At 42.5% G+C, this 72,089-nt stretch overlaps 1 protein-coding gene across 5 annotated transcripts; it reads right to left on the bottom strand.

Annotated features, from left to right (window-relative positions):
* Positions 1–33,181: 33,181 nt before the first annotated feature.
* LOC308512224 (zinc finger X-chromosomal protein-like) lies at positions 33,182–60,448 on the bottom strand (the record flags this gene model as incomplete). Of its 5 annotated transcripts, none has more annotated exons than XM_081082025.1 (7): positions 33,182–34,362; positions 35,161–35,301; positions 36,336–36,482; positions 37,568–37,708; positions 38,157–38,306; positions 54,594–55,163; positions 60,212–60,448. In XM_081082025.1, 7 exons carry the CDS (start codon positions 60,270–60,272, stop codon positions 33,182–33,184), a joined length of 2,391 nt encoding a protein of 796 aa, XP_080938151.1. The 5 variants fall into 5 exon arrangements, with proteins under 5 accessions (XP_080938151.1, XP_080938150.1, XP_080938152.1 ...); XM_081082024.1 differs by having other exon boundaries at positions 54,582–55,163; positions 60,212–60,272; XM_081082026.1 differs by lacking the exon at positions 36,336–36,482 and having other exon boundaries at positions 60,212–60,272.
* Between the last annotated feature and the right edge of the window lie 11,641 nt (positions 60,449–72,089).

Genomic DNA, 72,089 nt, shown 5'->3' with positions numbered 1-72,089 from the left:
CATCTTAGGCCCAACCCCCTGGGCAGCGGCCCTAAGCCAGTAGGTGGTCATCCCCTGAGGGTCCCAGACTGCGAGAGGGCACAGGCCAGGCTGAGGACCCCCCTTCCCCGCCCCCAAGTGCCAAATTTTTGTGCACCAGGTCTCTAGTTAGAATATAATAGATTGTGACTTCCACCTTGGTACTCTTTACTGTCATGTGGCTTACATGTCCTGATGAAGCAATCTGCCTTAATGGGTGGTCTATATGACAAAAAGTTAAAAGTGGTCTTCAGAAAACACCAGAAAGGAAATGGTATCCAAAGCCACCATTCTCAAGGAAGTGAATTCTGCTAACAACCATTAAATAAGCTTGGAAGCAGAGCCTACTATAGTAGAATCTTCAAGTGAAAGTGCATAAGGGAAGCCAACATTTTGAGGCCTTGAAGCAGAAGACTTAGAACTAAGCTGTGCCTGGACTTTAGACTGCTGAATCACAGTTCTGTTCAGCAATTGTTAGAAATGCACTCAACAATGTCACAGAAATGAGACAAACACTCAAAACTCAATCAACAAGGCAAATTTACTTCTGTGCAGAAGGGTGTTCCTGCCAGCTGGAAATCACAGGCAAGAGCACATCAAACAGGAAGTCCATTTGGGTTTTATTTCCTGACACGGGGTTTGCCCCTTACTCTGACCTCTGACCTAATCGGTCAGGGTTCAGAGCTTGGATTACCATTATTGCATGATTGGCTAATTCAGAGGAAGGGGAAGGTAAGGCAGAACCTAAGATGGCAGCCCCCCTGAGAGCCTGAAGGTCATACCAAGATCGCAGAACCTAAGATGGTGGCACCCTGAAAGAATGTGAAAGTCATATCAAAATGGCGGGACTTAAGATAGTGGTGAGCTCCTTTCTTTGACAGAAAAGATCGCTAGTTCACTCTCACAGTTCCCCCCCCTTTTTTTATTTGACTCTTCTTCAGATACAGCTAGCAGTCTTTGACTTTCATGCTCTGCAGTATCTAGAAGGAGATTATTCTGCTGATATGCTACTGGGGTTTTTTTGGTTAATGCAGTCTCAATTAACGTTTGGATAAGGCCTCTCATACATGGAATAATGCAACATCCTATTACTGTCATAATACCTAACATAATCATTAAGGATGTGGTATAGAGGCCATCACTTTCTTCCACTTCCCAAACCATGGCTCTAGTAGATCTGAGAAAGGATCCTCAATTCCAGAATTCTCAGCTAACTCATTAGCCAAAGTTGCCAATCCCTGTAAGGCTTTAGTAATGGTCTCCTCCAGAGCTGTGTTAGGGATAAATATACAGCATTGGTCTCCTATCATTACACATACCTCCCTGCCTTTCTCCACTAGAACCATATCTAAAGCTAGCCGATTCTCCCAGGTCTGGAGAATCCATTCTGCTGGTTGCATGTAATTGCTCAGCTATTCCCTTAATAGCATCCATCGTGTAATTGACAAACCTCTGCTGATTGTAATAAATATAGTTTATCCAATCTACATTTTTGTTAATGGTTGACCACCAGAATAATACAGACTCAAATCCTGCTGCTATTTAGTTCCTAGCTTTAAACTCATCAGGGACACCCCTAGGGACACCAATGGAATCAATGTATATGTGCGGGTCAAATGAACCCCGGGGGCAGTAAGGATGTCTCTTCTGACTCTATCTATGGTCCCCTTGAAGCATCCATCTTATATAAAAACTGCTGTTTGAAATTTTAACCCTGCTATTCTGGCTTCTGTCTTAAATAATAAGGAAAATAAGACTACTGCCATTCTAGAAAGGCAGTAAACTATGCCCCAAACAGAGTTGTCAGTGCTGACAACAGGCCAGACTTTGAGATATGGTCTCATGGCCCCTTCCCAGCATGCAGGCCTTCTTTGTCAGAAATCCCAGAAGTGTCATTCCAAATTTGGGAGACAAAGAACTGGAAAAAGTATAAATAAAGTTTCCTCCATGATGGGGGCCCAGAATTTGAAAGACATCAGTTTTCTTTGGGCCTGCACAGAATTTAATAATAAATTGTAACTCCCTTTCTCTAAGTGTGTCTTGGTTTTTCTCCAGTCTTCTGCAACATTAATGGTTCCCTGACTGGGAAGAAGGCCAAATATGCTGGCCTTTTGGCCTCTGGTGAGTGGACCGGGTTTGGGACCCAGAAGAGCCAGACAGGCCTCCAGGGGGCACTGCACTGCCGATTTAGTAAAATTGAACCCGGGGACTCTGGGTACTCCCAGACCTCAGTCCAGGACTGGGCCGGCATCTGGAGAGAGTGGACCGACAGTTCTGGACCTGTTGACAGAATTGGTAAGGTAGGAGCCTCTATCAGTCAGGCCCACCCCGAGTGAGTGGAAGAGGGAGCTTGGTCACCTCCCCGGAGGTCATGCAACTTCCTCAGGCAAATTAATCAGGAGTCAGGTGGACTGTTTAAACTCTGAGTAAATATCTGGTAGAAGTCAAAAACTCGGACTGTCTGGCATATAAGTGTAAGTGTGAGCGTCTATGGGAAGCAAAAGCTATTTTGTGCCATCTTGCTGTACACATGAGAGTATTTGTTCTATTGTTTAATTTGTTTAAAGATAGGGCAAACCACCCCTTAGGGGGAAGACAGTAGAGAACTTCCAATTGCTTTTACCTGGTGTATAATTTTGCTGTGTTAGGTTAAAATTTTAGAAGTCTAAGGTTAACTTAAAGGTATAAAATTTGTTACAACCCAAAGAAGTTTAAATAAAGGCTTGTTGGGTTAAGCTAAGCACATTTTCTCATGGCCTGTGTAGGGTGAGGGAGACGGACTGCCAGATTTTTATCATGTAATCCCAAGACCTGTGACCTGCCTGCCCTTCCTGATAGGTGTACACTGGGTCTCTGTTGGAGACAGCATCCGCTCTGACTGGGGGAGGAAGAGAGCTGAAAACTGCTCCGGAGCAGGTATAAGATGGGGTAGTGGTGGTAATATTTGCTAGATAGGGTAGTAGGCTCTCAATTGTTTTTTTCTTTCCATTTGTTTATGTGATGAATCATGTTTACTGATTTGCTGATATTGTACCATCCTTGCATCCTTGGGATAAATCCTACTTGGTCATGGTGTATGATCTTACTGATGTACTGCTGGATCCGATTTGCAAAGATTTTGTTGAGGATTTTGGCATCTATGTTCATGAGGGATACAGGCCTGTAATTCTCTTTCATTGTGTTGTCTTTACCTGGTTTTGGTATTAGGGTGATGCTGGCTTCATAGAATGAACTTGGAAGTGTTCCTTCCTCTCAAATTTTTTGTCGTAGTCTGAGGAGGATAGGTTTATTTTTTTCCTTGAATGTTTGGTAAAACTCCCCTGTGAAGCTGTCTGGTCCTGAGCTTTTGTTTGCTGGAAGCTTTTTGATGACTGCTTCAATTTCTTCCATAGTTATTGACCTATTGAGATTTTTAGATTCTCCCTGATTGAGTTTTGGAATGTTGTATTTTTCTAGGAATATGTCCATTTACCTCCAGGTTGTCTAATTTGTTGGAGTAGAGTTTCCATAGTATTGTTTAACAATCATTTGTATTTCTGTGGGGTCTGTTGTTATTTCACTTCTATCATTTCTGATTTTGTTTGTTTGGGTCCTCTCTCTTTGCTTCTTGGTGAGGCTGGCTAGAGGTTCATCAATCTTGTTTATCCTTTCAAAGAACCAGCTCTTGGTTTCATTGATTTTATGTGTTATTTTTTTGGTCTCTATGTCATTTATTTCTACTCTAATCTTTATTATCTCCTTCCTTCTGCTCACTCTGTGCTTTTCTTGTTGCTCTCTTTCTAATTCTTTGAGTTGTAGTGTTATATGATTTACTTTTATAGCTTACAGTATTACAAAGAGTATCACATATGTCTCCTTTTTTCCCCAGCCCTTAACAATCCCCTTGCCTCCCCTAACCCCCAGTGTCTTATGTCCATTGGTTACACCCCCCCTTCAACCCTCTCTGGCTTTCCCGCTGTAGTTTGCCAGTCTGTTCGAGGCAGCTCTGCCTCTGTATCTATTTTTGTTCATAAGTTTATAATGGTTTTTATTATCCATGAGTGATTGAGATCATGTGGTATTTTTCCTTCATTAACTGGCTTATTTCACTTAGCATAATGCTCTCCAGTTCCATACATGCTGTTGCAAATGGTAAGAGTTCCTTCTTTTTTACAGCAGCATAGTATTCTATTGTGTAGATGTACCACCGTTTTCTAATCCATTCATCTACTGATAGCCTCTTAGGCTGTTTCCAGATCTTAGCTATGGTGAATTGTGCTGCTATGAACATATGGGTGCATGTATCCTTTCTGATTGGTGTTTCTGGTTTCTTGGGATATATTCCTAGAAGTGGGATCACGGGCTCAAATGGGAGTTCCATTTTCAGTTTTTTGAGGAAAGTCCATACTGTCTTCCATAGTGGCTGCACCAGTCTGCATTCCCACCAGCAGTGCACGAGTGTTCCTTTTTCTCCACATCCTCTCCAGCACTTGTCTTTGTTGATTTGTTGATGATAGCCATTCTGACAGGTGTGAGATGGTACCTCGTTGTTTTGATTTGCATCTCTCGGATGATTAGTGACTTTGAGCAAGTTTTCATATGTCTCTTGGCTTTCTGAATGTCCTCTTTTGAAAGGTGTCTATTTAGGTCCTTTGCCCATATTTTGATTGGATTGTTTATCTTCCTTTTGTTAAGTTGTATGAGTTCCCGATAAACTGTGGAGATTAGGCCCTTATCAGATATAACATTGGCAAATATGTTCTCCCATACAGTGGGTTTTCTCGTTGTTTTGTTGATGGTTTCTTTTGCTGTGCAGAAACTTTTATTTTGATGTAGTCCCATTTGTTTATTTTCTCTTTAGTTTCCAATGCCCTAGGAGCTGTATCTGTGAAGAAATTGCTTCAGCATATGTCTGAGATTTTGTTGCCTTTGGATTCTTCTAGTATTTTTATAGTTTCCCGTCATACATTTAAGTCCTTTATCCATTTTGAGTTTATTTTTGTGTATGGTATAGTTGGTGGTCTATTTTCATCTTTTTGCATGTATCTGTCCAATTTTCCCAACACCATTTATTGAAGAGACTGTCTTGACTCCATTATATGTTCTTGCCTCCTTTGTAAAATACTAATTGAGCATATTTGTTCGGGCTGATTTCTGGGCTCTCTATTCTATTCCATTGATCTATATGTCTGCTCTTGTGCCAGTACCAGGCAGTTTTGAGAACAGTGGCTTTGTAATACATCTTGATATCTGGTATTGAGATCCCACCTACTTTGTTCTTTCTCAGGATCACTGCAGCTATTCGGGGTCTTTTTTATTCCAGATGAATTTTTGGCGAGTTCGTTCTAGGTCTTTGAAATATGCCAATGGTATTTTAATGGGAAGTGCATTGAATTTATAGATTGCTTTGGGTAGTATGGACATTTTAATGATGTTGATTCTACCAATCCAAGAGCATGGTATGTTCTTCCATCTGTTTATGTCTTTTTCTATCTCTTTTTTCAATGTCCTGTGGTTTTCTGAGAAGAGGTCTTTTATCTCTTTAGTGAAATTTATTCCTAGGTAGCTTAATTTTTTTTGGTGCAATGGTAAATGGGATTGTTTTTTTAGTATCTCTTTGTGTAAGTTCACTATTGGTGTATAGAAATGCCATAGATTTCTCTTTTTTTTAAATATATTTTATTGATTTTTCACAGAGAGGAAGGGAGAGAGATAGAAAGTTAGAAACATCGATGAGAGAGAGACATCGATCAGCTGCCTCCTGCACACCTCCCACTGGGGACGTGCCTGCAACCCAGTACATGCCCTTGACCGGAATCGAACCTGGGACCCTTCAGTCCGTAGGCCGACGCTCCATCCACTGAGCCAAACCGGTTTCGGCAGAAATGCCATAGATTTCTTGGCGTTAACTCTGTATCCTGCTACATTGCCAAATTCATTTATTAAGTCTAATAATTAATTGATGGAGTCTATAAGTTTTTTATGTATAATATCATGTCATCTGCAAATAAGGACATTTTTACTTCTTTTCCAATTTGGATGCCTTTTATTTCTTCTTCTTGTCTAATTGCAATGGCTAATACTTCTAGTACTATATCGAACAGGAGTGGTGAGAGTGGGCATCCCTGTCTTGTTCCTGTTCTTAGGGGAAATGGTGTTAGTTTTTGTGCATTGAGTATGATGTTGGCTGTGGGTTTGTCATATATGGCTTTTATTATGTTGAGGTATGATCCTTCTATTCCCACCTTGCTGAGAGTTTTTATCAAAAATGGGTGTTGCATTTTTTCAAATGCTTTTTCTACTACCGAAATATGCTAGACCAGGTAGTCCATAAGAAAACCAAATCAAGCCAGATTTTTGTTAGCTATACTTACCAGCCTGCGGCATGTTACAACTCTACTACCAAATGCACATGAGATGGTGGGTGGGGGGGAAAGATTGTCTTGGATAGAAAAAATCATAATAGGACTTGTCACGACCTATGTGCAGCTAACTAATGTTGCTCCTATTTGTTTCAGCAGTACACTGGGCCAACATCCAACAGGTCACCTCCCAGATGAACTATGCAACTCTACCCCCAAGGCTGAAAACACCACCTACCCCTGGTGGCCCCTGCAGAAACATTCTACGCTTGTGGGACCACTGCTTACCTCTGCCTGCCTGAAACCAGAAGAACTCTCTACAAACCCCTCTGAGAGGAAGAAGCAGCATGCTAACCCCTTGGTCATCGTCCCTTTCCAGCAGGACATAGCTAAGAGGGGTCGTCACCCCTGTTCACCATAATATCCTGTGGTCATTGCTCCACACGGCTAAAAGAAGCTGTGGGACAAGGGGTGGGGTGATGGGTTGGAATGAGGAGGAAACTGGTCTTGCAAGCCGTGTAAGGCCCTAAAAACTATTAACAATGCACTGCCCTGGGCGGGGGGGAATGGGGGTTTTTATCACTGGCCCCAGGACAGATCATCGGATATGGCCTGGGGACCTCAACACCTGGGGGCCTTCCTGTAAACCCATGAAAGGGGGCGGAACCATATCTGCAAGACAAAGTCCTCAGACGGTTATAAAAATAAAGCCCTCTGTGTGTTTCTTCACTCTGATTTGAAATTATTCCCAGAGTCCACTAGTGTTAATAAACTGGGTCCCTCCTTTTCTCTAGGAATAGTGCTTGGTATTTCTTTGGTCTTCTGTAACAACATAGCTTTTAAGGAATTGATCCTTGGTTTTCATTGTTGGCAGGTCAGAATTTCGACCTGAATAAGGTAATCTATAAAGCATCTCATAAGGGGATATCCCATGTCTTTATGGGGGGCTGTTCTAATTCTGAGAAGAGCAATTGGGAGACATTTTGTCCAGGGAAGCTTAGTTTCTAGGATTAATTGGGTAATATGTCTTTTGAGAGGTTGGTTAATTCTTTCTACTTTGCCTGAGGAGGGTGGGTGCCAGAGTGTATGATATTACCATTTTATTCCCACAATTTTCACTAGTTCCTTGATAATGGTGGCTGTAAAATTACTCCCATTATCTGAGTCTATGTTCTCAACCAATCCAAAGTGAGAAATTATATTTTCTAAGAGTGCCATAGTTACATTACTGGCTGTAGCACTTGGTAGTGGAATGGCTTCAACCCAATTAGTCAAATGATCTACTATTACTAGGAGGTATTTGAAGCGACCTATTTTGGGCATCTCAGTATAATCCACCTGGATGCTCTGAAATGGTCTTAAGCCTGGGTTCCTCCCTCCGGATAGTTGTTTCCTCAGTGCCTGCTTGTTCACTTTTTTACAGGTAATACAGCTCTCATTAACTTTCTTTGCAACAGTATATATACCTACACACCCATAGGTTCTTAGAACAGTGTCACACATGGCCTGTGGGCTCCAATGACTTCCTTTATGCAATTGGATAAGTAATTCCCTCATAATGGGCTTAGAAAGCATTTCTCTCCCATCCAGTAAGAGGCACTTCAGGTGTTTTGGAGGCTCCTATATTGACTAGTTGCTCTTCTTCTTGTGGGGTGAACACTGAGATAGCAACTGTGGGAAGGACAGGAGTGAGGTGAAAAATCGGGGCTATAGCCTGGAAGGCTGCTTCCTTAGCAGTCTCATGTACTAATCTGTTTCCTTGGGCTTCTAAGGAATAGCCTCATTGATGCCCAAGCACATGTACTACTGCTATTTCTTCAGGTAATATTAGCCTGGGAGATTAATTCCTTGTTTACTAGATTTCGTCCCTTGCTATTAATAAGGCCCCTCTCAGTCCAGATTTTTCCAAAAGTGTGCACTACTCCAAAGGCATATTTTGAGTCTGTGTAGATGGTTCCCTCCTTTCCCTTTAAAAATTTTAAAGCCTGATTGAGGGCAAAAAAATCACATGTCTGGGCAGATCACCCATTTGGGCAATCTCCCTGACTCCACAACCATGGATTGCTCCACCTCTACAACAGAATATCCATTGTGTCTTGTTTCCTCAAGCACTTGGGAGGAACCATCTACAAAGAGTTTAAGTCCTGCAGAGAAAGGGGTTTCCTTGAGGTGGGGTCTGACTTTGGTTTGGTAGTCTATGAGACCCATGCAATGGTGTTCAACAGGACCCAGTGTTCCTCCTCCAGTTAGAAATTCAGTGGATTTAGACAGTTGTCAGTACTAAGTACAGATCATCTTTTTCTAATAAAATGGCCTCATATTTTAATATCCAGGAGTCAGTTAGCCACCTGACTACCTTTTGATTGAGAATGGTTCTAACTTGATTTGGAGTGCCTACAATTAATGCTCTCCCAAAGGTCAGCATTCTGCTTTCTTCATTTAATAGGATGGTTGCCGCTACAGACTGAATGCACTCAGGCCATCCTCTAGTAACTGGATCCACTAGTTTAGACAAGTATGAAACTGGTTGCTTTTCCCACCCAGGCTCTTGAGTTAGAACTCCTAGGGCAGTTCCCTTATCCACATCTTTCTAATAATCTTGTCCTATCTAATAAAAGAAACATGCAAATTGACCATAACTCAGACACCCTTCCCATTGACTAATCAGCAGGATAGGCAAATTAACTGCCAACAAAGATGGCGGCCGGCAGCCATGCAGCTGAAGCAAACAGGAGGCTTGCTTGCTCCAGTGACAGAGGAAGCCAAGGTTCCCCGCCTGCCGCAGCCCAGCTATGAGCTGCACTCTAAGCAACTATGTTGCAATTATAGAAGCTAAACAAGCTCCAGAGACCTGCTTTCAGCCAGCTTCGGCCTCAGAGCTTTGAGCTGCTGTGATGGCAACAGAGTTTCAATTATAGAGGCCAAACAGACCCAGAAACCTGCTTTCAGTCCTCAGAGCTGGAGCCGGCTCTCAGCTCCAGTGACAGCTATAGAAGGTAAATAAATCCCAGAATAAAAAGAAAAAGAAAAAAAATTCCAGAAGCTGGTCCATCCTTGCTGCTTGACACAGTTGCTGCAGGAAAGAAACATCTGCACAGCATATGTTTCAAGGGACCTGAAGTATATAGCATACTGTTCTTAATATGTTTGCTCCCCTTAGCGCTATGTGTTTTAACCAAGGTCACCTCTCCGAGAAAGGTTGTTTCCCCAGGTAGGGATTTTTCCCTGAAGTTAGGGAGGGGATAAAACCCCTTAACTAAGTGCCAGGCGGGTAGTTAATCACTTTAACTACAAACAATCACGCTTAACCTATATAATCTTTACTCCCTGGAATGGAGATAAGAAACGCCCTAACCTTTGCAATTGACAGGATTAAAATCAACTGGTATAAATACAGATGTAACAAGACAATAAACACCAGAACTTGGCTGGAGATCCTGGACAGAACTTGGCTAGAGATCCTGGCTAAGCTGCTGATCAACTGAATGCTGTCTCTGTGTCATCCTTTCTTTGCCGACTCTGTCCACACCTTTAGGGACCCCTGGACCTGCTGGGGTTGGACCCCAGCAAAAAAGGAGAGGCTGGGATCTTAAGTTGCCCTCCAGCCTGAAAATGGCTCTCAGGCCCTCACCCAGACTGGCCAGGCACTCCAGTGGGGACCCCGACCCTGAAGGGGGTGTGACCAGCTGCAATCAACCTTCAGCCCGTCATCCAGGCTGGCCAGGCACCCAAGCAGGACCCCACCCTGATCGAGGACATTTTCAGGGCAAACCAGCCGGCCCCCACCTGTGCACCAGGCCTCTATCCTATACTACAGGCAGGGCGGGACAGCGCGAGCTGCCATCCGGGCCCCATGTGCAGCCCTGGGCAGGGAGGCATAAGCCCCGCCCCCAGCTGGGACCCCTGTGTGCCACCTGAGCTCCAGCTGGGACCCCCATGCCGCCTAAGCCCCCCACTGCTAAGCCCTGCCCCCAGCCAGGACCCTATGACTATTGGAGAGCAGGAAAGTGCCACTGAGCCCTGGGTCGCTGTGGTGATCCGGCCATCGGTAAGTAGAAAAGTGCAGCCTGTATGCAGCCCCCAGCTGCGCCTGATCCGGGAGCAGGAAATCAAGCCTGGCCTGAGGGCAGCCCCAAGCTGGGCTTGATACGGGAGCAGGAACACCCAGCCTGCAGGCAGCCCCCAGCTGGGCCTGCTCCCTGGTCGCCATAGGGATCCGGGAGCAGGAGAGCAAGCCTGGCCTGGGGGCAGCTCCAAGCTGGGCCTACTCCCCGGTTGCCATGGAGACCTGGGAGCGGGAAAGCCCGGCCTGTGGGCAGCCCCCAGCTGGGCCAGCTCCCCAGTCACCATGGCGATCCAGGAGCAGGAAAGCCCGGCTTGCAAGCAGCACCCCCATCCTGGTCATAGCTAAAGGGAGAGTACAACATGAAGTGGAGGCCAGGAGCCTGAGAGATCAACACAGACGGGCTCCTGCTCCAGCCTCCATGGTGTGGCTGGGGGCAGGCCCCCAGCAAACACACACACACACACACACACACACACACACACACACAGTGCCTGCTTGCCGGGGTCCAACCCCAGCGGGTCCAGGGGTCCCCAAAGGTGTGGACGGAGTCGGCGAAGAAGGAATGACAAGGAGGCAGCGTTCAGTTGATCAGCAGCCTAGCCAGGATCTCCAGCCAAGTTCTGGTCTCGATCTCCAGAGAGGTTCCGGTTCGGATCTCCAGCCAGGTTCAGTCACCAGATTCTAGTCAGTTTCTCTTGCCAATTTCTGTAGTCAGGTTCAGTCCAGGATCTTTTGCCATGTTCTCTCGCTAGGTTCTGTCTCTAGGTTCTGAGGCCAGTTTCTGTCCAGGATCTTTTGCCATGTTCTCTCCAGCGAAGTTCTTCTGTCTCTAGAGAACGTTCTGTGTAGGTTCTGTGCCAATTTCTGTCTCTCTCTCTGTCTCTTGCTGTCTTGTTACATCTGTATTTATACCAGTTGATTCAATCCTATCAATCTCTATTACAAAGGTTAGGGCGTTTCTTATCTCCATTCCAGGGAGTAAAGATTATGTAGCTTAAGCATGATTGTTCGTAGTTAAAGTGATTAATTACCCGCCTGGCACTTAGTTGAGGGGTTTTATTCCCTCCCTAACTTCAGGGGAAAATCCCTACCTGGGGAAATAAACTTTCTCAGAGAGGAGACCTTGGTTAAAACACAGTGCCAAGAAGGTGAGCAAACATATTAAGAACAGTATGCCATATATGCCAGGTCCTTTGAAACAGCAAGGATGGACCGGCTCCCAGCACCTGCTCTGAGCATCCAATGTGGCTGGGGGCAGACCCCCAGTGGGGACACACACACACACACACACACACACAGGGCAACTGCTTCGAGCCTACGTGGCATGGCTGGGGGCAGGCCCTAGCAGACAGACACACACACACACACACACACGGGATGCCTGCTCCAAGCCTCTGCTGCAGACTGTGGCCATCTGTAGGACATCCACTGAAGGCTCCCGGACTGTGAGAGGGGCAGGCTGGGCTGAGGGAACCCCACCCCCCCAGTGCACAAATTTCGTGCACTGGGCCTCTAGTAAATTATAATGGGGAATATGCAAATTGACCATCATGCCGTAACAGCCCAGATGGCTGTGCCCACAGCGGAGGCAGGGATTCCATAACACAAGATGGCTGCGTCCACAGCAGAGCCCAAGTTCCTGTAACAAGCCTTAATGAGCAATCAGCAGGGGCCTGAGGCTGTGTGGTGCTGGGCCGGGGCAGGGAAACTCAGGCCACGACCCCCGCGTAGCAGGGCTTGACAGGGTACCTCAGGCTGCACCCCCTGCCCTGATGCCAGGCTGGGGGACCTCAGACCATGCCCCCCACCTGGCAGGGCTTCATGGGTGACCTCAGGCTGTGTCCCCTGCCTGGCAGGTATTGACAGAGGACCTCAGGCTTCACCTCCTGCCCTGGCACTGGGCCAGGGAACCTGAGGTTGTGCCCTTCCGCCTGGCAGGGCTTGACAGGGGACCTCAGGCTATGCCCCCCTCCTCAGTGCCAGGCCAGGGGACCTGAGCCCATGCTCCCCACCATTCGGGGCTTGACAGGGGACCTCAGGCTACACTCCCCACCTGGCAGGGCTTGACGGGGGACCTCAGGCTGTGCCCCCCACCCCAATGCCAGGCTGAGACACCTCAGGCCATCACCCCCACCATGCAGGGCTTTACAGGGGACCTCAGGCCATGCTCTCCACCTGCAGGGCTTGATGGAGAACCTCAAGGCACGGCCTCCACTCCAGCCCAGGGGACCTGAGGTCATGACCCCTGCACGGCAGGGCTTGATGGGGCCCTCAAGGCTTGTCCCCTGCCGTGGCCTGGGCCGGGGGAACTCAGGCCACGTACCCTGCCCCAGGCTGGGGGACCTGTGGCTGCACCACCTGGCCCAGGCCAGGGGACCTCAAGGCGCACCCCCAGTCCGGGCCAGGGGACCTCGGGCTGCACCCCCTGTCCCAGCGTTGGGCCTGGTGACCTGAGGCCATGCCCCTCACCTGACAGGGCTTGATAGTGGTGGGGCCGGCCAGGTCTGGATCTTGTGTGATTTCAAGGCGCACATGTGCGGGCATGTACCTGACTATGTTTCCCGTGGTGCGCCCCAGACTGACAGAAGGAAGATTGTCATATACATTTAACTAATTTTCTTTCATCTTTGACACTTCTATTACAGAGAAAGGGAAAATAGCAATATTAAAATATTTCCTCTAATTAATTCCCTTTTAATGTGCACGAATTTCATGCACCGGGTCACTAGTTAACAAATAAAGGGAATGATTTCTCTAATGAGGGTAACACCAGCACTGGGACAGTAACTAAGGCCTTTTTGAAGGCTTCTATTAACTGCATCTCCTCAGGTTTCCAAAGAAGGGGATTCGATTCCTCATCCAAAAGTCCCTTAGTTATAGATACATAAGAATCAATCCATAACCTATAGTATCCCACTAGTTCTAAGAATTTTCTAAATTCTTTTTTAGTATTTGGAAGTTAGTAATTCCTGAGATCCTTTCTAGACTTAATCATCTCTTTCCTTCACTTATTAAATATCCCAAATATTTTACTTCTTCTTGCACAAATTGTAGCTTTGTTTTTGAGACTCTTAAACCATGTTGACCTAGGAAGTTATGTAAACCTATAGTAGTATCAGTAACTTCTCCTAAATTAATTCCTGAGAGCAATAGATCATCTACATATTGGATTAGTCTAACCGAGAGCAGAGTGTTGAATTTCTCCAGGACTTGCTCAAGAATCTGCCCAAACAAATTGGGTGAATCTGTAAACCCTTGAGGCAAAACCATCCAGTGATACTGTTGTTTTCTCCCAGTAATAGGATTTTGCCATTCAAAAGCAAAAATATCTCTACTCTTTGCCAGAGGACAAGCCCAGAAAGTGTCTTTTAAATCAGTTACACTGAACCAAGCATGATCATGAGGTATTTTGCTGAGAAGAATATATGGGTTTGGAAGTACAGGATGTCTACTCTGAACAATTTGATTGCCCTTAAATCTTGGACTAGTCTGTGTTATGCCCAGATTGCAAGATTCCCAAGAGCCCACCAGGTAGCCAGTTAGTCTGATGCAAAAGTAGAGTCTTTTATTCAAACCCGGGTCTGGCTCCCCTACACTCCTTACTGACACAGCAGCAGGTGGCAGAGAGAGACCTAGCCCGATTGGAAGAGGAGTTTTATAGGGGGGTGGAGCGGTGACTGTGGGTCCTGCTGATTGGCCAGGTGCAAGTCGGTGTCTCGTTACACAGGATGTGGTCATATCGATGGTGTTCACTTCCCTTGATTGTCATTGGTTAGTTTAGAGAAATCCTGGTGTGGCTAGCAGAGGCTTGGGCTTCTGGGAAAAAGCCTTGCCGAGAACATGGCTCTGCCCAAAAATGGAGGACCCAGGGTAAGATGGAGGGCGTAGTCCTCGCCCTTTCATTCCCCGCTTTGTCTTGGAACTTCCAGCTCAATAATGAGATGCCGGGAGCCGGTCCATGCTTGCTGTTTCAAGGGACCTGGCATATATGGCATACTGTTCTTAATATGTTTGCTCACCTTCTTGGCATTATGTGTTTTAACCAAGGTCTCTGAGTAAGGTTGTTTCCCGAGGTAGGGATTTTCCTCTGAAATTAGGGAGGGAATAAAACCTCTTAACTAAGTGCCAGGAGGGTAATTAATCACTTTAACTATGAACAATCATGCTTAAGCTACATAATCTTTACTCCCTGGAATAGAGATAAGAAACGCCCTAACCTTTGTAATAGAGATTGATAGGATTGAATCAACTGGTATAAATACAGATGTAACAAGACAGCAAGAGACAGAGAGAGAGACAGAAATTGGCACAGAACCTACACAGAACGTTCTCTATAGACAGAAGAACTTCGCTGGAGAGAACATGGCAAAAGATCCTGGACTGAACCTGACTACAGAAATTGGCAAGAGAACCTGACTAGAACCTGGTGACTGAACCTGGCTGGAGAACCTGGACACAACCTGGCTGGAGAACCTAGCAAGAGACCATGGACACAGAACCTGGCTGGAGATCCTAAGCAGAACCTCTCTGGAGATCCAGACCAGAACTTGGCTGGAGTTCCTGGCTGGAGATCCTGGCTAGGCTGCTGATCAACTGAACACTGTCTCCGTGTTCTTCCTTCTTCGCCAACTCCGTCCACACCTTTGGGGACCCCCTGGACCCGCTGGGGTTGGACCCCGGCAATGAGACAGACTGAATTTCTATTCCACCGTTGCTAGAGGCCCCTACTGGGCACACAGAACTATCAACTGAACTATCCCTATATGCTTAACAAATGGTCCACTGGAAGGGAAAGAAACCATTTTAGTTTTAACTTCTATTGGAATAGGATGTTTCTTCTTAAAAATCCCTCAATGGCTATCAAAAAGCCAAATCAAGATTAATTTATCTACTGTCCTGATGTTTGCATAAACACAACAAGAATGGAACTGACTACCTTTGCTGGAATTTCATGGTTGAATCTTAATGTGCCCCGTAGGGCCAGGAAGCCAAGCCATCCAGCTGCCATCAGGCCTGCCTGCAGTATCCGCTGAGTTAGGTAAATCCCTCACCTGTAGCAACTCCACCTGAGCCCACGCTCCAGGCTTTAAGGCCCATCTCAGTAGCCCTCCTACTCGTTGCGGCCCAGAGTGTGTGGGGGTTCCGCAGGGATGCAGAGGCATCTTTACTGCTCCCCTTCTACTCTTACCAACTGCCAGTGATGGTAGGGCATCGGCCTGACACTCCAGTGCCAGCCATCTTCAGGGCTCCCAAGCAGGATACCAGGCTTTCTTCGTGGCATTCTTACTGGCTTCAAGTCTTTAGAGCTCAAACAGGGCTCTTTAAAAGATGATACTCCAGTCAAAGTTTTCTGTTAATAAAACCACTATTAGGAATCAGTCTTATTGAATCTGTGCAAAGAAATGTATTGCCATGACTTATTTAGCATTGCCAGATTTTGGAGGAATTACATAAGGAGAAAAACATACTGATCTACTCTAAGATTTTCTGACTTTCCTTGCCAATTCCTTTTCATGGACTTAAAACAAAACAGTAACTGTTGGCATAAAACCTTCTTTCTATGCATAACCATGCCTCAGACCTTATATTCTAAACAGGCTTTTTCCAGCTTTACTACCCCTGACATGGGCGTGGTGACTCAGGCCTGCAAGACAGTATTACAGGCTGCCAACTGTTAGCTGTTTCTCAACAATGACCAAAACCTGATGGGCACCCTTCCCTGCCCAGTTGGGCACCTGCCCTCTTGGCAGCTAGACACCCTTTACCTTTGGGGGTCACCCCACACAGTCCCCTTCCAGGACAGCCAACATACATTCAAACCTGTAAAAGAATCAAAGGTTAATATAACATATCAATACAATGAAACATAATATTGGCATTATGGCCGCTTCAGGCAGCCAAATCTTCTGCTACTAAACATGTGATCCTATAAATTGTCCTTGTCTCTTTGGAGCCATGTCCATGAAGATGAAGGCATTATCTAAGTGTCGAGCAATGTTACCAGAATCAGGCAGATCGAGCAAGTTGTAGCTTGAGCTTGAGCAGGTTGCTTTGATTGCACGTATGGGACCGCTGACTGGACGTGAGTGTAATGGACCCAAGTCGCGATGCCGTCTACCTTGAGAGCAGTGGGGGTCGTCAGCACCACAGTGTAGGGACCCTTCCAACGTGGCTCTAGGGTCTCCCAGCGGTGCCTTCTGACGTAGACCCAATCTCCTGGTCTGTGTTGATGAGGAGTTGGGGTTGGGCCGGTCTCGTCTCGTAGATGGTGTGGAGGTGCGGCCAAATGTCCTCGTGTGCCCTCTGGAGCCCTCTCAAAGAAAGAGATAGTTAAAAGGGTTTTATAGGGGGTGGCCTGCCAAACATGATAGGAGAGCCACCCAGTCCCCGCCAGTCTCCAAGTCAGATTCCTCCTCTCTTGGAGAACTTCAAAGTCCTGATGGCTTCTAGATAACGCTGTTTATTTACAGCGCTCTGCTTTCTTGCCTTTATACCAGTTCCCTTTGTGACAGAGCAGCAACCAGGCCTCTTTCAAGGAAGTGCGCTAGAAGGGGGTACCAGCCCCTCCTTTGAACAAACCCTTTCAGTACATTTGACCAGATTCATTCCTGCCCATCTTTACAGATTCTAAGGCCCATTGTCTTCCTTTAACCAGCAAGCCAAATGACACTGGCCTGTATTATTTAATTCAGCACAGGCAGGGGGAAGGGCCCATGATATCTCTGCCCTGAGGAACTATGAGCCCCACCCTTAAATGTCCCAATTAGACTAGAAAAGCCACAAATACCTTTTAAATATATCCCAGAATTCCAAAATCCCAACCTAGCGCAGAATATCACACAGCAAATCAAAGTTCCCAGCAAACAAACAGACAGAGATGTTTACTAGTTAGGCGGGCCTATTCCACCTCTGACAGAGAGCAAACACTCTTGGGGCACTCAGGGCGCTTTGCTATCGGTCAGAGCACTCAGCCTTAAAGAAATCAAGCGTGTGATTTTGTTTCTGAAGACTTCCACACTTACATGAACAAATAATTATACCCAAGTAGACATACAAACATCAAATAAATATTTACACTTACACCCTTTCAGTGAACAAGTACCTTTACAGTCTTGGGATCTTGAGCAGATAACAGGAACACTGCCCAAGTCTCCTGACGGGGGCCTGACAGGAACAGATGTGGAGGCCTCCCTTTCCCACATCCCAGGACAGGATTCTTGACCTATGTTTCATCCAGATAGAAACAGTCCAGAAGTACCCTCTGACGTTTCAGGGGTACCAAGGAAGGAGAAGTTAGGCCGCGTCCAGCCCTTCTCACAATCCACCACCAGTGACCAGTCCCAGCTCAGTGGTCTACCATTCATTTAACATTTTTCTTTCCTCCCATCATATTAAAGCCATGATTTCCTGGTAGCTAGAACTTTTAGCCTTAATTTTTAGGTGATTAGCAATACATAAGAGACACAGAAATTTCACTAGTTAAACAATTTTAAACAACACAGATACATATTTAAGCAATAAAGACAGATCAATTTGCAGAAGCAGAGACAGCATGCAATCTAAACCACAGCTTTGGGTAAACACAGTATCTAGAACCTAGGTTAAACTTAAGCATGTCCTGGGTCTCCCGAACACTGAGTTGGCAAGTTAACTGGAGCTCTTCAACCCTAGGACAGCTGTGCTGTCCCTCCCAGGCAAAGGAAAAATGTGCCCTTTAAGATCAGTATGAAACCACAGTTTCTACCTGAAATAATTGTACTTTAGAAATTGGATTACTGATATCAGTTCCTTTTAAAGACTTTTATATAACCTTTAATTGTCCTTAGTTTAAGGAAAGCAGGGTTTTCTAGATTTAAGAGATTGGCTTAAAAATAAATCCCTGAGGCAAGCACACTTCCTGCCCCATCCACATTACTGCAGCAAAACTCCACCTTAAAGCTCCACTCCTGACTAAATCAGAGGGAGGGGCCTTCACTGTTTCAAGATGGCAGCCCCCAGGGGAGCGGCAAGTCATGTAGCTGTATTGTAGACAAACAGAAATCTTATTAGCTGTTTATACCTTTTATAATCATTTAAAAGAATATCAATTAAATTTAAACTGGTCCTTGCATCAAAAATCTTCAGTTGAGGTCACAAAATCAATCCTCTCTTCTCAATCAGATTAATAAGCAAAGGCATTTAGTTATCATAATTACATAATTTTTCCCAATTCAATCCGAACCTTAAACTTTTAGCTGGCAAGTCAAGTATTCAGCATTTCTTAATCAGTAACATTTTTAAGAATAAACTTCAAAAATACAAGACATTTTAGCATTTGTTCAATTTAGCAAACTCCCAAAGCCTTGGGCTGCCTTTGACTGGAAACAGGTAACCATTAAAATGCAAATTAGTTACATTCTTTCTCCCAAGGATGAGAAACTGGGAAGCAAACCGGTCTCCAGAAGTTGCCACTGGTGGGAAATTTCCGCCCACCTGCTTGTTCTGTTGGGGGAAGGGAGGCTAGCCCTTCCTCCATTAAGAAAGCTTTCTTAAGTAACAAAGGACCAGGTTGTTTTATTTTCCCCCTTTGGAAAAACTGTTCTTTATTATGGAAATGCCGATCCTGCTGCTAGAATTTAGCTAGCATCTTTTTTTCCTGGGTGAATGATCAGTCTTGGGATCCATCCTGCACATTTGAAAGGAGATTCCAGCTTAAAACTCTATCCAAAATCGGATGTGCGCACATTAGTTTCAAGCCAGCTTTTCTCCCTACACGTGCACAGAAATCCCAGACGCATTTACTTGGGGAGGGGGTGACCTGTTTTCACAGATCCTTAGTCAGATGCCCACCTGACCGCCACACAAAGGAGGGGAGAGGGCAGTCCTCCTCCCTCCACACTCGCACACTTTCACCAGACATTCATTCAGAGTTTAAACAATCCATTCAATTCCTAACAACTTCCCAACTCCTGAGGGAGCTCTAAAGCCTCCCCCAATCTCCTTGAAATGATCAATCACAATACGCAAAGGTGCAGTCTGAGTCCATCCCATAATGTCCGTCCAGTACAAACACAGAAAACTAAACAGGGCCCAAAGATACAGCCTTCCAACTCCATGGAAGCAACTAGATGATGGCCTTACGCCAAACCGGCGGGAGGGACCCGCCTCGTCTCAAATCCACGAGGGGAAACTACATCCCTCGTGAGGGGCATACTCATCCCTCCTGGGGAGCAGAACGTCTTCCAACTCTCCCCCGCGCGTGGTCCTTCAGTGGTGTGTCCACCTGGACCCCTTGGACACTTACAGATACCAGAAATGAGCTCGCACAGAACAGAACACACAATGACACAGACACCTACCGCAGTCAGTCAGACTCTTCGGATCGGGGGCCCCTCGATGGTCTTGGGAACCCCGTGCAAGCCCCCAAATCTTATGCCCAGATTTCAAGATTCCCAAGAGCCCACCAGGCAGCCAGTGAGTCTGATGCAAAAGCAAAGAGTCTTTTATTCAAACCCCGGTCTGGCTCCCTTACCCTCCTTACTGACACAGCAGCAGGTGGCAGAGAAAGACCTAGCCCGATTGGAAGAGGAGTTTTATAGGGGGGTGGAGCGGTGACTGTGGGTCCTGCTGATTGGCCAGGTGCAAGTCGGTGTCTCGTGACACAGGATGTGGTCATATCGATGGTGTTCACTTCCCTTGATTGTCATTGGTTAGTTTAGAGAAATCCTGGGTGTGGCTAGCAGAGGCTTGGGCTTCTGGGAAGAAGCCTTGCTGAGCACATGGCTCTGCCCAAAAATGGAGGACCCAGGGTAAGATGGAGGGCGTAGTCCTCGCCCTTTCAGTCTGTAAGATCCATCTGGTTTCTTTACTGACAGAAGAGGGGTGTTGAAAGGGGACATGCAGGGTTTCAAGGAGGCCATCTGTAACAAGCCTTTGATAATTGGTTGTAACCCCATTCTCCCTTCTAATGGGATTTGGTATTGTCTCCTCCTGACTGACTCCCCTTTGTTCTTTATCTCAACCTGAATTGGGGGAATATCTAACCCTCCCCGGTTTCCTTCCCTGTTCCAAACTTTAGGGAGGATCTTCTCCTCCTCTTTGGTAGACAAAAGATTAAGGGAGACCTGAATTTTCTTGTGCCCGTTTGTTAGTCCAACTCCTTATTTTGTCAGTAAATCCCAACCTAAAAGATTGGTCCCGGTCTCAGGTACAAAAAGGAATTCTGTCTGGACCTTCCAAGTTTTGTATATGACTTGTGTTTCCTTGAAGATGGGCACATTAAAGCCTTCACCCTTCACTCCTGAAACTAATAAACATTCATTGGATAGGCTCAGGGATGTGGGCTGATATAATAGAGAGGAACGGGTCACCCGAGTTGACCAGAAATATTACTTCCTCCCAACGGGTCCTACTTCTAAATTTATCAAGGGCTCTTGGTAGGATCCTTCAACATAAAAGAGCCCCTGACTTTCCTAGTCTTCATCAAAAATAATGAGAGGTACTACCCTCTCCTTTCTAATTCCAGGCATTATCTCTTAAAGTGTCCCTCCTTCCCACATCTATAGTATTTATTCTTTCCTTTTCCCTTCTGTGGCCCTGGTGCTCCTCTTCTCTTAGGAAGACTCCATTGTGGTGGTCTCTGTTTTTGACTCTTTCGGCCAGTCCTCCCCGGGTTACTTGCTCCATAGTGGTGAGCATTATTTTAGCCTTTTGTTTCTGTTTCTTCTCATCTCTACATACATATACCTTTTGGGCTTCTCTTAATAGTTCCTCTAAGCCTTAGTCTTTCCAATTTTCCAAATTCTGTAATTTTCTCAAAATGTCGGGCCAACTGTTCGTGACAAAATATAATTTTAATAATCCTTGACCCAAAGGTCCTCGGGTCTAACCCAGAGTATTTTCTCATTTGATCTTTTAGTCTTGATAAAAATTTGGAAGGTCCTTCTTCTCTGCCTTGTTGAGTATTAAAGTCTTTATTTAGGTTCTGCTTCCCGAATTTCTGTAATGATTAGCTCCCTAAGGTTTCTCTTGTGCCCTCTATGGTCCATGTTGTTATGGGGCTCCTAGTTTGGAAATTTTACCTCTGCTGGAAGTGCTCCAGGGCCAGTAGGGTTCTCTGGTTCCCAGACCACCATAGCTGACCTTCGAATCATTGCTCTCTCTTCTCCTGAGGGGATTCCTAAAATGGATATTAATTCGGTCCACGTATATAGTTCTGGGCCTAGAAATTAATATAATTGGTTAGCTATACCATGTGGGTCTTCTAGCAGAGGCTTTAAATCTTTCTTAAATTCCCTCACCTATGAACTGGTGAGTGAACATTTACAAAGCCTACCCTCCCCCCGAGGGTATCTCTCTCAAGGGGTATAGTCCATTGGGAGGGGATTTGAGATGATGGGAAGAGTAGGCTGTGAATATTCTTTTTGCATTGCTCCCATTCTAGCCTCCTGGCCACAGGTTGGAGCCTTATCAAGACAGCCCTCTGCCTGAGGGGAAGGTTGGGATTGTAAACTGGCCACCTTGGATGTTTCCTCAGATTGTCTCTGGTGGCATAGGGAGGGGGAAAGCAATTCAAGAGATCCCATTTGTCTGTCCCCCTTGTTCTCTTTCAGGCTTCTCTGCCTTTAGGGGGAAAAGGACTACTGGTTCCTTTCTCCAACAAAGAGCATAGTCAATCTCCTCTTGAGTGACTGGACGTTTATCATTAGCATATTCTATGACAAGTTGACAAACCCAATCCTAATCAGACCCGAATTTGGGCCAAAATACAGATGGTTTTAGAATGGGTTCCTGTGTCAGATAAAATGGCAATATTTTATCATTTGTTGCTTACTTTTCCCTTTAGTTCTAGAGTTATCTTCCCAGTATTGGAGCATACGCCCCAACAGATTATCTGGAGCAGTGGTTCTCAACCTGTGGGTCGCGACCCCTTTGGGGGTTGAACGACCTTTTCACAGGGGTCACCTAAGACCATCGGAAAACACATATATAATTACATATTGTTTTTGTGATTAATCACTATGCTTTAATTATGTTCAATTTGTAACCATGAACTTGGGGGTCACTGCACATGAGGAACTGTATTAAAGGATTGCAGCATTAGGAAGGTTGAGAACACTGATCTGGAGGAATCTGAACTTTCTTCCCATCTTCTGATCTTACTTCTGGAGAAATTTTTGTTGCCCATCCCTATAGTTTAACTGTGTGTCTACCAGAGGCTCAACCCCCCTATTAAGTTGAGGATTTCTCACACTCTGCTGTGTGTCTACTAGAGGCTCAACCCCCCTATTTAGAGATTTCTTGCACTCCTCTCCTGAGTTGCTTCATGTGGCTCTGGCCGTGAGCCTTGGATAGGAACTCTGCACTCACTTTGTGTCTCATTCACACACACACAACCTCTGGTATGTCCCAACCACCAAGGCACTATTTACTTCTCTCTAAAGACTTTTGTATTTTGGTCTGTGCACAGATTGATTTGGTCACTGTGGTTTCCTGGGCCCCTCCCCTGCATTGCCAATCTACCTTCCATCCAGAGTCTGTTGCTGGCTCAGAGTATGGGAGGCCTCCCTCTCTCAGAGGCCACCATAATGAGACAGTGGGGTGTGCCTCCTCTAGAGACGGGGGTCCAAATGACCCTCTAAAGCAGCTAAATCCTAGATGAGCCCCTGAATTGTTAGAAATGCTCTCAACAATGTCACAGGAATGAGACGACAAACACTTGAAACTGGATCTGCAAAGCAAATTTACTTCTGCGTAGAAGGGTGCTCCTGCCAGCTAGAAATCAAGGCAAAAGCATACAATTTCCTGAGATGGGGTCTGCCCTGCCCCTCACTCTGACCTCTGACCTAATTGGTCAGGGTTCAGAGCTCCAATTCCCATTATTGCACGATTGGCTAATTCAGAGGAAGGGGAAGGTAAGGCAGAACCTAAGATGGCAGCCCCCCTGAGAGCCTGAAGGTAATACCAAGATCGCAGAAACTAAGACAGTGGCACCCTGAAAGAATGTGAAGGTCATATCAAAACAGCGGGACCTAAGATGGTGGCGAGCTCCTTTCCTTGACAGAAAAGATCGCTGGTTCACTCTCACAACTGACCACCAGGGGGAGAAGCTCAATGCAGGAGCTGCGCCCCGGTGATCAGTGTGCTTCCATAGGGGGAGTGCCACTCAGCCAGAAGCAGAGATCACGCCTGGTGTGCACAGCAGCCTCCCCCACCTCCACAGCAGTGCAAAGAATGTCCTGAGGGCTTCCGGACTGCAAAAGGACACAGGCGGGCTGAGGGTCACTCTACGCCCTCCCGCACCTCCCCGCCCCCGTGCACAAATTTTGTGCACCGGGCCTCTAGTTCAGTATATTATTAAAAGCTTTATACACCATGATTAACACATTGTTTGCAGGTAGTTTTTATCACGCGCTAACAGGTGGTGCGGGCCATTTTTGCTAATTTTTTGCGCAAATGGCAACATTCAGTAAAATTACGATAACTTTAGTTTACGTATTTATACATTATCCGCATTCTACCGCTAGTCTATAAAAAACATATTAATACGTGTCCCTTGCTCTACTACACTGGTAGAACATATAAATGCATAAAATGTATAAATATGTTTCCCACATACAATGTGTTAAGACTTATTTCAAAAATTAAAGATTATAAAACACATTGACAAGAATGGTAAAATCACCTCAACTATACAGAAAAATCATGTCACAATCTTCAAACAAACTAGAAATGGAAGGAAAGTACCTCAACACAGAAAAGGCCTTATGTAAAAACCCCATATTAAATATTATACTCAGTGGTGAATAACTGAAAGCTTTTCCTCTAAATTATCAAATTCATAGAAAAATACAATGCTGGTTACCAGGACTGGGAAAAGGGCAATGGGAAGTTGTTTAATGGGTAGTTACTTCAGATTTGTAAGACTTAAAAAGTTATGGAGGTGTTTTATAGCAGTATGAATATCCTTAACAGTACTGAAGTAGTCACTTAAAAACAGTCAAGATGTGTTATTTCTTACCACAATACAATGACTGCTGGGTCTTATGCAGTTTTCATGTAATAAGTATAGATTGTACCCAAAATTTTGCATTTCTCCCATGTTTCCAGGCAAAGCTGATGCTGACAGGTGCCTAGTCATATGCTCTTCCTTACAAATCCTAGAATTTGTTGGAAATTTTTAAAAAATTATAAAATTGATATACCAGAGAACAAGTCAGAGAACTGAGTAGTTGGTATTACAGAACTGCTTAATAAGTGTTACTTATTACTTGTGTAAGTGTTCTATTATAACTAAGTTATTCAATAGTTTCGGTTTTATCTGACTTCACTGGCCAGTGATGTTCACCTTATTCCTTTTTTTTAATTTAATTTTTCAATTACATTTAACATTCAATATTATTTTGTATTAGTTTCAGGTGTATAGTAATCAGACATTTATAAAATTTACAAAGTATTTTCCCAATATTCCCAGTACGAATCTGGCACCATAGTTATTATATTACTAGAGGCCCAGTGCACAAAAATTTGTGCACTGGCGGGGGGGGGGGGGTCCCTCAGCTCCACTTGGGCCCTCTGTCTGGGACCCCTCGGGAGATAACGACCTGCTGGCTTAGGCCCGCTCCCGGGTGGCAGAAGGCAGGCCCAATCCCTAGGTGCACCCCTGGTCGGGCTCAGAGCAGGGCCAATTGGGGAGTTGGGGCACCGCCTCCTGTCATGCACAGAGGAGGGCGGATCAGGAGGTTGCAATACCACCCCCAGTCATGCTCAGGGTAGGGCCGATTGGGGGGTTGGGGCACCACCCAGTCACACTCAAGGCAGGGACAATGGGGAGGTTGTGGTGCCACCCCCTGTCACGCACAGAGCAGGGCCAATCAGGGGGTTGGGGCACTCCTCCCCCCCCCCCCCCGTCACACTCAGGGCAGGGCCAATGGGGAGGTTGCGGCTCCACCCCATCACACACAGAGCAGGGCCAATGGGGTTGAGGCGCCACACACTGTCAGGCACAGAGCAGGGCCGATCAGGGGGTTGGGGCGCCTTTCACTGTCAGGCACAGAGCAGGGCCGATCAGGGGGTTGGGGCGCCTTTTCCTGTCACGAACAGAGCAGGGTGGGTAGGGAGGTTGTGGCCCCGCGCCCTGTCACACACAGAGCCGCAGGGCGATCAGGGTGTTTGGGTGCAGCCCCTGTCACGCTGATCCCGGTGCCGGGAGGCCTCTCGACTCCGCTGATCCCAGTGCTGGGAGGCCTCAGGGCTCCACTTGACACCAGGGTAGTGAGCCCTCACTGCTCCACTGATCCTGGTGCCAGGAGACCTCGCGGCTCCGCTGATCCCAGTGCCAGGCGGCCTTGCGGCTCCGCTGATCCCGGTGCCAGGAGGCATATTACCCTTTTACTATATAAGATACAGGCCTGGTGCACGGGTGGGGGGCGGCTGGTTTGCCCTGAAGGGTGTCCTGGATCAGGGTAGGGTCCCCCTTGGGTGCCTGGCCAGCCTGGATGAGGGGATGATGGCTGTTTGCAGCTGGTCACACCCCCTTCAGGGTGGGGGTCCACACTGGAGTGCCTGGCCAGTCTGGGTGAGCAGCTGAGGGCCGTTTTCAGGCTGGCGGGTGACTGAAGCTCCCAACCTCTCCTTTTTTCCTTTTTTTACTCTGGGATTTACTTACCGTCTATGGCTGTCACTGGAACTGAGAGCCAGCTTTAGCTCTGAGGCTCTGCTCCAGCTCTGAAACCTCAGCTGCTGAAAGCAGGAATCTGGGTTTGTTTAGGTTCTATAACTGAAACACTATTGCAACTCCAGCTTGGCTGGCTGGCTGAAAGCATGGGGATTAACTTCTACAATTGCAACATTGTTTCTTAGAGTGCAAGCTCAGAGGCTGGCAGCGGCAGGCGGGGAACCTTGGCTGCCTCCATCACTGGAGCAAGCAAGCCTCCTGTTCGCTTCAGCTGCCTGGCTGCCGGCCGCCATCTTGGTTGGCAGTTAGTTTGCATATCGCCCTGATTAGCCAATGGGAAGCGTGTCGGAGGTATGGTTAATTACCATGTTTGTCTATTATTAGATAGGATGAGGGACTCAGTGCATGAATTCATGCACCTTGAAAGAAACTGTGGGCCGTGAAGCTGTAGTGAGCATGGGGCAGGTCTCAACCCATCTTCCACACCCCCGCCCAGCCTCTCCCACCGTGGCCCCCAGTCCCATCTGCCAGCAGCCGCAGTCCTGCTGCCACTCGCACGCGCTGATGGCACTGGCCTTGCTTGCACCCGCTGACTACGCGGAGCGATTGAGACTAGCGCCAGGAGCAGGTGCGAGCGGCACGGCACCGTCAGCAGATGCGAGCGGTGGCTGCTGCTCCAATCGTCCCTCTGGAGCAGGGGGAGGTAAAGAAGCCCTGAGGGACTATTGGGGCCAGCAGCCAAGCACCAGCAGTGGGTGCCAGAGGGGTCACGTGCTGGCTGCAGGTGCAAGCACCCAGCAGGACTGCAGCACACAAGAGCAAAGAATTTTCAGTAACCACCAGAGGCTCACCCCGATGACAGCAACTGACGCCTCACCTTGGTCTGGCACCACCACTCACCTGCTCCACCATCACACCATGGCCAATGTCCATCATGTTCTGCACTCTGCGGCCTGCTGCCAACATCCACCATGTTCCATGCACGCCCCCTGATGGTCAGTGCATAGCACTGCAACCAGTTTTTCAGTTGTTCCACCATCCAGTCTATTTGCATATTAGGGCTTTACATATATACTAGAGGCCCAGTGCACAAAAATTTGTGCACAGGGGGGGAGGGGGGGATGTCCCTCAGCCCCACTTGTGCCCTCTCACAGTCTGGGACCCCTCAGGAGATAACGACCTGCTGGCTTAGGCCCACTCTTGGGTGGCAAAGGGCAAGCCCAATCCCTAGGTGCCTGCCCCGCAGCCCCTGGTCGGGCTCAGAGCAGGGCTGATTGGGGAGTTGGGGCACCACGCCCTGTCATGCACAGAGCAGGGCGGATCAGGAGGTTGCGATGCCACCCTCAGTCACGCTAACGGTAGGGCCGATTGGGTGGTTGGAGCGTCGCCCCCTGTCACACTCAAGGCAGGGTCGATGGGGAGGTTGCAGCGCCACCCCCTATCATGCACAGAGCAGGGCGGATCAGGGGGTTGTGGTGCCACCCCTGTCACATACAGAGCCAGCTGATCAGGGGGTTGGGGCGCTGCCCCCTGTCACACACAGAGCAGGGCCCATCAGGGGGGTTGTGGCTCCGCACCTTGTCACACACAGAGCAGGGCCAATCAGGGGGGTTGGGGCTCCATACTCTGTCACACACAGAGCAGGGCCGATCAGGGGTTTGGGGAGCTCCCCCTTGTCACGCACAAAGCAGGTCTGATAGGGGGTTGGGGAGCTCCCCCCTGTCACGCACACAGCAGGGCCAATCGGGGTTGGGGAGCTCCCCCCTGTCATGCACAGAGCAGGGCAGATCAGGAGGTTGTGATGCCACCCTCAGTCACACTCAGGGTAGGGCCAATTGGGGGATTGGGGTGCTGCCCCGTCACACTCAAGGCATGGTCGATGGGGAGGTTGGGGCACCGCCCCGTCACCCACAGAGCAGGGCCGATCAGGGGGTTGGGGCACTCCCCCGTCACACTCAGGGCAGGGCCGATCAGGAGGTTGCGGCTCCACCCTGTCACACACAGAGCAGGGCCCATGGGGGGGGGGGTGGGGTTGGGGGGTCTACACCCTGTCACACACAGAGCAGGGCCGATCAGGGGGTTGGGGAGCTCCACCCTGTCAGGCACAGAGCAGGGCCAATCAGGGGGTTGGGGCGCCTTCCCCTGTCACAAACAGAGCAGGGTGGATAGGGATGTTGTGGCCCCACCCCCGTCACACAGAGCTGCAGGGCGATCAGGGAGTTTGGGCGCTGCCCCCTGTCTTGCTGATCCCGGTGCCAGGAGCCCTCTCAGCTCTGCTGATCCCGGTGCTCGGAGGCATATTACCCTTTTACTATATACGATAGAGGCCTGGTGCACTGGTGGGGGCCGGCTGGTTTGCCCTGAAGGGTGTCCTGGATCAGGGTGGAGGTCCCGCATGGGTGCCTGGCCAGCCTGGATGAGGGGATGATGGCTGTTTGCAGTTGGACACATCCCCTTCAGGGTGGGGGTCCCCACTGGGGTGCCTGGCCAGTCTGGGTGAGGGTTTGAGGGCCGTTTTCAGGCTGGCGGGTGACTGAACCTCCCAACCTCTCCTTTTTTCTTTTTTTTTTTTATTCTTGGATTTATGGCTGTCACTGGAGCTGAGAGCCGGGTTTAGCTGTGAGACCTCACTGCTGAAAGCAGGTTTCTGGTTTTGTTTACTTTCTGTATTTGAAAAGTGATATATCTACAATCAAAAACACCATGGAAAGTTTCAACAGCAGACTAAAAATCAAATCCTCACCAGAGGATAGTATTTCCATTGCTTTTTTAGAGAATGGAAGGAAAGGAAGGGGTAGGGGAGGAAGCGGAAGAGGAAAAAAAGACAAGGAGGAAGAGAGGGAGGGAGAAAGAGAGAAAGAGAAAACGAGAAAGAGAAGTGAGAGACACATCAATTGTTTGCCTCCCAAACAAGACCCGCACAAGCCCCAACTGGGGCCAGGGATAGAACCTGACACCCAGGGAGGTGCCCCTTGACCAGGAATCAAACCAGAGACACTGCATTGCACAGGCCCATGCTCTAACCACTTAGTGCACAAGCCAGGAATGTTTCCTAAATTTTAACTCACTAAACATCAAAATGTCTCAATCCTTTTTAAAAATCTTAATATAGGTTAAATGTTTGTGTTCTCCTAAAATTCTTATATAGAAACCTAATCCCAATATAGATTTAGGAGGTGGGCCTAAAATCCATATTGAAATGTAATTAGATCTGCTGGATGAATGAATGAAACTAGTGACCTCATAAGAGACCCCAGAAACATCCCCACCCTCCTTGTACCGTGTGAAGACACAAAAAGAAGACTGTCCATGAACTAGGAAGTGGGCCCTTACCAGACAATGAATCTGCTAAGTTTGATTTTGGACTTCCCAGCCTCCAGAATTGAGAGTTTGCCAGTACATGGTACAGTTACAGCAGCCCAAATGAACTAAGATAACTCCTAATAACTTTTACTTAGCTTCTGATTTTTTTACTCTGGCAATAATCCATTTTACAGTATGTTTGTGTCCACTACAGTCCTTTGGTGAAACAGAGTTAGCTCTAGGAGAGGTCATTTTGCTATGGAGATAGTAATGATCATCACTGACTGTTGAATTAACTTAGTGCTGTGTATGAAATGAACATAAGTGCTAAAAAAATAATTTATCTACCATTTGGTCCAGCAATCCCTCTTCTGGGTATGAACCCAAAAAATATGAAACCACTATTCATAAAGACACATGCATTGCCATGTTCACTGCAGCATTATTCATGGTAGCCATGAAATGAAAACAACCTAAGTGTCCTTTGATGAATAATTAAAGATATGATACAGACATACAATGGAATACTACTCAGTTATGAGAAAGGGTAAAATACTGCCATCTGCAACAACATGATGGATCTTGAGAATATCATGCTAAGTGTAATAAGTAAGACTGAAAAAGACAAGAGTCATATGATTTCACTCACATGTGGGACATAAAACTGAAAGCAACAAAGGAACAAACAAGAAAAACAAACAAAAAATCATATCCAGACCACCTTATGGTGGTTACCAGACGGAAGGGGGCTGGGGAAAGGATGAAGAGAGTAAAGAGGGTCAAATATATGTTGGTGGAAGGAGACTAGAGTGGTTGACACACAACACAATATACATATGATGTATCATAGAAATGTACACTGAAACATATATATTATTACCCAATATCACCCCAATAAATTAAAAAATGTAAATGTAAAAACATGTTATCATGGGAAATTTATCTCAGAACTAGAGATACTAAATAACATTTTGAAGATAAAAAATAAAAATGAATTTCAAAGACACAGATTAAAGAACTAACTAGCTTTTAACTATTTAAAATGTTATTTGAATAATGGGATTAACGTCTACATTCAAGTCACAAAATTAAAAATTAAGCATTTCCATTCCATTGTTATGTAAAATGAATTTTTAAAATGGGAAAACAAAAATAGTCCACTACTTTATGTTTATTAGGTTTAACAAAACTGCATGGTTTTGGTGTGTTTTTTTTTTTCTTAAGGAAAAGTGTTAATATTGGTATCAAATACACTAAACACTGATTAACAGAAAAATATTCTAATTTTATTTTGCATGTTATTCTCAAGTACACATTTACAATAGTGTCACACTTCTGTATGAATTTCATATTTTACTTTAAGTAAAATGTGTACAGAGGAAGACAATATTTAATAGGCTATTTCAAAGAAGCAATAACTTTTGGTCTTGTAAAAATCTGCACCTCTTTAAACATTAAACAGAAACATCACCTTTTTAGCTTTGCTAATCAAATTGTTTTAAAAATTAAAGTATCCTGCAACTAGTATCAGTACAAAACAGTACGTACAATTTCAATTTTTTAGCTTTGCTAATCGAATTGTTTTAAAAATTAAAATAGCCTGCAACTAATATCAGTACATAACAGTACATACAATTTCACTTTTTCTTTATAAAAACAAATAGTTTACCAAATTAATTACCTTTAAAGGTTTCAATACTGTGCAAAAAACAAAACAATTGTATAACTTCAGTCTATTTGAGAAAATAAAGTATGTAAAGTGTGTTCTTTATGTTTATTTTAAAAGTATAAATAGCTATCTTATTTTAAAATTTTTTAATGTAAACTTTAATTTAAACGCTTCACTTTATATTACAGGAGGTGGAGAAACAAATTAAAGGGAGATTTTTTTTAAATGCTCACACAAAGTAATAAGACATTACAAGAACAGGACCATGGATGAACACTAAAAAAGAGGTGAGGAGATATATGAGGATCAAGAAGGCATAAGAAGTACCAAAATCCTTCTTGTGGCTTTGGTTGGCATTAAGCTTAAATTAATTATCAAATGTCTAAAGCATTTGGTTTAGAACTAAATTAATCTTGTTTTCACATTCTCTTAAAACCCTCACATATTTAGATTTCTAACCCTACAAATATAACCTTTGAATACGAATATTAGTGGCACTGAAAGAGGCAAAAGATAAAATCTTTACAGCAAGAGTAGAAAGAAGCACTGTAACATGGTATCTATCAGTGAGAATAAAAATTTCTAATCTCTCACAATGTGCCATAACCAATTTAAGTAATCTAAAAAGGTTTTTGTTTTTGAAAACATGTATTCATAAAACCAAATTCTAATGAACTATTAGAATTAATTTCATATTTGAATTAATTTTATATCTATTATTATTAATTGAACGTGTAATGTCAATTCTTAGTGGAAAAAAAAAAAACTGTGAAAGACTTGGTGATTCCAAATAAAGCCTCACATTTCATTATGTACATTACAATTGTATCCTCTTAAATATTTTCTTTGAATGTTAAATCTTTGCAACTCTGCTAACTATCAAAAAAGGCAGGTTGAGCTAGCCACATGTTATTAGTACCCATTCTCTGGTACATGAAGCCACTGCTTCCTAAGTTCTCCATACTTTGTGAAAAAAAATTTCTATTATAGGCTTCTGAGTGAGAATGAAGAGATTTATGTCTGGATAGTCATTAGCTTTTCAAAACTCAACTTATGAGCTGAAATTGTAAGAATACATTCTATTTAGAAATATCTTAACTTCTGTTTTCCAATTACCAAAGAAATTTAAAAGAAAAATGCCTTCCGTGTTTAAAAACACTAGTGTCTCTTATTTCCCTAGTTATGCTTCAGCTGAATTTTAATCTCTCTAAATAGTAATGATGTATCATACTACATTTTGCAAGTTTGCAAAATGCTCTTTTGTACATCCCTGGACCTTTCCACTTATTGTACACTTAATACTATAGATTTAAATTTAGTATTGAATGTTTACATAGGTAAACAACATAGAAGCACATATAAAATTTAGTGTACGCTTACACACCAAATTGCAAAATATCCTATGAGCCACAATTTAACTTTAAACTCAGTTCACAGTAAGTCTCATTCATAGAATACAACCACTCCAAAACAGGAATACTCAAAACCTTTCAATAAGACTTTCTAAAAGTGTGTTGTACTGACAATATGTAAACATTTCAAAGGGAGTCAAAGAAAGCATATTTTGTCTTCTCAACCAAATGAAAATTAAGTACAAACCTACTAAAGTTATCATAAAAAAGTTTCATTGCCATGTGGTCTGAAAAATACTAAGACAAGGAAATTACTTTCATATGACAATTAGACCTAACAGTAGCATCTCCCATTCATATTGGCAGATGTTTCTATGTAATATAAAAAAAACAACTCATGGGGAAAATAAGTCAAAATTACCATTTTTAGAGTTACCAATTTTATGCATTCTCGTATTTAAGCGGTCTTACGAGACTACCATCAAAGTGAATAAAGTAAATAGTTAAATAAATAATAAGAATTCTAAGACTTAAAAATAGAACCAAGGATTATTTAAACAAAAGCAACTTGATTGTTGCTACTTTTCTCTCATTAAACAAATAGGATATAGAACACCCTATGGTATTAAATGTAAAAAGAAGTCAATTAGAAGCAATATTCTATTTGTACATACCATAAACCATTGTACAGTTCTGTATGTGAATGACACTGATGGGCTTTAAAATCAATTTTCTGCTTCAAGGCCAGCGTCTTCACAAACATCTGTACAAGTATTGTTAGGGCAGACCCAGTTCTTTATGATGCCGCATTATGTGCTGGTTCTTTTCCGAGGGTCTCCGGAACCCTTTCTGGCAGTACTCACAACGGTGAGGGTAGTCTTTCGTATGAATGGAAATAACATGTCGTTTAAAGCCTGAGGCATCTTTAGTGTTATATTCACAGTGCTCACACTGATACACCTTCCTGGTACTGTGTGTCTTCATATGCTTTTTAAGCTCACTCTGTTGCCTAAATCCCTTTCTACATCTCTTACACCTAAACGGAAGATCTTTTATATGAACGGAGAGAATATGGCGACTTAGAACAAATGGATCTGCAATCTTAAAGTCACAATGTCTACACTGGTGCATTTTTTCAGCCTTGTGAGTAGCCACATGTTTCTTTAGTTCTGAAGGCCTATGGAAGCCTTTATCACACATATCACACTTATGGGGGTAGTTCTTCGTGTGAATTGAAATTGTATGTCGTTTCAAATCACTTGAGTTCGAACTCTTGTGTTCGCAATACAAACACTGGTGTTTTTTGTTTTCTTGATGAATAAGAGCATGTTGCTGCACCTCTTTGATATCTGAGAAATTCAGAAGACAAATGTCACACTTGAATGGTGTCTTTTTACTATGCTTAGTTTTCATATGAGTTTTCAAGTTAGAAGAGTCTGCAGACCTATATTCGCAGTATTGGCATTGATACGGCTTCTCCCCAGTATGGATTCGCATGTGCTTTTTGAGCTCTGAAGGGTGACGAAAACCTTTACCGCACTCCACACAAATACAAGGAAAATTTTTGCTGTGAACTGCCAAAAGATGGCGGTTCAATAACCCTTGTTCAGTGGTTTCATATTCACAGAATTTACACTTGTACACTTTGTTGGTTCCTTTTTCCTTATGCACCATTTTGTGAGTAAACAAATCCCCAGAATGAGAGAAATGCTTCCCACATTCATCGCATTCAATGGCCTCTGTCTTACTGGTCAGCTTGTGGCTTTCCAGGTGGTTGTGTAAATTTACCTTCTTATTGGTAGCGTAATCACAGTCAGTACAGTGGTACTTCTTTTTGGCAAGGTATTCAGGATGGCTTTTCATGTGTCTTTTCAAAAAACCTCTAGACTTAAATTTTTTCTCACAAATCATGCAAGGATAGACAGTTATGGGATGTCCATCAGGGCCAATTATAATTGCTAAAAAAAAAAAAAAAAGGAAAGAAAGGCACATAAGACATCAAAGCAAGTTCTGTTATGATTTCCACAAAACTATAAAGTGTGTATTACAAACAGAATTGGATGGATAAGCACTCCTAAATTAGATTAGCATTTCTTTATTGTGTCAACAACAAAAAAAAATAGCAGCCTACTAATAAACAGAATTTGTTCCAAAAACTTCATTCAGTCTGACTGTACCAATCTCACTCCCAGGTCAAAACAAATAAAGTACCAATTTAAAGCTACATAAATTTAGATATCTATTGAAAATCATTCATAGAAATACAGTTCAACATTGCAACCTTGTTTACTCCAAGACAAATTTATGTTAACTTAAATTGTAACAACTATAAAGAAAATTTTAATATGCAAATAATTATACAAGACAATATAGAAAAGAAATAGGCCCAATAAATAACCAAATTATTTGTCTTCCTCCTCTGTAAGTGATGCCTCTTATGCTGTCAGTAACAGATTCTTTAAAATTATCCACTGAAAGGTAATTAACATATTTTAGGAATTTAATTTTATTTCCACTAAAGTAATCTAAGGTTTTGCTTTTTTCCTGAATGTCTGTTCCAAAGACGATTTCTTTTTATCCAAGGAAATCACTCAAGAATATCACCAAATTCTTAAAATTATATCTGTCAAGTCAATACACAAAAGCTATATGTGGTTTAGCAGCTAAGATGCCATTACAACATCTTTGTATATACATACTAATTTTACATGAGAGCTCATAAAACACATTGTGTTGTGGAACTTATGTGCCCTCACCTGTTCGGTACTGCTTGGAACCAGGTCTTCTCTTTTTCTTTGATTTGTGTTTAGCCAGTCTGCCGAGTCCAGCAGACTCATCTATTTGCAATTGGGCACTTGCAGTGACATTCTGGTTTTCAATTCCGTCAGAATTACCACCTAACAATGAGCATTAAAAAATAAAATTATACAGTATTCTTTAATTATAACAAATTAGGGAATCTTTATTAACTACAAGAATGAAAAGTAAACCATGATATCCATGAATGACAGAATTTCCTAGCTAGTTAATGAGTTTTATGGATATACATCCTACATAATAAAAAGTAATATGCAAACTGACCAAACAGCAGAACAACAAGTTGCTATGATGCACACTGACCACCAGGGGGCAGGCAATCAACACAAGACCTGTCTGCTGGTGGTCAGTGTGCTCCCACATGGGGAGTGCTGCTCAGCCAGAAGCTGGCTGGTGAGCACAGCGGCCGTGGTGGGAGCCTCCTCCTGCCTCCACAGCAGCACTAAGGATGTCCAACTGATGGCTTAGGCCCACGGGGAGCAGGCCTAAGCTGTCAGTCAGCCATCCCCCAAGGGCTCCTGGACTGCGAAAGGGCACAGGCCAGACTGAGCGTCACCCCCTCACCCCCGCCAGGTGCATGAATTTCGTGCACCAAGCCTCTAGGTTATACAAGACTGTAGGAAATACCTAACTGCTAAATCTATCATCATTTTCCATGAGCATACCTCATTGTGACTCAAAATAGTAAAGTTGTGGCCCATCTATAATAAAGATAAAAAACTTCAGGCTGAAAGTCTATGTACCTCTTACATATAATAGGCATGAAGAAAATTCCTACTAAAATTAAAAAAAAAAACCTTCCTACATAATAAAAGCATAGTATGCAAATTGTCCCCTCGACCAGGAGTTCATCCAGGAGTCTGACCAGGGGGTGGGGCCAGCCTGGCCGGGGGAAGGGAGGGAATACTTGCCCAGCAGCTGGCAGCCGCTAGGGACTCTACCAGTGCATGAATTTCGTGCACTGGGCCTCTAGTTAACATATAATCTTCCTCTACTTTTCCTTAAATCACTGTCCTGGTACTTCATATTTCTGAAGCCTAATGCTATACAAACAATTTTCCAACAATAATTTACGTTTAAGAACATGAATTGTTCTAATTAGTGTGTCACTTACCATAAGCTGCTGCCCATGCTACAGGCATGGAAGTTTTTATTTCATTGTCATCAATTTGCTGTTCATGCACAGCAGCAGCAGCAACAGAAGCATCCTCCTCTCCTACAATCACTTCCATACAAACTTCATCAGTATTTTCTGCAACATCTAAATAGAAAATTAACAGAACACTTTTAGGACAAGGTTTGTAAGAGGTCTGCCACAATCTCTTATTTGAATACAGTTAATAGACAAACAGAAAAAGGTTCAAATGTTACATATCTAGAACATTATTTTCATATCCTATCTAATAAAAGAGTAATATGCAAATTAACCATCACTCCACGACAAAGATAGTGGTGCCCATAGCAGCTGGACAGGACACTGGCAGTGTCACCCCAGCAATGTGGGCCCAGCAGGCAAGTGGGGCCACAGGCAGCACCTAGCAGGGCCTGCTAGGTGGTGGCAGCGGCAATCCACAGACAGGCAAGTGGGGCCCGCAGGCAGCACCAAGCAAGGTCCACTGGGCAATGGCAGCAGCGACGTGGGAACAGGCAATCGGGGCAGCAGGGAGCACCCAGCAGGGCCTGCTGGGAAGTCGCCATGGTGACCGGGGAGCAAGCAATCGGGGATGCAGGCAGCACCCAGCAGGGCCACCTGGGTGGTGGTGGTGGAGGCGACCAGGGAGCAGGCAGCACCCAACATGGCCTGCTGGGCGGTCGCAGGCAATCGGGGCCGCAGGCAGCACCCAGCAGGGTCCGCTGGGCAATGGCAGCAGCGATGTGGGAACAGGCAATCAGGGCAGCAGGGAGCACCCAGCAGGGCCTGCTTGCCCATCCCCATGGTGTGGAGCAGGCAGGCCCCACAGAGAGCAGAGCACCATGGGGAGTGGGCCCAAGCCGTCAGTAGCACATCCCCTGAGGGCTCCCGAACTGGAGAGGGTGCAGGTCAGGCTGAGGGAACTCCCCGCCCATACTCCCCCCCTGCCTTGCATGAATTTCATGCACTGGGCCTCTAGTAGTAAATAATTATAAATCTGAATGAATCATTCCTTGTTTTGCCTTCACTATAATTTCTGTTTTAAGTAAAATCCTAACGATACATTAAGTGTAGCTGATGTTCTTCTTTGGAATACGGCATAAGGAACATAAAATATGCCTGCATAGTGCTGCTCATTTTTTTTATGGTTGAATTTTACATTAAAAGCATAGAGAAATATAAAACAGTCTCCCATAAAAAGGCCGCCTACTTACTTAAATCTTCATCTTCTTGCTTAGAGTCACTGACAGTCATATAAACCATTTTTTCCCTTGGCACACTAATACTGCTATTGTGGTCAAGTAGTTCCCCAGGATCATTCTCCAGTTCACTTTCCACGATGTCCACGGTGCCACCTAGCAGGAAAGATGACAGGTACAAGAACTTAGCCGAAAAGTTAATTTTACTTGGTTTCACTTTAACAAATAATGACCTCTTCCAATGCTTTTATATCAGTACTAGGGCCCCAATGCACAAAATTCATGCAAGAGTAGGACTTCCTTCCCCCAACTGCCAGCACCAGCTTCCCTCTGGCACCTAGGAACTGGATTTCCCTCCGGTACCCAGGAACTGGGCTTCCCTCCAGCCTCCAGCAGGCACCTGGGACCTGGGCTTTCCTCGCAGCCCAGCCTTCGTCCAGAAGGTCATCTGGAAAGACGTCCAGTCTAATTAGCATATTATGCTTTTATTATAATGAAAAGTTGTTTTATAAATTATCCTAAAAAAATTTAACTGTTCTTATGTAAGTGATCAGGTTGATGTGTTTGATTGGGATATATGAACATACTAAGGGTTTCCTCTTACCTAAGTCTTCCTCTCCAGGGTCAGTTTTAAAAATGTACACTTTGATGACTTCAGGACTCGTGCCATCCACTTTCAAAGAACTGATTTCTGACTCTGTGTCCATGGCCATTCCAGAGGAAACATTCTGTTCTATTTTGCCAGTATCATCTACTGAAAAATGAAGAAACACACAATAATAGTAGGTTCTTAAATAAAATATTACCATTTTCAAAAGTCCTTTTTAAAAACATAATCTTTAACTTGACTCATATAATTTAATTATTTAGAAAGTAGAAAAATCAATGATTACATTTTTAAATTCTTATCAAAGTGGGAGGAGATATTAAAGTAAAAAACACTTAAAGCAAATATGTGGTAGCCTTGAAAACTAACAAAAGTCATGAAATGACATACTATATACCCTGGTTATAATTATATCCATTAAGTGTATGCATCATTATATTCTCAAAAATCTTGGGCAGAATATCTACTAGAAAAATCAGCAAACACTGATCTTACTTAAGTACTTTATCAGTACTACCTAATGTTCATGTTTTCTTTTTTTTATTATTATTAAATTTGACTATCACCAGTGGAACTTGATCTAATTTAGCTACAATCATGTTTTTTGTTTGTTCACTGCTTTTTTTTTTTTTTTTTTTTTTTTTTCACTGTATTCCCCCATTCAATCTTGGCTGCCACAATCAGACAGACAGAAAGCGCGAGGACCCTTTTTTCTTGCATCTGCACTGGAACCTTGGCAGCAACAGTAACTGCTCCAGGTCTGTCAAACAGATGCACTGTTCACTGCTTCTTTTAATTGTTTATTGTTTAAAGTATTACATATGTCTCCTTTTTCTCCCATTGACTTCTTCCCAGTTCCCTGTGTCCATTGGTTATGCTTATATGCATGCATACAAGTCCTTTTGTTGATCCCCTCCCCTGCCTTCCCTCTGAAGTTAGATGGTCTGATCGATGCTTCTCTGCCTCTGGATGTATTTATGTTCATAAGTTTATGTTGGTTATTACATTCCACAAATGAGTGAGATCATATGATATTTATCTTTCTCCAACTGGCTTATTTCACTTCTTAATAGTATTTTTTCTTATCTCTTTCTATTAGAATTGTACTTTTTAAAAAAATATCAAAACATGATTTTCAAAAAGGTACACTGCAATGGTGAATATAAATTCTCCTATGAAACTGTTTAAACATAAAAGTGCCTTATACACATAACACATACAACTTTATAAAAAATAGTGAATCTGGGTCATTGCTGACAAACACAGCCAATGTATTTTTAAAGACATTCTCACTACCTTAATGAAGGTTGACTATGTCATGTTTTGGAGGGGAAAAACTACTCTGAATTACCAATAGAGACACACATAAACCCCAACAATAGAGATTTAGAGAATATAGAGCATTTCATATTTTAAACTTTATCAATGTAGCAAAGGATTTGAAAAATTACCAAACGTAAAAAATAATGTCCAAAACAAAAATATTCTTGTAATAAACACCAAAAATAAAATTTCCACATAATGTAACCTTTTTCATTCACTGCTATCCACTTAGGATCTAACTCACAACAAAAGTGACACTTACTGATGTTGAGTGCATTAGACAAAAATCGAAGGAATGTTTTTTCTGATCTAGACACAAGTAACCTGACAGCAAAAGATCAGAAACACAGTGGAGAACAGAACAAAAGATGAGAAAATATGATTGATTTAACTTGTCTTTAATACACTCATCAAGCCTTTCATTTTCCTTTTAGTTCCCTTTCTCATGTTCCCCTGAGTAGATATATTTTGTTATCTTTTTGTTTATACATTCATTCAACGTAACAGAGTCACAGCTATAAATTAGACTTTGGGCTAGGAAGTGGGATAAAATATATGAGAAGTCATCGACTTAAGTTAATAATCCAATAGAAAAGCAGATAATTCAGCTGGGCCTCGGTGGCTCAGTGGTTGAGCATTGACTTATGAACCAAGAGGTCACAGTTCGATTCCCAGGCAGGGCCCATGCCCGGGCTTGATCCCCACTGAAGAATATGTAGGAGGCAGCCAGTCAATGATTCTCTCTCATCATTGATATTCTCTCTCTCTCTCCCTCTCCCTGTCTCTCTAAAATCAATTAAAAAAATATATAATTTTACAAAAGAAAAGCAGATAATTCAGGTGATTATTTTTAAGTGTGATAGTACTAATAAAGCTAACATTCTATATGTACTGCTAACACTTATACTAAGACTATGAGAAAAGTGTTAAAATATTGTCAACATTGTATACAATAGACCAAACAAGTTTAGAAAAGCTGAATGACTGACTTAACTGAGGTCACAAAACTAGTAGCTGGCACAGCCAGAATTCAAAAGTTAATCCATGTGACTCAAACTGGTACTTTAAGAATGTATAAACTCTTATGATATTTGTTATTGTAGGCATTAAATTGTATAACTACTGATGGTTTCCATTAATAGAGGTCAGATGAGTATGTTCATGATTCAAGCACAATTCAGCTAATAAGCCTGTGGTAATAGTTTTTACCACTATTTAATTTTGTCTTAAATTCTTGCTTATAAACATAGGACTTAGATTTTTACATCTTTAAAATACTTCTGCAAATTTCTCATCATGTTTAACAAGAGATCCAACAATTGCATTTGTCTAGAATCTAGATCAACATTTTTATGTAGAATTACATAGAGCATTCTTACACAAAGCATTAAAATGAATTTAGGATTTCAAAAACTGACATTAAGCCCTAGCTGGTTTGGCTCACTGGACAGAGCATGGATCTACAGACTGAAGGGTCCTGGGTTCAATTCTGGCCAAGGGCATATGGTGGGTTTGCAGGCTCAATTCCCAGTGTGGGGCCTGCAGGAGGCAGTCAATTAATGATGCTCTCTTTTCACTGACATTTCCATCTCTCTCTCCATCTCCCTTCCTCTCTGAAATTAATAAAAAAATATATATATATTTTAAAAAATACCTGACATTCAAAAGTAAAAATACAGCCCTAGCTGGTTTGTCTTGGTGGATAGAGCCTGTGGACCAAAGGGTCGCAGATTCGATTTCAGTCAAGGAATCATACCTCGGTTGCAGGCTGCTCCCAGCCCAGGCTCTTGGTTGGGGCACATGCAGGAGGCAATCAATTGATGTGTTTTTCTCACATCAATATTTCTCTCTGTCTTTCCCTCCCTCTTCCACTCTCTCTGAAAATCAACGGAAAAAATATCCTTGTGTGAGGATAAGATCAAAAAGAAAAAATGAAAATACAGTGGCATTTTAACTAATTTAGCTTCTAATTTATCAGAAATAAAGACAAACCCCATGCCAAATAAATTACTTGCAAAAAATATTTTTAAACAGCATCCTGAAATCTTTCTTCCAGACATGAACAACAAGAACACCAATGTACAAAGTCAAGGAGAAATACCTGCAGTGATATGCAGTAACACTGATGTTCTTGGTGAAAACAATTTTAGTCAATGCTACATGATGTCAGATTAAAGTGGGTTGAAAAATCTATGGAGGTTTACATTTCTTTAAGAAGTTTACTTTTTAAAAGGAGAGGAGCAGCAATCAGAATGGATTGCAGGAGCAGGAACGTTATTGTTCAATTGTAATAATATGCATGTTCATGATTTATATGATCTATATAAAGTGAGTTAGATGACATGGTGAATAATTGGGTCAGGATCTCGAACAGAAAGGGAAAAAGGTGAAACTAGGAACAAAGATGAAATTTTCCTAAAAGGAAAAGAATTAATTCTTTTGAAACCTGAGAACAGAAATTATCTATATACTAGTATACTAGAGGCCCAATTTATGAAATTCATGCAAGGGGCTCGGCCCTTACAGCCATGACTTTATCCGGAAGGTCATCCAGAAGGACCTCTGGAAGGTCACTCGGATGTCCAGTCTAATTCGCATATTATGCTTTTATTATTAGAGATAAAAAGTCAGCGACCAGAACACTGCAACGAACAGAATGACCAGTTGCTATGATGCCCACTGCAGCCAGCAAACCAGCCAGATCAGGGAGTGGGGCCAGCCAGACAACCAGCCAGCCCTGCCCCTGATCACCCTCCCTACCCCAATAGGGGATGGGGCCAGCCAGCCAACTGCCTGTGGCCCCTTCCCTCAGCCCGACCCACCCCCAATGGGTCCCCACCACCCTGATCATCCCATGGCCCCTCCCCCCAGTCAGCTCCGTCCCCAATTACCCCCTCAACCCCCCCTCCCCCGGGCTCTGAGCAAGGGCAGGACCAGCTGGCCAACTTTCCACAGCTCCTCCCCCAGCTGCTGACCCCCAATCTGCCACCCCACCCCAATTGGGGGTGGGGCCCACCAGCCAATCACCCAAGGCTCCTCCCCACAGCTGGTCCAGCCCTGATCAGGCCCCGAAGCGGGCTGGGCCAACAGGATGGACCCCACCTGTGCACAAATTCGTGCACTGGGCTATAGTATATTAATAGGAATGTAGCTATGTTGTTCTGAGGGAAAGGATTGGACAGGGCCTTCAAAAGCAAAAAATAAGAAATCCTGAATGGTGGCTTCAACATATAAACAAGAGAAGGTAAGGGTTTTGGTAAACATTAAGAGAATAGCAGATTGAGTTAATAACTTGCAGTGAGGATAATAAACTGAAACAAAAAAGCTTAATGATACCTAGACTCTAAGAACTTGGACAGTTAAATTCTTTATAATGATAAATACATGCATACTTTCATAAGAACATACATCTTTCCTTAATGATGTGCACAGCTATCTAAAATAAAGTATCTTAGCTATGTTTTGTAAATATAGTTTGTGGGCAGAAATAGGCATCATATTCTTAATTCTGGTCTGATGTGTATTTAGCCTATTTTTTCAAAGCTAAATATTTTAAAGCTGCATCCAGCCGACTGAGGTATTTTCCTAAAGCTAGCAATGGAATTCAAACTGAGTTTGCATTACCAGATGAAGATTTTAGCAAACCAGTCACAGAGAATCAAGAATAAACCTATACCTCTTTAGAGAACTAATCTCTGAGGAGTTTCACTCTATAACAATAAAGCTGGCCTCCTTTGGCAAGTTTGTAAACAGTGATTATAAACAAGTGCTGAAAAATCTGAATTGATATGTCTACAAACTAGATGTTCTTAGAAATATCTGTGGTAAACATAAAATAAAATTCTCAAGGACTGAAAAATCGAGGAATTTTAGAGTCTGCAAAATGTCACATATTTATCTATAGCCTGTAAAAGATATTCCTGTTACTTCTGTTTTTAAAATATGTAATAAAAGCACATTACATAACATATACCCAGTGAGCTCCTAATTAAGAGTTTAGGGAAAGAAATGAAAAAGATATCTCTCTTTAGTATTCAAAGTCATTTTCATTTAATCTCATTAAATCTCACTTCTCTAAACTTCTAGAGAAAATTCATAATTTTTCAAGAAAAAATAATGATATATTGGATTTACACAGGAGCTACATTTTGTCTAATTTAATTTCACATAACACAAAAATCTTATCATTCTCATTATTCGTACTCTAATATATGTCTTTCTTCTCCATCTACTTAAATGTCCAATCTCTGAAGATAACATTGTTGTTAGTTTATCAATCACTACACATCCCAGGAACATAACAAATGTCTATTTGATTTCCTTCTCTACAGGTTTCCCACCAATTACCTCTACTCACTGCTATAATCAAATTTCCTGAAACAAAGATCCTGTCAATCACCTTACCCATTCTTCTTGTAAAATACCTTGTAAAATAGAAATCACTCTAGCAACTGCCCAAACTGTCTTCTGCTTTTAGATTCTTTTCCAACATGCCTGACCCCACTAAAATAACCCATGTGCCTTAAGTTTAATCAAGTTTTCATTCCTTTACGCTCCAACTCCACTTTAAAAGACTAGTCCCGGTGGGTATTGCTCAGTGATTAGAACACTGGCTCTCATACTACAGGATCACAGGTTCTGGGTTACAGGTTTGATATCCAACCCTGGTTGGGATAGGAAGTGGGGGGCAACCAATCTCTCTCCCACATCAACATCTCTCTCATTCACTCTCTCTCTTTCCTTCACTGTCCCTAAAAAACAATAGGAAAATATATCCTTGGGTGGGGATTTAAAAACAAAAGAAAGAAAGAAAAAGCAAATATAACTACGAAACCAGTTTAATTGCAAGTTTGATCATTCTAACCATTCCCTTGCATATTCTTCCAATTCCTATGTACATCTCTAATTTCATCACACTTGATTTGGAGAACCACAAACCTACCTAAGGCAAGTTTTTACATTTGTTTCTATGCAACTAAATCAACCTAAAAAAAAATCCCCCAATGCAAATGGTCCATTTTTAAAGACCTGAAAACACTCTACTTCACATTTGTTTCTTAAAATTTCAACCAGATAATCAATTGACCTTACTTTCTATTTCCCTGAGAACTGAAACATCATAAAAGATAATCTACTGAATTTCACTCTACCTGCCTGGCAACAACTAAATCCAGAAATCCTGTCTTCACTGCATGGTTGTACAAACTAATTGTGCTACTTGTAATTTAAAACTGGATGGTGTGGCTCAGTAGTTGAGCTCACGGTTCAATTTCTGGTCAGGGCACATGCTGCTGAGTTGTGGGCTCCTCCATCCCCAGTAGGGGTGTGCAGGAGGCAGCTGATCAATGATTCTCATCATTGATGTTTCTTTCTGTCCCTTTCCTTTCCTCTCTGAAATGTGTGTGTGTGTGTATGTAGATATATATAATAAATAATAAACCTAATCCCTCTGCTTAAGCACTAAATACCTTCTCTACCTTTCACATTTATCAGCATTTTCTGTTCTCTGAAAACATCACCTTCTCTTAAACCGTGTATGCATGCGCACGTGTGCGCATATCCTCCCTTCTCTCCCTTACCCCCCATCTTCCTGCAAGATATTGTTTCATGTCTCCAATTCTTCTCATTCCACTTTCTCTAAACTGTCTTCATTAGGCTATTGCCCATGACTTCACCAAAAGTATTCACCAACATCACTCATGACCAATTCTCAGGACACATTAATTTGCCATTAGTAACAGCGTTTGACAGATGTTCATTATCCTCTATGCGTCATTTTCTACACTAGGATTCTGTGATTCAACCTCTTTCCTACTTCACTGGCCATGTGTCTTCATTTCTTTACCAGTGCTTCTTTTCCCTTACCACTTTATGTAGCAAACCCAAGTTTAATCCTTGGCTTCTGTACTTTATCTGTAATCAATTATACCCCTATTTGAAGGCAGTCAACATGAAAGGAACTATCATGTTTTGTTTAGGGATTCCAAGAGCCTACATTGCCAAACATATAGAAAATATTCAACATTCATCTGTTTAATGTTCAAGTCAATGTCTATGAATTCAAGAAAAAACAGATTTTAAAATTCATGCTCATCTAAGCAAAATATGTAAAACTAGTAAGAATTTGTAATCATATTTTAAAGACAGTGTCTACTGTCTTTGTTATAAAAGAAAACAACAAACATACATCACGTTATCAGAAATATTTTGTAGTTAATATTTTGTAAACAGTTGTCTTTTGTTGCATAATCTTAATGTACTTCTGGTCTAATTACTTCAAAAAATTACTATCAGTCATTTTACCAATTTTTTAATTCTTTCATCGTTTCAATTGAGTCTTTGTTTGCTCTCACAGGTCTCTAAATTTCTGGAAAACCTGTGAATGACTTATCTATAATTTAGACTTGAAGAGTAAATTAGATGAATATAAAATTATTTGGCTATAATTTAATCAGAATTTTCACTCATTGTTGCACTATTTCATGACACTGTGTATTTTTTCTTAATCCTCATCTGAGTATATTTTTTCCCATTGCTTTTGTAGACAGTGGAAAGGAGGGAGGGCGGGAGGGAGGGAAGGAGGGAGGGAGGGAGGTGGATGTGAAAGACACATCCATTGGTTGCCAGGGATAGAACCTGTAACCCAGGTAAATCTTACCCACAACCCTTCAGTACGCCCAGACTGAAGCCACACTGGCCAGGTGGTTTTTGAAGTGAGTGGCCATGTAATTGTTTACCTACCCTTAAAGTTCACTTACATAACTGTGATTATGACTTGGTTGTTTTATTATTCTGTTAATTTCTTATAACAATTAATTGCCTCAGGTAATTCATCATTCTTTTTTAATCTTAGATAAAATTCACACACTATTATTTACCCTTTTACAGTGTGTAAACTGTAATTCAGTAGTTTTTGGGAAACTGACAGTTATTCAACAATCATCTCCCTCTACTTCTAGAGTATTTCCATCACCCCAGAAAGATACCTCTGCATTCTTTAGCTAAACTCTTTCCCCAATCAATCCCACAATTAGATTAGGCAAGCACTAGTCTACCTTTTGTTTATAGATACAACTATTCTAGATATTTTACATATTAATAACATTTTCAAAATTCATCCATTTTGAAGCATTAACATTTCAATGAAAATAACAGACCATTGTATGATATGACATTTTTAAAAACTAATCAACTGATGAGCATCAGGGTTGTTTCAACATTTTGTCTATTACAATTAATATGACCATTTGTGTAAAAACTGTTGTGTAAATGTATGTTTTCAATTCTTCTGGAAATATATATATATGTAGGTATATGTAGGCATTTATATAGATATTGATATATATAGTTGGGTAGCATGGTAAGTCTATGTTTAATTTTTGAAGGAATTGCCCAATTTTTCTGAAGTACAACATTTTTTACTCCCACCAATAATTTACTTTCCATTTTTAAGAATCCCATTTCAGTGTGAAAGTCATATAACCCTCATTAGTTTTTATTTACAACCCACTATTAACTAATGATGTTGTATATCTTTTATGTGCTTACTTATATTACTTATATTATTTCCCATACCTTCAAATATATGCTTTAATATTTTTCTATCCTAAGTAAACTTTTCACTTTCTTGATTGTCTTTGAAACAAAAACACTTTCAAATTTGGCAATACTTCAAATCAGATTCTCCTATTCCAATGATTTGGTGCTTCATGTGTAGTAGCATTTTTTAAAAAAATGTTTTTATTGATTTCAGAGAGCGGAAGGGAGAGAGAGAAAAACATCAATGATGAGATAGAATCATTCATCGGCTGCCTCGTGCACATCCCCTACTAAGGATTTTGACATCCTGAGTTATGAGTCAATGCTCAACAACTGAGCAACACCGGCCAGGCTTTGTGTAGTAACTTCTGTGAGCTAAATCCATAGTTAGCATTGTATGTTTGTATGGCCACTAAAGTTGATTAAGTGATCAACTATTGACTGGACCATACAACCAGTAATTCTTCCAATTTTTCCCAGGAGCTCTGTGTGTGTGTTGAAACACAATTATTTAATATTTAGCTAGGTAATTTATACTCCACATTGGCTTTTAATTCCTGCTTGGATAAGAACTTCAAGGTTAATCAAAGGTTCGGGCCTTTCCAGATTTCTCCCTACCACAGGCACCTCCTTTTCATTCTTATATTCAAATTCTGCAGAATATGTCCCAGTTTTTCAAAGCTCCCATGGACATCTCATTCCAAAAAATTTCTGTAAGTTTTACAGTTATAACAGCTATTAGAGGCCTGATGCATGAAAATTCATGCACTCAAGGAAGGTCCCTCAGCCCGGCCTGCACCCTCTCAGAGTCCGGGAGCCCTCAGGAGATGTCCTACTGACTGTTTAGGCCCGCTCCCCACAAGGAGGGGGCTTAAGCTGCAGTCTGGCCTCCTTCTGCAGGAAGCAACGAGGTGGGTGATCAGGGGACAGAGCTACCCCCATCACCCTGCTAGTGCTGCCACTGCTGGCCTCCCTCTGTGGGAGGTGACTGGGTGGGCGATCAGGAGACGGCACTGCCCCCATTACCCTGCCGCTGCTGCCGCTGCCGGCCTCCCTCTGTAGGAGGCAACGGGTGGCTGGCTAAGGGACAGAGCCAGCCAGTTGGCATGGCCTCAACCCCGCCATAGCCTCTCCACTGCCGCTGGTCACTGTCGCCTCCCTCCCCCATTGCCATCCCTTCCCTCTGCCTGCTGGCACACCTTGGCTGGACTGGCACCGCCTGCTCACCAGCCCCGCCCCTACCAACTGCCATTTGGTCAATTGGCATATTATGCTTTTATTATATAGGACTAGGGGCCCAGTGCACAAATTTGTTCACCTTGAAAGGAACTATGGGCTGTGAGGCTGCGGTGGGCACAAGGGTGGGTCTCAGCCCATCCTCCACACCTCCACCCGGCCCCTCCCATCACAGCCCCCCAGTCCCATCTGCTGGCATCACCACTGCCACCACTCCTGCACACTGATGGCACTGGCCCCGCTCACACCTCTGACAGCACAGAGCAATTGAGGCCAGTGTCAGCAGCGGGTGCAAGTGGGGCCGGCACCATCAGCAGGTGCGAGCGGCAGCTGCTTCCCCGATCACCCCTTAGGAGCAGGAAGAGGTGGAGAAGCCCTCAGAGGTGATCAGGGCCTGCAGCTGCTGCTCACACCCATTGACAGTGCCAAGCAATCAGGACTAGCGCCAGTGCCAGCAGCAGGTGCAAGTGGCAGCTCCAGTACCAGCAGCGGGTGCGAGAAGCAGCTGCCAGCCCCTATCACCCCTCAGAAACAGGGGTAGGTGGACAAGCCCTGAGGGGCAACTAGGGCCGGCAGCTGCAGCTTGCACCCAATGACATCACTGAGTGATTGGGGCCGGCAACGAGTGCCAGCAGTGGCTGCAAGCAGTGGCTCCGGCACTGGCAGCGGGTGAAAGTGGGGCCAGCACCAGCAGCAGGTGCGAGTGCCAGCAGGTGCAAGAGCAAAGAACTTTCAGTAACCACTAGAGGCTAGTCCCAATGATAACAACCAGCGCCCCACCTTAGTCTGGTGTTCCCGCTCAACTGCTCCACCATCCCACTGCAGCTGACGCCCACCATGTTCAACACTTTGCTGCCTGCTGCGATGCCTGCCATGTTTTGTGCACACCCCCCGGTGGTCAGCACACGTCACATCAACCGGTTGTTCGGTTGTTCAGCAGTTGGGTCTATTTGCATATTAGCCTTTTATTATATAGGATCGTTTGCCCTTATTGCCATAGTTAGCAGTGACATTCAATAGTTCTCTTTTTGGAAAACTCCAGAGGAAAGCAACTAGCAACTCAGAATATACATAAAATGGAGACAGTTGTCAATGGAGTCTTTCAAAGGAACCATTACACAAGTCAAATAATGATAATCCTCTTGAAATGGAGATTGAAGGAGCTCTAACAACTTTCCGCCCTCTCTAGTAAGCTGCCAGGTTATACATGTTTATCATGGAAAAAAAGAATGTTGGCCCTGGCCAATGTAGTTCAGTGATTAGAGCAGTCACAGGGGTCACGGGTTCAATTCCCAGTCAAGGACAAGTACCTGATTTGCAGCTTCAATCCCAGCCCCAGTCTGGCGCCTTTGGGAGGCAACCAATTGATGTGTTTCTTTCACATCAATGTTTCTCTCTCTCTCTTTTCCTCTTCTTCCCTCCTTTCCACTCTCTCTAAAAGTCAATTGAAGAAATATCCTTAGGTGAGGATTTTAAAAAAAAGGGTGTTGGTTTTTAAAGTTAACTTACACAACTTTAGGCATAGATGTGAACAGTTCAAATTAAAAGGCCACAAAAATGTTGTTACCACATTTAGCCTTTTTTCTTGAATAAATAACTCCCTGTTATGTTGCAAGTTATTAGTTTCCACAGTTCTGAAGTTTATTTTGGCCATTTCTACTAGTGTTCTGATTTTACCTATATAAGAGAGGATTTTAAATAATGGTTAGATTAAAACTTTCTCTCATAACTTTGTCATGTTTGTTTTTTCTTTTCTGTATGTGGGTTTTATTTCCTGTTTCTGTCTGCTGTATCTATAAATTTTCTCCATAATTATTTTTACATGTTTCTTTCAACCATTCTGTAATTTTTAAAGCCTAATCAGAAGAACCTTGATTACTGTCAGTTACATTATTGCTGCTACAGTGGTGTTTACTTCAATATTATTTTTTCTCTTCAGTTTCTAGCTTGTACTCTAGCAGTTTAGCTTCCATCTCCTTTTATTGTCGTATTATTATTTCTTGTGAAAATATATATCTGCTGCAATATTATCTAAATACTTTTTAGTCATAAAGAAAACTTTTAGCCTGGTGAAGAATATCCTTCTAAATTTTATCAGAACAAAATTTAAAAACTGATCAAAATATCTTTGCTAAAATATTTTTATTTACTCTTCTTGTTTGTAAAAATTCCAAAATTTTATTGTGTTTTATCAGTTAACCCTACCACCCCAAAAAACTTGGAGGAACATTAAGTGGTAAGTTACATACATACCAGATTATTAGCTATAGAGAAATCAATTAATAGATATATTTAAAATATAAAATACATATTTTACTATCTCCTCTATTTTAATAACTACCAGAAGCAACAAACTATAAATTGTATTTACCCTCAGAATTTATGTGTCAGATAGAACAGTTTGGGCTTCATTCATTTATTCATTTACTGAAACTCTTTTTATTAAGTATTCATTATAAGCAAAGTCATAAATAGCTAGAAACTGAAAGTAAGTCAACTGATTAAAACATCTAAACTAGATGGTCCTGCCATGACTGGTTTGGCTCAGTAGACAGAGCATCAGCCTGCAGACTGAAGGGTCCCAGGTTCGATTCCAGTCAAGGGAATGTACCTTGGTTGCAGGCACATCCCCAGTGTGGGGTGTGCAGGAGGCAGCTGATCAATGTTTCTCTCTATCCCCCTCCCTTTCTCTCTGTAAAAATCAATAAAATATATTTAATAAATAAATAAATAAATTAGATGGCCCTGTGGGTGGCATAATATTCATAGAATTTCAGTTATCAAGTTAATTATATGTGTCTATTCAACAAATATTTCGTACCAGTAAATAAAGTTTGATGAAAAAGATACCTAAGTGGACAAGATGCATCAGATTCTGTCTTCAGGAAAGACAATCAATTTAAAGCATATATAAAACCATACTATGTAAATAGACTGAACGGTGGAGCAACTGAACAACTGGCTACTATGACATGGGCTGAACATGTCACGCACGGAACATGGCAGGCATCGGCCACAGTGGGATGGTGGAGCAGGTGAGCAGGGGTGCCAGACCAGCCTGGGTGCCGGTCACTGTCATCAGGGCAAGCCTCTGGTGGTTACTGAAAATTCTTTGCTCCTGCGCTCAGCAGTCCGGGCCACCACTTGCACCTGTGGGAACGAGGTTGCCAGCCGACAGGGGATCTGGGGCCACAGTTGGAGGGACAGGATGGGGGCGCGGAGGATGGGCCAAGACCTGCCCCTGTACCCATCACAACCTCACAGCCCACAGTTCCTTTCAAGGAGCATGAATTCGTGCACTGAGCCCCTGGTTTAGACTATAAGATTGAATATAGCAATTATGTTATAACAATGAACATCTGTGTCCAGATATACAACAACAACAGCATAAAAATAAACTGCTGTCATCATTTTAAGTAAGATCTTTAAAAGGAAGAAATTTACCAATATAGACTTTATAAAAACTATTAGAGATCCAATAAACTACTAAAATTTCTAAGGAAAAGAGAAACATTATTCTTGGATCTATATATGTTGAATAAAGATATAAAAACAGATGCTTCCATTTCTCATGCTATGAAAAGCATTGAAATTGACTTAATAATAGTTTCTCCATTTTCTCTATCATATATAAATCAGATCAGGCCATAATTTCTCTACCTGAAAACCCCAAATATGGCCCCTTCCTTCCAAAATAGGGTATTAAATTATAGAAAGTACTTTTTTCTAGAACAAGATGATACCAAGAAAACTGATATCGCTCGATAAAGTCATCTTATAAAAAAATTATAATATACTAGCGGCCTGGTGCACCAAAATTTGTGCACTCGGGGGGAGGGAGGGTTCCTCAGCCCGGCCTATGCCCTCTTGTAGTCTGGGACCTGCTGGCTTAGGCCTGCTCCCGGGTGGCAGAGGGCAGGCCCAATCCCTAGGTGCAGCCCCTGGTTGGGCTCAGAGCAGGGCCGATTGGGGAGTTGGGGCGCCGCCCCCTGTCACACTCAAGGCAGGGTCGATGGGGAGGTTGTGGCGCCACCCCCTGTCACGCACAGAGCAGGGACAATCAGGGGATTGGGGCGCTGCCCCCTGTCATGCACAGAGCAGGGCCGATCAGGGGGTTGGGGCGCCGCCCTCTATCACCCACAGAGCAGGGCGGAGCAGGGGGTTGGGGCGCCGCCACTGTCACACTCAGGGCAGGGCCAATGGGGAGGTTATGGCTCTACCCCGTCACACACAGAGCAGGGCCCAGGCCGGGGGGGCAGGAGGGGGGATTGGGGCGCCGCACCCTGTCACACACAGAACAGGGCCAATCAGAGGGTTGGGGAGCTCCCCCATATCAGGCACAGAGCAGGGCTGATCAGGGGGTTGGGGCACCTTCCCCTGTCACGAACAGAGCAGGGCGGATAGGGAGGTTGTGGTCCCACCCCCTGTCACACACAGAGCTGCAGGGCAATCAGGGGGTTTGGGCGCTGCCCCCTGTCACACTGATCCCGGTGCCGGGAGACCTCTCAGCTCCGCTGATCCCGGTGCTGGGAGGCATATTACCCTTTTACTATTTAGGATAGAGGCCTGGTGCATGGGTGGGAGCTGGCTGGTTTGCCCTGAAGGATGTCCTGGATCAGGGTGGGGGTCCCCACTGGGGTGCCTGGCCAGCCTGGATGAGGGGATGATGGCTATTTGCAGCTGGTCACACACCCTTCAGGGTGGGGGTTCCCACTGGGGTGCCTGGCCAGCCTGGGTGAGGGGATGATGGCTGTTTGGAGCTGATCACACACCCTTCAGGGTGAGGGTCCCCACTGGGGTGCCTGGCTAGTCTGGGTGAGGAGCTGAGGGCTGTTTTCAGGCTGGCGGGTGACTGAAGCTTCCAACTGCTGCTTTTTTTTTTATTCTGGGCCAGCTTTAGCTCTGACTCCAGCTCTGAGGCCTCTGCTGCTGAAAGCAGGTTTCTGGGGTTTTGTTTAGCTTCTATATTTGTAACTATGTTTCAAACTGCAAGCTCAGAGGCCGGCAAGGCAGGCGGGGAACGTTGGTTTCCTCGTCACTGAAGCAAGCAAGCCTCATGTTAGTTTCAAGCTGCCTGGCTACCGGCCACCATCTTGGCTGGCAGTTAATTTGCATATCTCCCTGATTAGCTAATAGGAAGGGTAGCGGATGTACGCTAATTACCATGTTTCTCTTTTATTAGATAGGATACTACTTCTACCTCCTCTTTCTTTCAAATTAAATTATAAGCTGTAGGTCAAAAACTGTATGTTATTATGTTTAGTAATACTCAACACTTTATCTAGAACAGGTTATACAGAAGAAATTCAAAGAATGTTTATAAAATCAGTACATAAGGCTCTTAACAGTTAACAAGCAAGTTCACTTAGATGTAGAAAATTTCATTACCACAATGTTGAGCCATAATGACATATTTGATCACATTAAGAAGTAAAGAAATTTTGCTCTCTGCCCCAAAATTTATGTGATAGCCTTGCTGCTCTATACACAAAGATACAGGAGTAAAGACTTGTATGTAGTGTTGATAGGAATACTCTGAACTGTATCGGTATAAAACTTGTAGTCCCATGAGTTGATAATTTGGGACAACCTATTTATTTAAACCAGGAGGTAGGGGATAGGACCAACTAACAAACTGAAACCTTATTATTGTAGAGAACACACCTAAAAATGTTAGATCAGAGATACCTATTGAGATTTATTAACAGAACTATTATGACATTTGCTACTTAAGCAAAAGTAGAATTGTCCTATTTGGTAAGGAATTAAACACAGTCCAGGAAGCCAGCATGCCATAAGGAGCAATGAACACAGTATAGAACCTCTGGCATTAAATTTTAAATAAATCTGAAATCTATATAGTTGCTTATGGTCTTAAATTGACTTTATTTAAAGGCATCAAAATAATATAATTCTAAACCCAACAGTGAATTAATGTTTTAAAAATGGTAATTATTTTGAAAGAGAAATTGTTATGGAAAAAAGACAGTACCTGCATAACTGACTGTATAATAAAGCTAAAGTTATTTTTCTAAGCTGAAATCCTTTCAAGTTTCAGTGGTAATTCTGATTAGGTAGGTTTCAGCCTACTCACATCTTTCATGATTTCTATTCTTTTCAGCCTTTATCTTCCTAATCAATTACTCCATCCTTGTATAGTAATAACACTTTACTTTGTACCATTTCACTTTTTTTCTTAATTATAGCTCATCTTACAGGATCCAAACTAAAACAATAATGCTCATAAGCTTATAAAATTTATCTTAATAAGTCATGAAAATATCACCCCATGTGATAAGAAGAGACCTTAAACAATTACTATACCCCAAGACTTACAGGAAATCATAAGGAAGTCCTCACGGTTGCTTTTATCACCATGGTGCTGGTCCACAGGGATCCCGTTGGCATCTATGACTTCTTCAGAAGCACAATCTGCTACCAATACTTCTTCTGAAACTACATCAGTTGTCAGAAGATCAGTCACGATTTCTGTTTCTACTACACTATTATGAACAACGTGTTCAATATATCCAAAGTCAGACATCTGTATAGATTCACTTGCCAAGAAGTGTTCTGGCATAGACATTGAGGCTGAAGTAATGTCATAAGCTAAAAAATCGTCTGGGACTGTGTAATGTGCTAAAGAAATTTCTTCGGTTACATCTGAATAAAGCACTTCCTCAGGAATGATGATATTTTCAGATATATCTGCTTCTTCTAAGATATCTGAGCACAGAACATCCTCAATAACAACATCCTCCATAACATCTTGAATTACAATTGAGTCTGGGTCATCAGGAATGAAGTTATGTACAGTTATATCTGAATCCACAACATCTGAAGCAAAAACAGTTTCTTGAACTTCCAAAGCAATTTGATCATCATCCATGTCTGTAGCATCAATTCCTTAAAAAAACCAAAAGTTAAAATGACAAATTTCAGGTAGGCATGCCTTACTATCTAAAATGATGTAAATGTTTAATTTGCATCAAGAAGACAGCCCACATCCTGTTTTCTCAAATATTGAAATAGATTAAAGAAAAAGAGAATCTATTTTTGATTCATTAAAGAAATACTAGAAAGACAAAAAATGAACAGTTACAGAAGATTATTCATGAAAAAAATTTTTAGAACATCAACATACGAAGTTCTCAGGCAACTAGAATAAAATCTTAAGAAATAATAACATACATTTGTAATACCTTAACTAATAATAATAAAAAAATGAAATATATATAGTAAAAAAAAAAAAGAAAAAAAATAATAACATAAATTAACCAGGTAACAAAAAAAATAGATTTATCCCAACTCCTTCAACACATCAGTTTTCTTCTTTTCATCACTTAGAATTATTTTCTTTCCTTCTTTTTTCTTTCAGCCTTTATAATCTTACCATTCTATTCTAGTACAATATTATGATGAGAAATTTAGAAATTACCCTTTGAATTTAGGACATAAAAGGATTGAGATATAAATTAAAAGAAATAGAAGACCATATATAAGCAGTAAAGGGAAAGGCAAATGATTATGATTATGGATAGATAAAACAGAAGTGCAGCTACTAAAAAAGTGATGGAAGATAAAGTTAACTGGAGCAGGGTACCTGCTAACTTCACCAGGATAAAATACTATTCCTCCATCCAGCCTCCTCCTATCCTCCCAGGCAGTTCCTCAGAATATAAGAAACCCTATTCTAGTCCACTCTTCAGTTAGGAATGAAGGTAAAGAGGTAAATCAATAGGAGCCTGGTGAGATTAAATGACTTCAAGACCACACAGTTGTTTGCATAGCATATGGTCTCAATAGGGAGAAACCTAGCAAGGTCTGAACCTTTAATTAACCTTGTCCTAATCGCTGGGACTCTAAATATGTCACATTATGGCTTATGCCATGAGCACTTGCAGGTGTAAGTAAGGTTATAAACCTTATGATAAGGCTATATTATATTGAACTAGAGGCCCAGTACACAAATTTGTGCACAGGTGGGGGTGGGGTCTGGCTGGCCCACCGCAATCAGGTCCAAAGGGCCAAGCCAGTCAGGGGGAGGGATTGTAGGTGGGGGGCGGCCCTGCACCCCCTAGTCGAACTCCCAGTCAAGGAGACAATTTGCATATTAGCCTTTTATTATATAGGATAATTTGGGTGGATCTAATCTGATCAAATGAATCCATAAAGCATAGAACTTTCCCCATCTAGCATCAGAGTTGAAGCAGAATTTTAAGTCTGAGAGAGACTGACTATTGTTGGAAGGGGTCTCATGGAAAACATAAGGAACACAAGCAACTACAAGGACCAATGACCAGAACTGAACTAATAACCAGAAGAAAACTGGGACTTGGTCAAATAGGAAGTGATTTCAGCAACTATCTGAATTAGCATGGAATCAGATTAATCCCTAGAGTCCCAGAAAGGAACACCCTGCTGACACCTTGATTTCAGCCATATAAAATTCACAGGAGATAGTCCAATTATGCCATGATAGTTGTCTGACCTACAGAAACTGAGTGATAATAAATTGTGTTGTTTTAAACTAAGTTTGTTTCATTTTGGGTGCAGTATTTTGGTATCACAGAATTCAGTGCTGATGGATGTATCACCTAAAAAGGTGAAAGGTCTTTGGAATCTGATAATTTATTGATTATCTCACAAATAGAACATTAGCAGAAATATGACATTAACAACTCAGTGAGAACTCAGAAGAAATGACCAAGATAGAGAAATCCTATGTGGACTTAATAGAATAACTAAACTGTCATATACGGACTGTCAATAGCAATCTAGTCTTTAAAAACACTGTTAGTCAGGGCTTAACAGCAAGTTAGAAACATGTTATTGGAAACCAACGGAAAAAATATCCTTGTTATGCTGTGACAGATGTCTTAGTAAAACTGTATCCTGCAGTTGTGTGTAAGTCATAAAATATAACAATGAACTAGGAGATTTTGGTAAAGAACTGAAGATGTGGCCTGGTTCTTCTTGCAGCTTAAGTAAAATACAAGAAAAAAAGTTAAATTGTAGGAAGAACTGACTTTATAAAAATGTAGCAGGACTTAACAACTGGGAAGTTCTCTGCCTATACACATGAAAAAAAGGGAAAAAAGTTAAAAACTAGGAAGATTTGTTGCAGAAAAGAATGTTCTAGAAAAAAATCAGCATGTGATTTCACAACTCTTCCTATATTTCTAAAGTATCAAAACATAAAGTTCTTTGAAGCCATTAAGGGTGTGCCTCAATCAAACTTAGGGTGCTTCAAAGGAGCTTTAAAGGCATTGTCCTCCGCCATCTCAGTAGAAATCAGAAAGAGCCGTATATTATCTCTGAAAGATATGTAAATGAGTCTTAATATATAAAATAAATTCCTATGTCATACATAGGAGATGCACAAAAATTTTCTAAAAATTTTAACTTTCAAAAACAATGTGAACTTGGATTGAAAGGGGCCGAGAGCCGAAACCAGTTTGGCTCAGTGGATAGAGCGTCGGCCTGCGAACTGAAAGGTCTCAGGTTCAATTCTGGTCAAGGGCATGTGCCTGGGTTGCGGGCATATCCCCAGTGGGAGATGTGCAGGAGGCAGCTGATCGATGTTTCTCTCTCACTGATGTTTCTAACTCTCTATCTCTCTCCCTTCCTCTCTGTAAAAAATCAATAAAATATATTAAAAAAAAAAAAAAGAAAGAAAGAAAGAAAGAAAGGGGCCGAGAGAGAGAGTACAATATAAAGAAGACTGTTGGACTCCTAAATTCTAGGGGCAGGTAGCAGGCTGATAAAAACTACACAGCCTTAAACACTTGTTCCCTTAGATCAGCGGTGCTCAACATGTGGGTCTCAACCCCTTTGGCGGTCGAACGACCCTTTCACAGGGGTCACCTAAGACCACCCTGCATATCAGATATTTACATTATGATTCATAACAGTAGCAACTTACAGATATGAAGTAGCAACGAAAATAATTTTATGGTTGGGTCACAACATGAGGAACTGTATTTAAAGGGCCAGAAGGTTGAGAACCACTGCCTAAGATGAAAAAAAGCAAGGATGACTCATAGAGGGGATCCATGAACCAATAAAGGATTATTCCCACGGCTGAAACATGATGGATAATTCCTGGTTGGCTTTCAGAATTTCTTTGAACTAGTAACTCCATTTAACTTTTCTTTTCACCCTGTTTGAACCAGAATATTCAAAACTGCCCTAACATTTCTGTTGGGAGCAGATGTTTCTTTAGGTTTATAACAGGTCCACATATGAAGATGAATTGTGCCTGAATTATCTATACTAATAAAAGGGTAATATGCTAATTAGACCAGACGTCTTCTAGATATCCTTCTGGACAAAGCTGCAGCAGCTCGACAGCTGCGAGGCCCTAGACTCAGGCAGCCATGAACCCCGGCAGCTACGAGACCCAGGGCTCAGGCAGCAGTGGGCTCAGACAGCTGTGAGGCGCTGCAGCTGCTAAACCCAGGCTCAGGCTTCAGCCACAGCCACCATCAGTGGCAGCAGAAGCAGGGGTGATGGGGACAGCACCTTCCCCTGATCTGCCTGGTTGCTTCCTGCAGAGGGAGGCCAGACTGCAGCTTAAGCCCACTCCCCATGGGACATCTCCTGAAGGTTCCGGAACTGTTAGAGGGGGCAGACCAGGCTGAGGGACCTCTCTCCCTAGTGCACAAATTTTCGTACACCGGGCGTCTAGTATTTAATAAACTAGAAACCAGAGATTTAAGAGCAAAAATTTAGAATATATTTGGGATTTCTGAGCTGCTTAATTTCAGATAAAAATCCTGGATGTTAAATCTGAGAACCTCAGGGAAAGACATAAATGCTTAAACACCAAGCAGAGATAATGGTAGACAGAATGGTCCATCAAAGATATCCAAACCCTAATTCCTAGACCTTATAAATATGTTACCCGACATAAACACACACACACAATCCAAAACAACAACCCTGCAGTTCTGTCCAGGTGCTCATTTGGAGCATTGTCCCATATAACAAAAGGTAGCAAGTTTGATTCCCAGTCAGGGCACATACCTGGATTGTGGGTTCAATCCCCGGTCAGGGCACATATGGGAGGCAACAGAATGAGATTTCTCTCTCACATCAATGTTTCTCTTTCCCGAACCCCCATTCTCTCTCTGTAAAAAAATCAATGGAAAGGTATCCTTGGATAAGGATTTTAAAAAGATAAGGAAGAAAGAAAGAAAACCTACAGATGTAATTAAATTAAGGTTATGGATGTAAGATAGGTAGATTATCTTGGGTGGGCTTCTAGTTGGAGTAAAGGAGATGTGGTGGAAGAGAATGTCCAAAAAAACTCAAAAGATGAGAGGGACTCAATACTCACTTTTGTCACAGAGGACCACATGCTAACCAAAAAAGGAAATAAGGGCAGCCTCTAGAAGCAAAAAATGGCATGTGTAATAGTAAGGAAATAAGAATCTTCACCTTAAAATCACAAAGAACTAAATTCGGTCAAAAGTTTGAATATCTCCCTCAGAGGCTCCAGAAAGAAACGCAGCCATCAACATCTTGATTCTACCTTTGTAAAACTGTACACATTGTGAGAATTCAGTGGAATTACACTATATCTGGACTTCAGACCTACAAAACTATAAGGTAACAAACTGGTGTTGTGTAGTAATAGCTAACTAAATCTATGGCTATGTGTTTTGGTAACAATGAAAAACATATATAAACAGATTTAAACAAGAAACATTTTCAACGTATCTACCAATATTCTCTGGACTTAGTGCTGTAACTGCAGAAGATGAGAAATACTAAAGATAATTTAAGATTTTAATGTTAATGGTGTTACTGATTATTTTGGCTATAAAATTTTAAACAAGATAACAAGATACTTAAGTATGAGTCAATATAAGATCTCATAATTCATGCACTTGACAAGCAACTGCTTATTTGGCAGATGGAAAGTAGAACAATCCAAGAAATAGATATACCTATTTCATCAAAAAATGAATTTAGTTCTTGTGACTGCAATTCAATTTCATCTTCATCCATGGTCTTTGATTCTCATTAGTCACAGCTCCTAAACTAGAATAAAGTATACCAAACATTAACTTTTTTATGTCACATGTCAAAAATGTCATCATGATATTTATATTTCTGGAATGCTCAAATTTCTTGATTCATCAAAACCTATCAAGGGAACATACTAATTTCCACCAACATATGGACAGCTATATTATAAGACAGGGCAGTTAAATCAACTAGGTTGACAACAGGATTTTTTATTTTAAATCACTGTGTCACAGTATTACTTACGTAAAGTCCACAAATCTGAAGTATTGAGCTTAATTTCTTTATGTAAATTTGTATTACCATCATTCAGATTAATATAAAGAACATTTCTTTCACCCCAAAAAACTCCCACTGCCTCTTGCCTCCTTCCTGTCAACAGCTTAATGACTTTCAGGTTCAACTTTAACACCGTTAATAAATTATGGGGAAATCTTCAGCAAGATTTTATTACACTTTTAAATTTAATGTATCTTGCAATCTTCCTACCAATAAATTACTAAGTGGTAAAAATTCAAAATTCATAACTCTTTAGATTGCTGCATAGCTTACAATTATCTCTCTTAACTGACCTTCAAATTGTAGATATAATTCTCAAAGTATACTTATATGCTCCACACCTCAGCTGAATTGGTACCAGCTATAAAAAGGTAAAGAATAAATTCATCTATGAATACAACAAAGTCAAAGTCCCATTAATAAGATATCTGAAACCATAAGCATTTTTCACTCTCCCTCTTAATAAAAATATTAAGTTAATAAAAATATAATAAACATGACTTCTGAAGGTTGAAACAGTTTTAAAAAAAAGTTAAAATCTGAAGAGTACAAAAACCGAAGTATATGATTAAAAAGCAAGTGAGTAGACAGAGCAGCAGAAAGGAGATAACAGAACCCACGATTTATTCATGTTATAAGTACCACACAAGCTTCTTAACTGACTTTTTTATATCCACTTTCTCACTTTTAATTCACCCTCAACAGTGCTGTTAGATGCAGCATTTTAAGTGCTTATCATTTTTTTGACAATATTCAAAATTTACTTTTCTTCTTCGATTTTTGAGTATATAGTATACTGAGCGTATTTTCTTACTTTCTGCACTATATACACTCTTGATTTGGGCCTTGATCCTGAAAACAGAGCTCCTCCCAGAGGGGCTATTAAATTCCATAGATAGTATGTCTTCTTTTGTGAGTACATCTTTAATAAACAAGCAAACCGAACATAGTCCCCACCCCCAACAAACTATGTACCAAGCCAACATTCCCTCCACCCACCCTAAAATAACCCAGGCACCAGGTATCAAATAATTAGGTACATTTCCTATAGCTATAGCTATAACTATATCTGTCCTAGCTTGCCCATTCTTTCCTTCTGGGCTCTAGACTATGCTGTCTCCCCTCTCCTCCTCCGCCTTTTTACAAACCCTGGTCTTTCCCCTAAGTGACCCTTCAGGAAATGGCTTGTCTCTCTCTTTCACCTCTTATCCTTTATCTTCATTCACTGATTATCATTTTTGTAATGATGTTTTACCTTGCCTAATTAAAACAAACCTTGTTAACATTTTAACACATGCAAAAATGAGTGACTTTTCTAAAACATGATTAAATGTCAGACTTCTGCTCAAAAATGTTTTAGTGACTCCTGTTGATGCTAAATAAAATTCAAGCTCTTAGCCTACAATCCTGTAAGATCTGGCCCTAACTACTTTTACATCATTCTCATAATTTCCCTTTGGGCATCTTCCCCTCCTCTTCATCACTCACCCCACGCTAATCTCTGTTTCTGTCTCTAACGGTAAACAAAAATATGCACTGTCTCTCTCCATAAGATTAAAACTCTGTATTGGTTTCTTCTTCTATATCCTTTCTGTCTGATTTATCCCCTACATCTCCTTCTCCTATGCACACAGAAAAATGAAATGCTAGACACAATCTGAATTTTCATAGTACTATTTCTTTCCTTGCTGCATTTTTTAGTTTAAGTCATGGTTATTAAAGCCCTACTGTTCCAATAGTAAACTTTATAATACTTATATAAATACAAAAATAAGAAATTTAATTGTAATTTATATTATAAAGAAATGAATTTACTACAGGTCACCTGAAACATATCCAATACATTTTCACAACACAGTATATTTTACATTTATTCAAAATACTTCAAATAAAGAGCATTTATTTGATGTCCACTGTTATGATTATTAATATTTTTTTCAACCACAAGAAAATGGAAAAGGTACTTGCTATAAATAAGTTGTTACCACTTCACCCCTCCACTCCCCCCCCCGCCCAAAAAAAAACAAAAAACAAAACTCTGGCTTTGTACTTCTTTTAACTCTTTAAAACATGATTTTGAAAGGATAAGTGAAAAAATATCTTGTAATCATAAATGAATAAAACTCATAAAATTAACCCAATTAATAAAATAAAGGTGATTTGTTACTTAAGGATTAAGGTTTTTATAAAAGTTATTAAAAAATCAGGGAGGAATGTTTTCTATTCTTGCCTCTAAGAACACTCATTGAGACGATCACCCACAGATTCCAGTGTTTGTGGAAGTTCAAGAGTCCAGTACAGAAGTTCCAGCACTTGTTAAGTAGAAGAAAAAAGAAACTGAGATTGGACACATTGGAGAAGTTAAAGAAGAATAATTTTACTTTACTCACATTATCCCTCCCTACCCAAGAGAGCACAGCTGTGCCAAGAGAGCTATTCTTGGCCCATGATTTCCTCCATGGGGAAAGTGAGAGATTGTTAGTGAGCCTCCAGCTTCCCCATCTGTGCAGGAAACTGTCTTCTTCCTCACCCTAACCAGAATATTGAATGTGTGGCCCAACTGGGGACAGGTATGAAAAGCCTGGTTTCTTGGAGGTCATCAATTGGATGGAATTCTATTAATTGGTGTATGATTCAATCAGCCCATGGGCTGTTGGGGATGCCTACACCAAAGGCCAATGGCCACTCCCAGGGCTCCACGTGGCTTACACACACATACACACACACACACACACACACACACACGTCAACTGTGGCACAGTTGATTCCATGTGTGCAATGCTGACAGCAAGCCTGACTTAGATTGGGTGAAACTACACAACTGAGCATTCAGCACTGCCCTGGGAAAGCCCACAAGGCTCTCAATACGCAGCCTGGCTTTGCAAGATTGAAAAAGGCATACCATACAATCCCTTCCCACCAAAGAGGGAGTAAGATGTGTGGAACAGGCATATCTATACAAAAGGAAAGCCTCGGGGCTAACAGGAAGCATTTCTTTCCAGAAGCCAAAAAGTAAAGACTAGAAGATGACTGATTTTTCAAATGTGAAGACAACCACATAAGACTTCAAAGTACATGAAAACTCAAGGCCAAATGACATCATCAAAAGAATATAATTTCCTAGTAAAGGACCCCAAAGAAATGAAGATTATGTAATTTGTCATTAAAGAATTTGAAGTAGTTGTTTAAAGAAGCTAGTGAGCAACCAACAATACAAGGACAATTCTATGAAATCAGGAAAACAATAAATGAACAAAGTTCAAAAGAAGGATATCCCTAGCTGGTTTTGCTCAACAGTTAGAACATTGGCCCACAGACTGAAGGGTCGAGGGTTCAATTCCAGTCAACAGCATGTACCTCAGTTGCAGCTCAATATACCGTCCCAAGTTGGGGCATGTGTGAGAGGCAACCAATCATTGTGTTCCTCTCATATTGATGTTTCTCTCTGTGTGTCTCTCCCCCTCCAATCCACTCTAAAATCAATGGAATAATACCCAAGTGAGGATTAACAAAATAGATGATAGATAGATAGATAGATAGATAGATAGATAGATAGATAGATGATAGATAGAGAAAGAAAGAAAGGAAAGAAAGAAAGGAAAAGAAGGAAGGGAGGGAGGGAAGGAGGGAGGGAGGGAGGGAGGAAGGGAAAGGAAATAAAGAAAGAAAGAGAGAGAGAGAGGGGGAGGGAGGGAGGGAGGGAGGGAGGGAGAGAGGGAGGGGAGGAGGGAGGGAGGAAGAAAAAAAGAAAGAAAGAAAGAAAGAAAGAAAGAAAGAAAGAAAGAAAGAAAGAAAGAAAGAAAGAGAGAAAGAAAGAAAGAAGTAAATTCTGGAGCTGAAGAATACAAAAAATAATTTTTTTAAAGACAACAGAAAGTTTCAGAGCAAGCAAACTCAGCTGTGAGGTAGAAACAGATCTTTTGATATAATTTAGAGATGAACCGAATGAAAAAAAGTGAAGGTAGCCTACATGTACCATATCATTAAAGGGAAACAGCCTAGCCCTGGCCAGTGGCTCAGTTGGTACAACAAAAGGTGGTGAATTTGATTCCTGGTCAGGGTACATATCTAGGTGCAGGTCCATCCCCAGTCGGGGAACATTGGAGGCAATTAATATTTCTTTCCCACATTGATGGTTCTCTCTATCTCTTCTCCCTCCCTCGTACTCCCTTATTTTCTCTCTAAAAGATCATTGCAAATATATCCTCAGGTGAGGATTTTTTAAAATGTTAAAAAGATGGCAAAAGCCGGTTTGGCTAAGTGGATAGAGCGTGGGCCTGCGGACTGAAAGGTCCCAGGTTCGATTCCGGTCAAAGGGCATGTACCTGGGTTGCAGGCACACCCCCAGTGGGGGATGTGCAGGAGGCAGCTGATCGATGTTTCTCTCTCATCGATGTTTCTAACTCTCTATCTCTCTCCTTTCCTCTCTGTAAAAAATCAATAAAATATATTTTAAAAAAATGTTAAAAAGATGGGAAAACAATTTTAACATCACTGGAGTCACAAAAAGAAAGAATATGGCCCAACCAGCGTGGCTCAGTGGTTGCACCCCAACCTATATGAACCAGGAAGTCACAGTTCCATTCGAGTATGAGGCCTGTCCGCACGCCTGCAGACCCCATGGCCGCGGCTCCTGGCAGCCACTTTGCCAAAGGTTCCTCTACCTTCAGGCTCTCTCCTCAGACCCCCGGGAGCTTGGCTCCTGCGGCCCAGCCCTTCCGTGGCTCCCTGCAGCCCCGCTCTACTCAGCTCTCCAGCTGCCCACCTGTCAGGAAGCTGCCAGGAGCCTTGCTGCGGGCAGTGTGGTTCTGGGGCAGGGTCTGGGGTGTAGGAAGCAGCTCCAGTAAAGTTTAGTAAACCCCAGGCCCCCAGCCCCTCCTTGAGCGGAGCCCAGGGCAGGCTGGGGGCCTGGGTCCAAACACTGCAGCTGCGGAGGCCCCGCCCGCCCTGGGCCTCACACAGGGGTCCCGGCTGGGGGCATGGTTTAGGCGGCTTGTTCCTGCAGCCAAGCCCCCCACCGCCCAGAGCTCCCCACACGAGTCCCGGCTGGGGGCGTGGTTTAGGCGGCTCTTCAGGCCTCCAAGACCCCTGCCGCCCAGGGATGCACACAGGGATGCTGGGGGCGTGGTTTAGGGGGCTGTTCGCGCCTCCAAGCCCATTGCCACCCAGGGCCACACACAGGGGTCCAGGCTGGGGGCATGGTTTAGGCGGCTGTTCGAGCCGCCAAGCCCCCCGCCACTCAGGGCCGCACACTGGGGTCCCCGCTGGCGTTGGGGCTTAGGCGCTACAGGGGCCGAACAGCAGCTCAAGCTGGCCCGCCCTGCCTGCAGTAGGCTGGCAGTTAATTTGCATATCGCCCTGATTAGCCTATGGGAAGGGTAGTGGATGTATGGCTAATTACCATGTTTCTCTTTTATTAGATAGGACTAGAGGCCCGGTGCAAAAAAATTTGTGCACGCGAGGGGGGGGGGGGTGGGGGGGTCCCTCAGCCCGGCCTGTGCCCTCTCACAGTCTGGGACCCCTCGGGAGATAACGACCTGCTGGGTTAGGCCTGCTCCGGGTGACAGAGGACAGGCCCAATCCCTAGGTGCAGCCCCTGGTCGGGCTCAGAGCAGGGCTGATTGGGGAGTTGGGGCACCACCCCCTTTCATGCACAGAGCAGGGCAGATCAGGAGGTTGTGATGCCACCCTCAGTCACGCTCAGGGTAAGGCCGATTGGGGGGTTGGGGCACCGCCCCCTGTCACACTCAAGGCAGGGTCGATAGGGAGGTTGCGGCGCCACCTCCTGTCACACATGGAGCAGGGCCGATCAGGGGGTTGGGGCGCTGCCACCTGTCACGCACAGAGCAGGGCCCATCAGGGGTTGGGGCACTGCCCCCTGTCACGCACGGAGCAGGGCCTATCAGGGGGGTTGGGGCTCTGTACCTTGTCACGCAAGAGCAGGGCCCATCAGGGGGTTGGGGCGCTGCCCTCTATCACCCACAGAGCAGGGCTGATCAGGGGGTTGGGGCGCCGCCACTCTCACACTCAGGGCATGGCTGATGGGGAGGTTATGGCTCTATCCCCCCACCCCCCGTCACGCACAGAGCAGGGCCCATCAGGGGGTTGGGGAGCTCCCCCGTCACACACAGAGCATGGTGGATCTGGGAGTTGGGGCGCCGCTCTCTATCACCCACAGAGCAGGGCCGATCAGGGGGTTGGGGCGCCGCCACTGTCACACTCAGGGCAGGGCCAATGGTGAGGTTATGGCTCTACCCCATCACACACAGAGCCGTGCCCGTGGGGGCGGGGAGGTTTGGGGCGCCGCCCTCTATCACCCACAGAGCAGGGCCGATCAGGGGGTTGGGGCGCCTTCACCTGTCACAAACAGAGCAGGGGTGATAGGGAGGTTGTGGCCCTGCCCCATGTCACACACAGAGCCGCAGGGCAATCAGGGGGTTTGGGCGCTGCCCCCTGTCACACTGATCCCAGTGCTGGGAGGCCTCTCAGCTCCGCTAATACCAGTGCTGGGAGGCATATTACCCTTTTACTATATAGAATAGAGGCCTGGTGCACGGGTGGGGGCCTGCTGGTTAGCCCTGAAGCATGTCCTGGATCAGGGTGGGGGTCCCCACAGGGGTGCCTGGCCAGCCTGGATGAGGGGATGATGGCTGTTTGCAGCTGGTCACACACCCTTCAGGGTGGGGGTCCCCACTGGGGTGCCTGGCCAGTCTGGGTGAGGGGCTGAGGGCTGTTTTCAGGCTGGGACTGAAGCTCCCAACTGCTCCTTTTTTTCTTTTCTTTTTTTTTATTCTGGGCCCACTTTAGCTCTGAGGCTTCAGCTCTTAGGCCTCAGCTCCTGAAAGCAGGTATCTGGTTTGTTTCGGTTCTCGAAACTCTGTATCAACTCCAGCTCTGAGATCCCAGCCGGCTGAAAGCTGGTTTCTGTGGTTTTGTTTAACGTCTATATTTGTTACAATGTTTGAAACTGCAGGCTCAGAGGCCTGCAGCTGCCGGCGGGGAACGTTGGAGTCCTCCGTCACTGAAGCAAGCAAGCCTCATGTTAGTTTCAAGCTGCCTGGCTGCCGGCCGCCATCTTTGCTGACAATTAATTTGCATATTGCCCTGATTAGCCAATGGGAAGGGTAGCGGTTGTACGCCAATTACCATGTTTCTCTTTTATTAGTGTAGATAGTAATGGAATATTATTTAACCATCAAAGAGGAAGGAAATCTTGTCACTTGAAAAATATAAATGAACCTTTAGGTGTTTATATAAGTGAAATGTCAGACTGAGAAGACAAATACTTTACAATCTTAATTATATACAGGATCTAATAAAGAGCCAAATTCACAGAAAGAGAGGATAAGAATTGTAATTTTGAGGGATAGAAAGGTTGGGGAAATGGAATACTGTTGATCAAAGAGTAAAAACTTTCAGCTAAAAGATGAAAAAATCCTGAGAATCTAACAGAGTGTTTAATATATTATATATTGGAAAGTTGGTGACAGTAAATCTTAATGTTCTTACCATAAATAAAAAACTAATAATTATGTGATCACATGAAGTGCTAACACTACTATGGTTATCATTTCACAATATCTGCAAGTAACAAGTCATTTAGTTATACACCTTAAACTTACATAATATTATTTCATTCATATTTTAATAAAGCAAGGGATAGGGTTTAACATGTAGAATAACCTCCTCTTCATCCTCATCTGCTTCTCTTTTAGAGTTCGATATATAATTTTGAAATTCTCTCCTTTTTTTATTAACATGGTAATTTTCTTCCCATGGCCCTCCCACTGCAGTGTACTCTACAACCCATATCCCTTACTGAAGCCTTGCACAGAACTGTGCATTCAGCTATCTTTTCTTCTTTATTCCCATGGCTTCAACTTACAAAAAGATAACCCACTTACAAAAAGATGTACCACTGATTATACCACTTACAAAAAGATGATAGCCCAAACTGACAAATTCAGCATAGAATCTATCACTACCAGCAGGTTGTCTAATTATTTTCATCTGAATAAAACCCAGCCTCTCTTGACAACAATCATTATGGCTTTTTCTTTATCCCTGTCAGTTTAGATGTCAATCTTATTCATTCTTTTTCCCAACTTAATAATTATTAGTTCCTTTCCTTTTATCCCCATGATCACTATTACATCTTGGCACATATCCTGATACCTGGGGAAGAAAATAATCCCTCAAATGGCCTTTTTTCTCCCTCTCCCACAGACACACAAAAAATATAGAAAGGATTGATACCAAAGTACAAAGGCATTCCTGTAATCTCCTTAAATACTACTTTGATCATGACACACCTACTGAGATAACTTCATCACTTAGGGCTCTCTACAATATGAACGCAAGCTAACACAACATACTTGCTTTGCAATTATCCAATTTTGCCACCTAAATGACAACATATCATTCATCAAACAAGCCTTTTGTGTTTCCTTAACACTTCTATTTTGGCATTTCACATCCTTGAATTTCCTGGAAGGTGAGGTTTCTAAAACAAAGTTATGCCTAATTCATCTGTCATAAATGAAGTCAATAAATACAGATACCTGCAGATATATTTACATATGCAGGAAGATGCTAGTGATATCAGAACCTTGGTTTCCTAAGAGCCACCAGTTCATACAGCTAGCCAAATATGCCAAAGAGAGCTAAATCCTGGCAAGAAATAGAAGAAAAGCTCAAGTGAAAAACTAACATTTACTGCTGAGTTGCACTCTAGGACTTTTTCTGTAGTCATCTACTAATTCAAAACCTTTAAGTGTAGAAGTCCTGCCTTGAAGAAATGCCTACCTATATTATTTTTACCAAAACAATCAAGTTTTCAGTAATGCAATCAACAAATTATTTTACCCTCTATTCACCACTAAACAATCAAATATGGCAAAAGAAATTTTTTTGCCCTTCAAAAATAACCCCTTATTTTAGTAATCTTTTGGGACAGAACTGACAATTCCCTCCAACAATTAGAATAAAACCATATTCCTAAATTGACTATACTCCAAAGAAGCCCCACAACTGTGAAAAAGGTGTAAGTATGTGGTCTGATGATTTAACTGAAATTGTCCATATCCATACAGCAATATGAAGTCAAATAAGCAGAATTAACCTGGAAACAAAGTCTGAAGAGTCGATGAACAAGCCCTATTGTTATCTGTTTAAAATTCCCTGAAAATACTTTACCTCAAACCTACCTCTAATTCAGTTGGAATAATCATCGTCTTAAAATTATGACACAGACTCTGAAAATTAACATTATGAACTTCCTGGGAAAACCCATTGTTGAGTGTAAAATATGTAAAATGACACATTTAATGTGATACCTTTTCTATAAAGAAAAAACAAAAATAGACTGTTTTGATACACAAACTTGACACTTGTTACTTCTGGAGGAAAAAGAGAACTGGGCTAGAGTTAATATCTTTTACCTACAAGATTTCATCTCTTTAAAATAAAGTTGTTATAATTTGTCATGTCTAGAAGGTATTTACTTTTTCAGTAATTTTGAAACATTTCATAATTTAAGTGTTACTATAGTGTTAACTAGTAACTATGTTCATAACTCTATTTTTAAAAAGCCTTCAAGACTTCATAAATTATTTAGTATGTACTTCACCTTAATTAAAATTCCTCTGTCAATGAAGTAGGTAATTACTAGTAATAACCTAATAATAACTTTTTATGTTATGCTGTATAGTAATGAGACAGGTAGTCATAAAATGTTGGTTTTAAAAATAATTTGGTAAAACTAATGGGCTGCCCACATTTGTTATCAGGTTATGGGAGTGAGTTATTCCTGACCTTCCATTTTTACATGGTGCCTTCTTAACATCTGTAATGTGCTTTAATATTTATATTCTCTCTCAAAAACAGGATCTGTTTAGTTACTTAATTTCAACTGGAAAGCTATTCAATTCTACATAAATCTCTGTACTCAATCAATATAAAACAATGTCTATGTTCCAGATTATTTTTCTAAGGGGACAAGCAGAAATAGAAACTGTCTCTATAATTAGAACCTTCAAAGTTTAGAAAAGACAAAATATAAACCTAGAGTTAGGCTATAACAGATTTAATGCTAAACTAAAAACAGGTCTACATTGCTTCTATGTAACAGAAGAAAGAATACACCTAGGAAAAGTTATGAACAAAAAAAAAAATCAAGCCCTAACCAGTTTGGCTGTGGATAGAGCGTGGGCCTGCGGCCAGCTGATTGATGTTTCTAACTCTCTATCCCTCTCTTTTCCTCTCTATAAAAAATCAATAAAAAAAAAATCAAGAAGCAGGAGTTGTTTTATGAACTTTATGGAGAAACAGATTTTCAATAAACATTATAGACACCTACTATGTGCCAAATAAATTTATTTCAGCAATACTAAGTGAGGAGTCAAGAAGGGTAGTTGTTGAGTAGGTGACTGGAAATGCTAGCTAAGATACTTAAGACAAAGTATAGGCATAATAGGAGACAATGAAGCCAGAGGAAATAAATGGAGAAAAAAGGTCATAGAACTGACTTCTAAGAAGTGCCCCTATTTAGATCATAAAAAGAACCATAGCTGACAGGGCACAGATTTTCTGAAATACAAAACACTTTATGAGATACACCATATGTCTCAATCTATGAAGACACCATATGTCTTCAATCTATGAGGTTGAAGAAGTTCAAAGAATAGGGTTGAGTTTAAGAGAATAATAATAATGTTTGTAATTACTAGTGTGCAACAATTACAAATATGTTGTGACTATTGTGACTAGTGAAAATACAAATGTAAATAGGGTCAGAGAGTAAGCATTACAAAAAACACAATTTTTTAAAAGGAAAGTTGCAACTATATAAAAAATACACATGAATTAAGAACACCTCATTTATCTAAGATAGTTAGCTAATATTCTACCTATTGGTTTTTCAGATCATTAAGGTATATCCCTTAAGCAAAATACATTTCATATTTAATCATTTCCTATGGAAATTCTTTAAATTATACACTTACTTGTCTTAATTATACACTTGAGTCTAATTTACTCTTAATCTTGAACCTCCATTGTTGCTATACTGGAACATCTGTTGCTGCTGTACTGTGCAGCAAACAATTCTTTTTTAGAGCTCTTCTATGTCTTTCCCAGCTGTCAAAATATAAAGCAACTACTTCTACAGTTTACGTTTTCTCTTTATACCTCAACAAATAAACTGGAATGGATTTTAGCAACTTACTTCTAGTTTGTTTTCGGCAATCTAGTTTCTTAAACTTTTCTAATCATGGCCCTTCCTGATAAACATGAGATCTCTCAAGGAGCTTCACTGCTAGATCTGTTGCACTTTAGGAAAAGGAGACTTGTTTTATATATTGTAAAATCCTAAGAAACAAGCGCACATTTTTCCAGAAATACTGAATCTAGGACATTCATATATTAATCAAAACATGATCTTTAAAGCCTGGCTTAGTAATGAGAAATAAAAAGATTATTTTCACATGAAAGAAATTTTCACCAAGGCAAAGAAGGTTTGCA

This window comes from Myotis nattereri (assembly GCF_964212035.1).
Source record: "Myotis nattereri genome assembly, chromosome: Y".
Lineage (NCBI taxonomy): Eukaryota > Metazoa > Chordata > Mammalia > Chiroptera > Vespertilionidae > Myotis > Myotis nattereri.
This window is presented reverse-complemented; position numbering and strand designations above follow the sequence as displayed.